We start from the raw sequence: 72,089 nt of genomic DNA on the forward strand, positions 1-72,089 counted from the left end.
TAAAAGGATTTGTCACCACAGTTACAATGAACGATTCAGTTTCTCGATGGAAAACTAAACTCTAAACAAAACCTAATTGTGTAGCAGCGGCGGTGGCTGTGTTTATAGTCTAAGACTCGACCTAGGGTTGGGGACGGCCAGGGGTTGGGCGCCCACAACTTGGGCTTAAGGCCCGACACGATACATGGCCAAGTTGGCCCAAATAGGTGATGCAGCACCTTGCCGTGGTCACACAGAATGATCCACAAACCTTCTGGAGCTGGGACCAGATCCAAAACGACGGCGTCATCGTCCCCTTTCCAACGCATCCAAGAACGGCCCGTTTTGATGTCGTATGAGAGAGTTATGACCGAAACAGTGACGACGTGTCTGCTGAATCCGAGGGCGACGTAGCAGCTGAGTTGGGAACGAATTGCAACTTGGGGAAGACCATGGCGTCGATGTGTCCAGCGTGGTGATGTCCTCATCACAGACAGTCCCTAATGTGTGGCTGTGAGAGCCGATATGAAAGGAAATCAGCTAAATGGCCGATTCCAGTATATTCATGAGAATAAGTCAGTTAGAGCTCAAGGGGTCATATGAAGAGAATCGGTTATCATTCAGGATAAACATCATTTAAATGAATATTAATCAATGGCAATAAGATATCAATGATGATCGGTCCATACTGAGCCAATGACTACGAGTAACAAAACTCCTTTTTATATAAAGAAATAATTCAACATCACTTAATCATTTAATAAAGATAAATCTAATGAACATGTTAGATCTCATCTATCGCCATGACTAGTGGGGCATGAGGCAGTATCATGCAGGCCGTAGAAACAACAATAGACTCGATGACCCTAACTCATTACTAATATCAGTGGGGCATGAGGCAGAATCATGCAGGCCGTAATACAATAACAAGATCATGGGGCTAACACATCTTTCAACTTATCTCTACTTCAACAATCTCGTGATGTGAACTATCCATGAAAACATTCGATATTGACTAAACAGCCAATTTAGGCATAGCGCACAGTTAAGGTCATATCTTCTCAGGAACGGGTCTATCAACCAACGATCCCCACTCCATGGTGCCAACAATAGGGTGAGAGATAGAATCCCACAGGCCATGATGACGGGCCATGAAACGGTTCTCGCTAATCGATAGATCTACTCAAGATCAAACATGCCTTAACCGCACGCTATGCACGATTAAGATTGACACAAAACAGCCGATAAAAACATAACTCATCGCTTAAGATGTAGATTAGATTAGTTCTAGATTAGCAAACGATGAGTTAAACAAGATATAAGGCCGATCCAGGTCAATCTCAATCGGGAAGAGTGATATTGCTGTAATTAAATAAACAATGAAAGCAACAAATAATATCGGTAACTTAATGAATCTACCAAAGACTGCCACTCTAAGATAAAGCCGATAACTTGACCTTGATCTAATTCAAGCAGTGGGGTGTGAGGCAGAATCACAAAGGCCATACTTGAATTAGACAAGAGTCGATAACTAGCTTATACCAGAGCCACAGTGGGGGTCAACCGGATCGATGCAGCCATATGAACAGAGGTATAAACCATGACGGTACTTACAACAAGTAGTGGAGGTCGACTAGATTGATGTAGCTGTACTTGCCGAAGAACTCACCAAGATCTACTCTACTCCTACTCCTAAGGGGTGACCGGAGCTAAAAAAAGTAATTGACTTGTATTTGATTGATTCTCTACAATAGCCGGGGTTTGGTATTTATACCCGGAGCCTAAAACGAACCCTACTCGAGTATGACTTAATACAATCTTTGGCATAATGAAAACATTCCTAATTTAAGATAACTTGGACTCTAATCTTTCCCTTTTTGTAGAGTCCAACACGTTTTCGTTCTGGTGTCGAGCATAGCCTCCGTCGTTATCTGCTGGCGTTGTCCGAAGAAAGCCGATTCCTAGATTTTGCATCTAAATCAGCTATTTTTGATCCACCTGATCCCTTGATGATACAATCCTAGGAGCTTCTGGGTCCCTGTGACTCTCCTTCCAAATTTTGGTGTAAACACATGCCCCCCAATTTTGGGACAAAAGAAATTTTGTTCCAAAATTACCATGTCCGTGCTCCCGATAGGCCCATAGTCACGGGTAAGGAATCTTGATCTAGGGTATACTATTCGTCGCCATCCATATCAACTCATGAGCCCATGCTTCAAATCTTTTTCATAGCATTATTGCTTCACGGGCGTTTTGGATTCATCCTTCCAAGCCGGCTATAAAAATGGCTATCCGACCTTGGTGAAAGCAAACTCAATGATTCAGCCATGTTCTACTTCTATCTGCCTCCTTGGGTGTTTCTGATCCCGCTGGATCCTCCATGGTTTATCCTTATGCTATGTAGATCTTGAGCAGTTAGGAGAATTCTTGTGCATAGGGTGACTGTGTTGCTCATTCTAGCGTCCTATTGAGCAAGAGGATCAGCTATTGCAGTTAGGAGAATTCTTGTGATATCACCTGAGTCTTCTCTCCATGCTCACAAAGCTGTCCTAGTGTTTGCAAGGGCTAAAATGTGTGGACACCTTCCCCTTGTTTACTCCACTGAATGTCCATTGGGAAAGCCATAGGCTTCTTCCCCATAGTTTTCTGATCTATCAAAAAATCAGTTGAATTTATGTTTAGGCAGGCGATTTCCTTTCTCCTTGGGCATAATGTTAGCAATGGGCCAACGTCAACTCACCTCATGATGGACTTTGGCCTTGTTGGGGCCCAAACTCCCTTCAATCCAAAATAAACTGGATAGGCTGATCTCTAGTAAAATCTCTGAATCTTTTTTAGATCTTTTGTAATTTGAGGAAGCAATAAGTCCGAATCTGTTATTTCTTCGTTATCCATCTCCTAAAATTCCAGAGTGCCGTTTCGCTTCCGTTTCTGATTCCAACCTCACACCCCTGGTGAAATCTATCTCCTCGCCTTCCTGGGCTATATAAATGGGCCTCGGCAGTTGATCTAAGGATAACTCACTTTGTCTCAAACCTTCTGCACCCTTAGCATAGTTCCTGCTTTTCCGTAGGTCAGAGATCATGGAGAACAGCAAGAGGTTTCCTAAGAAGGTCTTCATTGGGTCTGCATTATCGCGTCAGCGCCTTCATCGTCAGGAGGGTATATCCCGTGATGCCTCTACTGCCTCGGGGAACTGGGCCGACTCTGTTTGGCCTTGAGGGCCTTCCTCATCGATGGCTTGCCGCTAGCCCCCTTGCCATCAGATGAGGTGGATTGATAATGATGATCTGCTTGCCTCCATTGATCGACATGGCCAAAGTCTCACTGAGTGTTTATCCCTCACAGAATCGGCCCTGACCATGGTTCGATGCTGATCACCTCCTATGGTCGATTCGGTGGGGGATAGGTTGGCTAAGGCCGAGGCCAGAATTGTGGGTGAGATACTTGTTGTAACCTCTACTTTCTTTTCAATTTTGTCTCCGAGACTCTGATCACCTCCCCTTTGAATCTTTTAGATCTATCTGCCCAACTGGAGAGCCTTCGATTAGCTACGGATCATGCGGTGGGGTTTGTCAATGCTAGGGGCATCATTCCGGTGGTTCGTTTGCATGACATCCCGAATCATGTTAGGGAGGTTGCTCTCCATGGCGTTCATCATGGCGCTGCCACAGCGTTGGCTACCGCCCAAGCCTGTTTGGGCCAAAATGTTCAGCTTCTTCCCCATGGTTTTCTAGACGCAGCATACCCTAGGGAGTAGGAGCGCTTGGTTGAGGATTTCATGAGTGCCGCCAATTCTGTAGCTTTTAATACCTTGGCCGATGATATAGTAGGCAAGGTTTTCCTCGGCCCGTAGTTTGTAATAGGCAATATTTAGTAGATAATTTTCCTGTCTTGGCACCATGCACATTCCTTTTGTTTATGCTTGCTTTTCCCCCATGGAGGATACACATTATACTGGCTTTTACTCTTCTAAATCTATTTTCGCACCAGCAGCGATACCTTTCTGGTATCGGCCATTAGAGCTATCAGTCGAGTGAATTGGTTGTTGAGTATTAATCCAAACGTTAGGGTAATATTCCTTATTGATCTGCTGAATCCTTCTCCTCCTCCCAGCGTCTCCAAAATGTACTAGGCATGTAATGCCTGAGCTGATAAGGTTTTCCCTGATTAGGCGACCATACTAGTTGTCTCGCTTTTTAGTCATCATAAGTGTGTCTTTGAGAGCATTTCTAGATCAGCTGGAGAAGTCAATAGCCTGGGGGAGCTGATGTCATTCGACTAGAAATACTGAGAGCGACCCATGGTGCCCTAGACTCGAGATCTGCATGTCATCACGGATCTTATGTAGAACCGATCATATTCTTCGTTGTTTACTCATGCTTCCTTCTTCGGCTAAAGAGTCGATTTGATATAGCCGATCTAGGCCCTTGGTTTAACCAAGTCTGAAAACACGGCTTTTATTAAGAGAACCCTTTGATTTCCTGCCTTTCAGTTGCTCAGTGCTGTATTTCCATTGGCATTAGTGAAGTGGCACTTTGCCTCCTATTAATTGCGGTTACCTTTTGCGTGTCCCGAGGCGTCCGTCCCTTCGCTTCATGTCTTTAAGTACCAGCCGTTGTCTTTTGCCTCGAACACATATCCATCTGCAACTGTTCCTTTGCTCTTCTCTGCCTACCAAAACCCTATAGCAGTTAGATCCAATCATTCTTCATGGCCGGCGATGATAACCGAGGCAAGCGCATGGCGGAGGAAATCCCAGAAGAGAATATGCTGATGAATCAGCGCCTCCAGCTCATGAGGTGAGATTGACATTTCTTGTTCATGATGATGAACAGTTCTGATCCACCTATAGGTTTGTTGTGAATGACAGTCTTTGTCCTCTTCCTAGGGCCAATGGGCCCTCTGATGCCGCATCTTCTGTGCCGGCCTCGTCGTCGGATTCTTTCGATTCCTACAATGGCAACGACGCCCGATGCTATCTTCATGAGTGGAGGATGGCTCAAAACCGTTACTCCGAGGCGACTTGGGACAATGGCCGACTGGAGATTCACCTCGGGGTTTCCCAAGCCACCCTTCACGTAGCTGAGGAGGAGGCCAATGCTGTCCGAGCGTAGCTGGCCAAATCCGACGCCATGGTGGTGGGTAAGATGAATCCCATGAAGTCTTCCTACTCTGACTTCTATTATCTTCATCTTGACTATCTTCTTGTTCTCATGATTGTCAGCCCTGATAGCACAGTTGGAATCTCTCCAACTGGCGATGAACATGGCCATAGACGCTGTCAATGCCCAGGGTTCCTCCATCGACGCTTGTCTCCAAGATGTCCCGGTCTGCATTTAGGAGATCGCCCTCCATGGCGTTCGTCATGGTGCGGTGGTGGTGCTGACCGTGGCACAAGTCTGAACTGGGTACGAGCTTCACGCCATGGAAATAGGTTTCCCAATGGGCAATAGCCCTGAGGAGCACAAGGACCTGCTTGAAGAATTCACTATGGTAGCAGAGGCCGTAGTAGACATCACATCCGCTCAGGATGTGGTGAACAAGGTCTTTGATTAGTTTGTATTTAAGATAAATCAATGAATGAAGACTCCTGTTCTTTTATGACTGTGTTTCAATGCAATGCCTTCATGTATGACCATGAATGTTTCTTGCACTTTTTGTTTTTTTTGCTCTATAGGCAATAGATATCATATCAGCTATTACTATCTTTGAAGATATTTATTTTTTGAACTAGAGGCGATACCCTTCTGGTACCGGCTATTAGAGCTGAGAACAAATCAGCTATCAGATGTTGATCAGATGCTAGGATAATGTCCCGTAGAACTTTCAATATCAAAGGTCAGACGAGTAATTAACCCAGGTCAAGCATCGATTAAGCGAAACAGAACTTTTCTTAAGAAATCCATTAACTCTGAATCACACTTACACTTTAACTCAGCATTCACATACGTTGGCCTAAACCCATCTCCAAGACTTAATACTCATTTTTCTTTTGATCCAACGACCGACGTGAAGCTGTGACTTTTCCAGTAAAACAAACTCTCAAAGCCGATCACCTTCATCGGCTGTTGGCTTTTATTGTTGATCTTAATGAAGCCTCCTTCCCATGACTTGCCAGAAAAACACTCAAAATCTCCTAGTTCCCAAAAGACAGGATCGGCTATTGTGATGCTTACAGACTCATCAGCATGAACTAGTTCGACATCGTCTCCATTCCATTGAATCAAACACTGATGCATGGTCGACAGTATGCAACAATTCGCATGAATCCAATCACGGCCGAGGAGTAAACTGTATGATCCTTTCCCATCAATGACAGAACATGGTGAGCAGAGTTTTACTCCCGATTGTCAGTTCGACGTTTATTGCCCCCCGAGTCTTGGATGTATTTCCTCTGAAGTCTCTAAGCATCATATCGGTCTCAAGCAAATCTCCTGGTCCCTTGCCAAGCTTATGGAAAGTGGTGTATGGCATAAGATTGATAGAAGCACCTCTGTCCACCAACATCTTGTTCATTGGCTTCCCATCAACAAAACCTTTCATATATAAAGCCTTTAAGTGCTGATGCTTGACTGGCTTATCAAATATTGCTTGCTGCACAACCGTTAACTTGGCAACCATCTCTTCATATTCTGACTTATCGAAGTCTGAATAAACTTCCTGATCTGCCAGAGCTCTGAATTCTGATGGTAACAGAAAAGCCATTTGGATATTAGCCGAAGGTTGCCTCTTATCAGCCATATGCTTGGTGCGCCACACTTGAGTTTTACCCGGCACCTGAGCCTATTCCATCTCTCTATTCCTTAGGCGCTGCACCCTCCTCTTTTGGCTTCTCATCAAATCTCCTTGGCACCACTGGCCTTCCTACCACGTGTATCTTCTTTCAGTGCCTTCCTCTTTATGATTAGCCTAGTCCTGTCCAATGACTCTTTTTCCCAACCGATCATGAACACTTTCATTTTTTAAGCGCTGATCTATGTTGTTATGATGATATGCATCTTGAGCATGGATAGACCGGCGGTTGGTTCAAGATTGCCTATACTCCCGATATTGATTGCTATATTCTGGACAGTCGTGTCTAGTAGGCAACTTCAAACCTTCATTCCAGCAATGCCTAAAGAAGGGACAATTCCAATATAATTCAGCTTGTTCCCTTTCATACCTCTCTTCTTCTAATTGATACTGGTATGCTTGATCTTTTAACTAACATTGATAATCCTTTTCCTTCTGCCACTGCCATTTATTCAACAGAATCCGAGATGTGACCCATGGCTTTGACGTCTCTGCTTTTGACATCTTCCTCTGCTCGTATCGGCTCTTTTATTCGGCACGATGTCTTCTAATCTCTTTGTACTCATTAGCCGATATTTGTATTTCGGGATTGACTGTCCCAGCTTCTCTCAATTTGGTCGATGTTAGGACCTTGGTTTTTCCTTTGATTAGCCTAGCATCAATCATGTTCTGATCTCCTAGGAAAGGATTATCATCGACTTTCATCTTCCGAGGTGTATCGAATTTGAGCCTCTCTTGCTAAATAGCTCTTTGTATATGCTGCCTGAAGATTCTGCATTCATTAGTGGAATGAGAAGTAGCATTATGGAATTTATAGAACTTCTTGTTCTTCAACTGATTAGGGGGGCAACATGACATGACCATCGGGCAACTTGATCTACCCCTTCTCAAGCAAGAAATCGAAGAGCTTGTCCGATTTGGTAACATCAAAATCATAACTCTCCTCAACTCCTCTTCCCCAAGGATTTGGCACCATCACTATCTTCTTGCCCCAATTCCATTTAGCTACAGTAACCTCTTCTTCTTCATCTTCATAGCCGTCATCGACTGAATATGGATCATAAGCTTCGGCTACTGTGGTGTTCTTCTAGAATCAGGTATCTCTACGCATACTCTAGAATTGGCTATTAAGCGCTGCTACCCGTTGAGCCAATTGTCCCAAGTTGTCAAACTCTTGTCCTAGCAGCTTTGCTTTCCATATTGGCAGCATTCCTTGGATGGCTAAAGCAGCTAGTTGATCATCAGCCAAGCTCAATGAGAAACACAGATTCTTAGTCTCTTGGAATCTCTGAAGAAACTCAGTGCCTGATTCATTAGTCCTCTGTCCTATGGTCATCAAATCGGTTATTTTCTTCTCTCTAGTCTCAGTGTAAAAATATGTATGAAACTTCTTCTCTAGGTTGGCCCAATCGGCAATGGAGTTGACTGGTAATGACAAAAACCAAGTGAAGGCTGGCCCTGACAGGGACAAGGAGAAGAAACGAACTTGATGGGCATCCTCAACTGATGATTCACCCAATTGTGTAAGATACCGATTGACATATTCTATTATGCTTGTACCGTCTTAACTAGTGAACTTGGTGAACTCTGGGAGCCTATAATTTGCAGGAAGAGCGACCAAATCATACCATTCTGGATATGGACGTTTGTATGAAAAAGTCATTCCTTTTGGCTTCAGACCGAATTGATTCTTCATCATCTCGGTCACCTTGAGCAGCAACTCATCAGCCTACGGATTTGGATTTCTTAGTACTTGCTGACCCATTTATGGATTGAAATCCCGTGTGCCTTGATATCCTAGATTTGGTCTCATGTGGAGGGTATTATAATCCATGCCATAGTGATAACCTTGTGGAATCTCAATCTGTTGGGTCCTTTACTGGCCTGCTTCTTGAAGTCTCTAATTATAGACATAAGGATCTATATCTCTATGAATTCTTTGAATTGATGGTGCTATCTTCTTAGCCGATGATGGTATGTGGCCTAATGTGCCAAAATTGATCATCTGGTTTTGACTTTGCCCCGCTGGCTGCTGCACATGTTGTACTTACGGTCTAGCATTGTACTGTATCTGATTTGTAGCAGTACCCGGAGTTTATTCAGATGAACCTTGAAGTGTTTGGACGTCACCATTACTAGCTAGTGCTGCTTCTTGATGGCTGGTACCGACTTGATTAGTCCCTTAGGTTAACGGATCTAGAATATTGTAACAAGTCGATCCAACCTGACCAACTGGAATTCCATGAATCGCCTTTTTCATGGTGTCATGAAATGCATCAATGAAAGCTTCATTGCGGCTTGATAGAGCATCACGAACAGACTTGTCTATGGCTTCCGTAAAGAAATGCCTGTCTTCAGCTTCGATCGTGTCTATCTACCCATGTAGTAGAACTCTTGGTAGTGGAAATTTCTAAATAATAGTGATGTCACGTGTTTTGGTGTAGGACAACAAACACTTCTTCTGAAATTCTTCCATAGCTTTGTTGATGGTATCCCTATCTTCATCAGATAGGTCTTTATAATGTACCATAAGGATGCTGTCATTGTTGTGAACCACCATTACGATTGTGGTGTCCCACCGAATATGCCAGAAATGTGTGTCGACACAGAATTTTGTCCTGTACCGAGGACACACACAGCAAGCCAGAAGGGTCTGCTCGATGGAGCAGATCCACCTAGCTTTAGCATAGGGGTGGTCGATCCTACGCAATCCTCCCGAGGCATGCTAGTCAATTTGACCCTATAATTGAGAAGGAGAGAAAGCTCATCAGTAATTAAGGGTGGAACGTGTCGGTTTTGCTAGACAGTCCCGAATGTGCGGCTATGAGAACCGATATGAAAAGAAATCGGCTAAATAGCCGATTCCAGTATATTCATGAGAATAAGTCAGTTAGAGCTCATGGGGTCGTGTGAAGAGAATCAGTTATCATTCAGGATAAACATCATTTAAACAAATATTAATCATTGGCAATAAGATATCAATGATGATCGGTCCATACTGAGCCAATGACTACGAGTAACCGAACTCCTTTTTATATAAAGAAACAATTCAACATCACTTAATCATTTAATAAAGATAAATCTAATGAACATATTAGATCTCATCTATCGCCATGACCAGTGGGGCATGAGGCAAAATCATGCAAACCGTAGAAACAACAATCGACTCAACAACCCTAACTCATTACTAATATTAGTGGGGCATGAGGCAGAATCATGCAGGCCATAATACAATAACAAGATCATGGGGCTAACACATCTTTCAACTTATCTCTACTTCAATGATCTCGTAATATGAACTGTTCATGAAAACATTCGATATCGGCTAAACAGCCGATTCAGGCATAGCGCACAATTAAGGTCATGTCTTCTCAGGAACGGGTCTATCAACCAACAATCCCCACTCCACGGTGCCAACAGTGGGGAGAGAGGCAGAATCCCATAGGCCATGATGATGGGTCATGAAACAGTTCTCGCTAACTGATAGATCTACTCAAGATCGAACATGCCTTAACCGCACGCTATGCATGATTAAGATTGACGCAAAACAATCAATAAAAACATAACTCATTGCTTAAGATATAGATTAGATTAGTTCTAGATTAGCAAACGATGAGTTAAACAAGATATAAGGCTGATCTAGGTCAATCTCAATCAGGTAGAGTGATATTGCTGTAATTAGATAAACAATGAAAGCAATAAACAATATCGGTAACTTAATGAATCTACCAAAGACTGCCACTCTAAGATAGAGCCGATAACTTGACCTTGATCCAATTCAAGTAGTGGGGTGTGTGGCAGAATCACACAGGCCATAATTGAATTAGATAAGAGTCGATAACTAGCTTATACCAGAGCCACAGTGGGGCTCGACCGGATTGATGCAGCCATACGAATAGAGGTATAAACCATGATGGTACTTACAACAAGCAGTGGAGGTCGACCGGATCGATGTAGCCGTACTTGCCAAAGAACTCACCGAGATCTACTCTACTCCTACTCCTAAGGGGTGGTCGGAGCAAAAAAAGTAATTGACTTGTATTTGATTGATTCTCTACAATAGCCGGGGTTTGGTATTTATACCTGGAGCCTAAAACGAACCCTAGTCGAGTACGACTTAATACAATCTTTGGCATAATGAAAACATTCCTAATTTAAGATAACTTGGACTCTAATATTTCCCTTTTTATAGAGTCCAACATGTTTTTGTCCTAGCATCGAGCATAGCCTCCGTCATTATCTGCTGGCGCTATCCGAAGAAAGCCAATTCCTAGATTTTGCATCCGAATCAGCTATTTCTGATCCGCCTAATCCCTTGATGATATGATCCTAGGAGCTTCTGGGTCCCTATGACTCTCCTTCCAAATTTTGGTGTAAACACATAGCTTGTTTTACAATTGTTCATCTAATATGTGCCAATGTCTAAATTGTAGATAATTTCTCCCAAATATCACCTTCGAAAATGATTCTCACATTTATGTGATGTCATCTTTCAAGTGGTATCTTTGATTCTAAAATCAATGTGCATATCTCCTACAAGTATTCCATACTTGTGTGCACAAATTTAGGGGGATGTTACTCTACAAGTTGGATGCTTTGAGACTAACACCTTTTCAAGCTTATCATGTGTGTAGTAGTCTCATTGCAAGGAAAATGGAGTCCCCAGAGTTAAGCATCACAATTCAAATATCCACCACCTATTGCAAGTGGTATAAATTAAATTGGGTTCCACATGTGGTATTTCTAAACTGATATCATCATGTTGATTTCACTTTGGTATTTATATGCTTTCTCCATGCATTATATAGATTAAACTCGCTTGAGCATTAATTTGCCAATTATGCATAAACTATACTCTCCATCATATGTATGCATATATTTAGGGGGAGCTTAGTCTATGTAATGTGAGAGCCAAATTTTGTGACCAATTCCACTCCACATACAAAGGATCACAAAGTTTGACCCTCCCTTATGCTACTAATGTCTTCCTTTTTGGTGTTTGATTCCAAAGGGGGAGAATTTGTAGGACCAAAAGCAAGCCCAATCATAATAATTTATAAGTGGTAATGGTCTGAAAAAGGAAGGATAGCGGTTTATGGAGTTAGGGGGGGGCTTAAATCCATAATGCCACATGGGAACATTTGTAAGGGCAAGATAAGTTTCCAAAGATGTTTACATGTGGTATATTTTAGCATCATATAACCTTACCCTTTGCATTGCCATCAGCGTTCGATTAGTTGATCGCACCGAAGACCAAGTGACCATTGTGAGTGACCAGACACATCCGGTCAGGATGACAGCAGTGTCCTGTCAGTAGCAGAAAGGTGAGTTTTGTCCTCAACAGCTACTTTCTCAGTGGGGCTTATAAATAGACCCCCCAACTGGCCATTTGAGTAGTGTGGAGCTAAGGAAACATACCAAGGGTGTTGTTACATAATTTTAGTGATATCCACTTGCATAGTGATTAGTGGTTTATTAGGTGATTAGTGTAGGTGCTTTACGAAGTGCTTAGGTTGATTAGACCACCGCTTATGCGCTTGCTCTAGGTTTAGGCCTAGTGTTTAGTGAGGTTTGCTTACCTTTTATCACTCGGTGCTTGCATGCACCATTGTTGTACATCGGAGGGGCTTGTAGTCTTGCGAGATCACACCAACCGCGTTTGTGGTGTGGCCACCACCGTGTACCAAAGGGAACAAGGCCCACGGTGGTTTGGCCAGAAGCTTGATAGTGAAGATGGCGGGAAGAATCTAAGAGAGGGTTGTCAGAAGGCACGTCGGAGACCCACTTACGCGTGGGGAAGGCCCGAGGCTATCCACAGAGTTATCTGACCGAGAGCTTGGCCCTTGTGAGGGGCTCCAACAAGGACTAGGGGGAAGCTTGCGCGCTTCTCGATACCTCGGTAAAAATACCAGAGTCATTGATGGAAGTTTGCATATCTCTCCCTTACTCTTTAGCTTCCATATTTACATTGTTTGCATAACACCTTTTGCGGTAGAGATAGCAACACACTAGCAAAACCATAGTTGCATATTTATATAGTTTATCTTTTGCATAGGTTTTGCTAAGGTTAGAAAAAGAGGCCATAGTTTAGAGTTAGAGTTTTAAGTTGCCTAATTCATCCCTCTCTTAGGCATCATGGTTCCCTTCACAAGCCTCTCCTAGACCGCTCCCCACCGTCTTCACTATCAAGCTCTGGCCAAACCGCCATGGGCCTTGTTCGCTTCGGTACATGGTGGTGGCCACACCACATACGCGGTTGGTGTGATCTCGCAAGACTACAAGCCCCTTCGATGTACAACAATGGTGCGCGCAAGCACCGAGTGGTAAGAGGTGTACAAACCTCACTAAACACTAGGCCTAAACCTAGAGCAAGTGCATAAGCGGTGGTCTAATCAACCTAAGCACTTTGCAAAGCACCTATGCTAATCACCTAATGAATCACTAAGCACTATGCAAGTGGAGATCACTAAAATAGTGTATCAACACCCTTGATATGTTTCCTCAACTCTCCACACTTGTCTTGGCTGGTTGGAGGCATATTTATAGCCCCAAATGCGAGAACTAGCCGTTGGAATCAAAACCAACATTTCTGCTAGTGACCGGACGCTACTGTCATCCTGACCAGAAGCGTCTGGTCACAATTGCGCCAGTCTGGAACCTCTTTGGACATGATCAAACACTGCACTTTGTGTGTCTGGTCATCTAGTGCTGCTGCGTCCGATCCTTACTGAGTTGTTGTCGCGATGATGAACAGTGAAGTCCATGCGTCCAGTCACTACCTCGCTCAGCGTCTAGTCATTGCTGTTGACGCCTACTGTTGCCAAGCAACTGATCGGACATGTCTAGTCCTCATAGGGCCACATCCAGTCTCCTCTATGCAGCTCATTTCTTCGTGATCTTGCGTCCGGCTTGGTTCCTATCTTTGTGGTTGGACTTTGCTTGATATCTTAGATCCTCTCTTGTGCTTCTAGGGTCTTCCTTAAGGTGTTGATCATCAGATCATCATGTCACCTTCATCCAAGTCATGTTTGCACCCTATTGAACTAAAAAACAATTACTTGTAAATTCATTAGTCCAATTTGGTTGTGTTGATCATCAAATACCAAAATCCAAAGTAAATGGGCTTAGGGTTCATTTTCCTTACAATGGCTTCAGTTATCCTTATTGGAAGGCTAAGATGACAACATACATCAAGTCAATCAATAGAAAGATGTGGAAGGTGGTGGAGACCAAGATTGCGGTTGCCAATGCTAAAGCTCCCACCACCGCCGAAGAAGTATTGCTCCAAAACAATGACATTGCTCTTAGTGCCATTCATGATGCATTGGATGAGAGAACATTTGAGCAAATCAAGAACATTGATATGGCTCATGAGGCATGGAAGAAGTTGGAGGAGTCAATTGAGGGCACACAAGTGGTGAAGGGTGACAAGGCATATATCCTCAAGGAGAAGTTTGCTAGCTTCAAAATGAAGGAAGATGAGTGTGCCGAAGATGTTTCATATGCTTCAAGTGCTTGTCAATGATCTCAAAGCACTTGGAGAAAAGGTGAAGGATAAGGACTTCTCTCACAAGTTCTTAAGATGCTTACCATCAAGATTTGGCACATTGGTCACTATTCTAGTGAGGAGTGGTTTAGACACCATGACATCAAACCAAGTATTGGGTGATGTGATGATTGATGGTACTTATAGAGACGATGATAAGAAAGAAGAAAAGAAGAAGAAGAAAGATGAGAAGAAGGAGAAGAAGGACAAGATGACCTTAAAGAAGAAGAAGGGTGGTTCATATATGGTCACTTGGGATAGTGATGCTTCCTCAAGTGATGATGATGATAGTGATGATGACAAGACCACCAAGAAGAAGGCTCTTGCAAGCATTGCTATCAATGAGAAGCCTTCTCTCTTTGACACTCCATCATGCTTCATGGCTAAGGCTACTAAGGTACAAACTTGTGATGATGGTTGAGATGAGAAACATGATAATGAAAATGAAAGTGAAAGTGATGATGATGAACCAACTAAGGATGAACTATTTGACATGTTAGATGATGCTAAGGAACATTTTGACATTAAGAGAAGGGAACACAAAGACTTGCGAAAGGAACTAAAAGCCCTTAAGCAAGACTTTGATGAGCTTAATGCATCTCATGAGAGGCTAGAGGAAGCCCATGAGAAGCTTGGCAAGGCTCACAAGAAGCTTGAAAAAGCTCATTCCTCTCTACTTGATGAGCAAAATGTGAAGGAGCATGTTGTAACATGTGATGTGGGATTAACTTGTGACATAATTGATGAATCTTTCTATAAGCCTATCATTGTTGCTCCCACTAACCCTTCTTGTAGCACTTCCACTTCTAGCTCATCTAGTAGTGATAGTTTCACTTTGTGATGCCTCACTAATAGTTGAGAATGAGACCCTCAAGAAGGAGGTAAATGAGCTCACTCGCGCCTTAGGCAAAGCCTATGGTGGTGAGGACCACTTGCTTATGTGCTTGGGTATCCAAAGAGCTTCTCTCTACAAAGAGGGATTAGGCTATACCCTCAAGAAAGGCAAGGTGGTCTTTGCTCCTCACAAGACTAGTTTTGTGAAGAACAATGGTCGGTTTTGCACTAGTTGCAAGCAAGTTGGTCACATAGAGAAAAAATGCATGAACAAGAAATCATAAACTAAAGTATCCTCAATTAAGCTTGATTCTTTCTATGTGCTTACCAAGAGTACTAATGGTGTGAAGGCTAAGTTCATTGGTGCACTATGGATGGGCTCAAAGAAGAAAGTCATTTGGGTGCCAAAGAGCTTAGTAACTAACCTTTAAGGACCCAAGCAAGTTTGGGTACCTAAAAAGAATTGATCTTCTTTTATAGGTCAATTACAAAGCTAGAGGAAGGCATTGTGTTCTTGATAGTGGGTGCACTCAATATATGACCGGTGATGCAAGAATGTTCAACTCAATCAATACTAATGGCAATGATGGTTATGATAGTATCATATTTGGTGATAATGACAAAGGCAAGGTCAAAGGGATTGGTAAGATTGCAATATCCAATGACTTTAGCATATCCAATGTGTTGCTAGTTGAGAGCTTGAACTTCAATTTACTATCCATGGCCCAATTATGTGATCTTGGATTTAAGTGCATATTTGGAGTAGATGATGTAGAGATCATAAGTGTAGATGGCTCTAACTTGATCTTCAAAGGCTTTAGATATGAGAATCTATACTTGGTTGATTTCAATGCTAGTGAAGCTCAATTGTCAACATGCTTGTTCACTAAGTCTAGTATAGGTTGGTTATGGCATAGAAGGCTTGGTCATGTTGGAATAAAACAATTGAATAGATGGTTAAGCATGACTTGGTTAGAGGCTTCAAAGATGTTGTGTTTGAGAAGGATAAGCTTTGTAGCTCTTGTCAAGCTGGCAAACAAGTTGGAAACACCCATCCTAAGAAGAGCATAATAAGCACTAGCAAGGCATTTAAGTTGTTGCACATGGACTTATTTGGGCCAACACAATACACTAGCATCAGTGAAAACAAATGTGGCTTTGTGATAGTGGATGACTATACTAGATATACTTGGGAATTCTTTCTAGTGGACAAGAGTGATGTGTTTGCAACATTCAAATCATTTGTTAAGGGCATTCATAATGAGTTTGAGACAACCATCAAGAGAGTTAGAAGTGACAATGGTTGTGAGTTCAAGAACACTAGAATTGATAAGTTGTGTGATGATTTTGGAATTAGACATCGATTCTCGGCTAAGTACACTCCACAATCAAATGGCCTTGTTGAGAGGAAGAATAGAACACTTATTGACATGGCAAGATCAATGTTAAGTGAGTACAATGTGAGTCAATCCTTTTGGATCGAAGCAATCAACACGGCTTGCTATTATAGCAACCGCCTCTATTGTCACTCTTTGAAAGAAAAGACACCTTATGAGCTCTTGAATGGTAGAAAGCCCAACATTTTATATTTTTGGGTCTTTGGTTGCAAATGCTATATCTTGAAGAAAGACACTAGATTGAGCAAGTTTGACAAGAAGTGTGATAAATGGTTCTTACTTGGATACTCAACCACTAGCAAAGCATATAGAGTTTGGAATTTGGTAAGTGGTACTCTTGAGGAGGTACATTATGTTGAATTTGATGAAACCAAGGGTTCCCAAGATGAGAATGAGAACTTGGAAGATATTTGAGGCATTCAACTTTCAAATGCCATGAAGAACATATATGTTGGTGAATTGAGGCCTAGGCAAGTGATTGATGAAGAAGATGATCAAGTTCAAGTGCTCTCTAACTCAAATGTGCAAGATGATACAAATCAAGCAAGTTCAAGTGGCTCACATGACAATGAAGAAAATGAAGTGGCTAGTATATCATCTAAACCTAATGATCAAGCAAGTGCAAGCAATAATGCTCCATTGCTCCAACCAACAAATATTGCAAGAGATCATCCATTGGACACTATTATTGAAGATATTTCTAGAGGTATACAAACAAGATCAAGACTAGCATCATTTTATGAACACTTCTCATTTGTGTCATCCATTGAACCAAAGAAGATAGAAGAAGCATTGATGGATGTTGATTGAGTGAATGCTACGCATGAAGAATTGAATAACTTCACAAGAAATTAAGTGTGGGAATTAGTTGAGAGATAAAGAACCACAATGTGATTGGAACCAAATGAGTCTATAGAAACAAGCAAGATCAAGATGGGATAGTAGTAAGGAATAAAGCAAGATTGGTAGCACAAGGCTATACACAAGTTGAAGGTCTTGACTTTGGAGTAACATATGCCCCAATTGCTAGATTGAAAGCAATTAGAATCTTGCAAGCCTATGCTTGTGCCCACAACATCAAGCTCTATCAAATGGATGTTAAGAGTGCATTTCTCAATGACTACATCAATGAAGAAGTTTATGTTGAGCAACCACCTAGTTTTGAAGATGACAAGAAGCTCAATCATGTGTACAAGTTGAAGAAGACATTGTATGGCTTGAAGCAAGCACTTAGAGCATGGTATGAGAGGTTGAGGGACTTTCTCCTCTCTAAAGGGTTCTTGATGGGCAAGGTTGACACCACTATTTTCACCAAGAAGATTGGTAAAGACTTGTTTGTGTTGTAAATCTATGTTGATGATATCTTATTTGGATCAACCAAACAAGACTTTTGTGAAGAGTTTGGGAAGATGATGGCTAATGAGTTTGAGATGTCCATGATTAGAGAGTTGAGTTACTTCTTTGGACTTCAAATCAAGCAATTGAAGAATGGTACATCTATGAGTCAAGGCAAGTACATCAAAGACATGCTCAAGAAGTTTGGCATGAATGAAGCAAAGGCTATAAGTACACCAATGGAAACAAATGGCAATTTGGATAGTGATGTAAGTGGCAACATGGTGGATCAAAAATTGTATCGGTCTATGATTGGAAACCTACTCTATGTGACCGCATCAAAGCCGTATGTCATGTTTAGTGTATGCATGTGTGCAAGATTCCAAGCCTCACCAAGAGAAAGTCATTTGAAGGCTACAAAGAGAATACTGAGGTACTTGAAACATACACAAAATGCTGGCTTGTGGTATCACAAAGGAGTAAAGTTTGAGCTAGTTGGTTACTCCAACTCGGATTATGTGGGATGCAAGATTTAAAGGAAGAGCACCTCAGGGCACATATCAATTGTTGAGAAGATCACTTGTTTTATGATCATCAAAGAAGCAAAATAGTGTTGTATTATCAATCGTCGAAGGCGAATACATATCCATCAGTAGTTGTTGTGCACAAATTTTTTAGATAAAGGCCACCTTGAATGACTTTGGAATCGAGTTCATGAAAGTGCCATTGCTATGTGACAATGAGAGTGCAATCAAGCTAACCAACAATCTGGTTCAACATGCAAGAACAAAACACATTGATGTCCGTCACCATTTGATAAGAGATTATCAACAAAAAGATGACATTTGCATTAAGAGTGTAGGCACCGAAGATCAACTTGCAAGCTAAGGAATGAGTTGAACATATTGGATTTCTCAAATATATGTTGATGCACCCCCCATTCATATGACATGCCTCTCCTTCAAGCAATCCAAGGTAAAAATTGATTAGCATGCATACATCCCTTGCTAAGGACATGTTTAGTGCATCTAGTCATTCCTCATGTTTTATAGGCTCATTCATGAAAATCAAATGAATTTAATGCTTGTATGGTACCACTATTGCTTCTATGCTTGACTTGATCTAGTGGTAGAATATGACATGTTTGTGGGCTTGTGAACCTAGTGTTTGATCTAAAAAATGAGATATAAGTGTTTAACTCAACATAGTACAAAATAACCCTTAAAATGAGGTGTGAAAAAGCTTGTCCTTGGATCAAACCGAGTTAAATATCTTGGGCAAGTAATCTAGATTGAACCAAATTTGGGAAAATGATCCTCACCCCATTGATTGATATTGATAATCTTAATCTATCTAAAATTGAACTTTTATGGTCATTGATGACAAAGGGGGAGAAGAACAAAGATATAAGTGATAGGGGGAGAAGTAATCACTAAGGGGAAGAAATATAACAAATGAAAGGGATCAATTAAAATTTGAGCACACAAGTAGGGGGAGCAAGCTCATAAACTTGATTGATGCATTTGAATGTGCATTTCATATGTTTGCTTGCATGACACAAGTTTTTAATTAAAATTCCATGCTTGTGTGGTGTATGCTAGTTGTAGGTTTGAATGATGAAATAAAAAATTAGCATGCATAGGTGATAGTTAGATATGTCTTATTTACTTGCTTTGCTTTCACAAGTGGTGTTAGAGCCTTGCTTATAATGTTGATCTCATGAGGTATCTAGTGTTTGTGTTTTGCAAGTAATTCCAAGTGGTATCTAACTAGCAATGGTGCTAAGGATGATTTATTTGGTGTACTCCGATTGGTATCACGCTTTAAAGGTCCATCTCTTATATCTTAGCATCATTTGGTAGACACTACTCTCCCACAACTCAATGTAACACCCCTAGTGTTAGAGCTTGCTTAGCACCAAGATTTAGGTCCAAGAGGGATTAGCCTAACAAGTTTTTGGGTTTTAAAATTTTATAACGCACGGGAAATGATAACCGAATCATGTGCGACTCACTTTTATGGTTGAGAGAAATCAAATAAATATCTAAGTTAATTTACTTAGTGCGTAAATGTGTTAATGAAAATCCTAACGAGAAGAATAAAATAAGTAGTTTTAATTGTTTGGTATGAAAAAACAATTCCTATAAACAAAAATATAATATAACTTGTGTGTAGTACTTAAGTAAAGATGATGAGCAAGTGGTGTAGTTGAAGATGCAACTTTAATTTGTGAAAACAAATGTTGTTAACTAGTGCTCTTAGGAGCTCAAAAATCAAATTCGACGTTAAGATAAGCTCTTTTCGTTAAGTCGACAAACACTTGAACTATTGTTTAAAATACCATTTTTGGTGAATTATATTGAGTAAAATAGTTAAATAATGCTTAAATATTTTGCTCCTATGGGTTAGTATAAGATATGGACTATTGCATGAAGTATTTGTTGGTTGAAGTTAACAAGGTTTAGACCTATTAAAAATTGCGACAAAAGAGTTCATGGTTACTTAGCCCCAACTAAAATCCTTAACTTTTCTAAGTATGGAAGGGTAGTAGACAATGCGATTTTGGCATTTAAATTCTAACTAAAATATTTAAACACTAGATCCATGTTGTTGTACCATTGGTTGCTTCTAAGTAAGCACTTGAGCATGGTGTAGGTCGAAGTTGTGTTGGATGTCACGTTGCCCGCTCTAAATTTGCCCTAACCTCCTTAGAACGTGCTGTGAACCATGATTTGGTGCTCTGTTCATGAACTGACATTCAGCACGATGAGCTAGTGTTGGCATTCCTCTCACTCCCCCTCTGGTTGCTCCCTGGTCATGATGATTGCTTCGCTAGTTAGCTGTTAGCACCAGCTACAGGTTAGTGGAATTGGTTGAGTCTTAATCGAGACGCTAAGTAGTTTTGGCTTGCTTTAAAAACCGTGCTTGGCACCGTTTCGGCCGCTAGCCCCGTGGGTGTGGTCACCACGCGTGCGTGCGCTACTGGCACCGAACTTAGGCTGTGGCTAGGCTATTGCCGCTGGCTAGCTCATGTGCCTGATCGATGCCACGCAGCGCCCTTGGCCTCGTGTTGGCCATCCCGGCTGGCTATGGCCTGACCCCGCTATCATTGTGTGTGTGTGCCACCCTCTAGTCGCAACGCCGCACGTGGGGTCGAGACAAGGCTGTAGCTATCATCGCCTTGCCATCGTGGCACTCGCCTCACCCCTCATTTCACCTACCGTATAGAGGCTCTAGGCAGGTGCCAATGCCATCGCGTCTGGGCCAATGACCTCGGTCGCAGGGGCGATGGTGATGTCCCTCTATCGTGCTTGCCCTCGCTAGCAAACGCTGGTGTGCCCGCTCGGGTCTGGCCATGCCATTTCAAGCACGTCGCGCCAAGCCCTCCACTGTCTCATCACCTATGCACATGTGCTCATGTTGCAACTATTAATCAGAGCCACTCATCTTAATCTGCTCGTGCTCACTCGTGTGCCTCTCCATGGCATGACCACAACAGGTGCACCATGCGCTCTGCCTCTCGATTTGCTTAGCTTGGAGCTTCATAGTTTAATTCCTTGCACCAGAAAGTGGCCTAGGGAGTCGACTAGCCAAGCGACCTGTATCGAGGCTTTGTCACAACTTGGCACGGACAAATTTAGTGTTCCTGCGGCCGTCGATCATCACGCCTTTGAAATAGAGCATGACTTGGGGGTAAGGCCCTACCCCTCGGTAGGGGTTCAACTAGTTGTTCCTATGAGCTCAACTTGGTCCCCTCATGCTGTTGCTCATCTTTGTTTGACTAGAAATGACACGAGTGAGGACCAAACGCATCGGTGTCAACCTTGGAGCACCGCCGATATCACTGCTCGCACGTGGCTAGGCCACCTCGACACTCCTCCACCCCAATCGTCACTACAACATGAATTTTAGTGAGCTATTGGTGCTTACCCGCTATCTCTACCACCCTGATAGAACCTTAGGCTACCAGAATAGTCGCATCACCGCCGTGGATAGCCGCTCGCTGCTGCAGCCTACGACAGTGTGCCTCCGAGTCCCTAATCGTCGTCCATCCTTGCACGTTTAGCAATAGATGGCGACCGACCCGCTAAATGGGTCCACACAGGACTCTGGTGGCCGACGTGGACGCCTAGTGCCGCCGCTCGTCGTTGCTGCCGTGCACGATATGGTCGGGGGTACGTGTGGGGAAATTTGGAAAAATCCAAGGGGTTAAGTGAATTCGTTAGAGAAAGGAAGAAATAGTATTAGGACCTAGTCGTGGTTTGGAAAAAGTCCAAAGGCTCATTTGCTAAAGTGCTAGCGCAGGCTCCCCGCTATGGGCCATCTCGCGCGTGGGTCGCGTCCTGCGCTGGGCCACCAGCTGCTGGGCCGAATGGTTGCCACTGTAAACTTGTAATTTAGTTTCTAAGGTAAACTTGTAAATTCAATATAAAATTGTATAGTTAACCAAAAATTATGAAATTAATTTTGTTAGGTTCCTAAAATCATGATCTATCTATTAGTATATTTTGTTCACATAGTTTTATAATATTTTTAGAAGTGATCTAATTAATTTGAGATGCTTAATATTGTTAAGATATAAACTAGAAGGAATTTTTGTGATAAATTAGTGATAGTGTTGGCACTAAAACTTTCACAGTAAATTCCTAATATTATTAGGTGCTCACTGTAATTTTTGTAGCTTCATAATAATTAGTTTGCTAAGGTATCTAAATGAGCCCTAGTTCAAAAATATATGTTTAATCAATAAAATGCTGAAACACCTTGGGATTTTAGAACTAAAACATTTTTTTGGAGACAAAGCCTTACTTGACGACGTAGATAAGTAGACTAGTATATTAGTCATTAAAGCTAGCTTGTTAGCTTACGGAGCATAATCGTATTTTAGAGTTGAAGTTGCCATTGATTATTTACGTCTCTGTGTTGCATCTACGTATATCATAATAGGAACAATGATGGATCATAGAGCCGACTGAAGTAGTAGAAAAGATGGTGCCTGATGATTGTGTTGCCATGATGGAATGCTAACTTTTGGTCATATCTTACCTAGACAAGCCCCGATGCATAACCCCTATTATTCTGCACTTTATTTTATGCTTGTGCATTAACTTTTAAGGAGTTGAATGAAACCACTTGCATATATATATATATCCTTATCCTATGAGTCCTACTAATATGTCAGGATCGTGTAGATTGCTATGCTATAGGATCCGGTAGAAGTCGAGTGATTACCTATCACTCGTGAGAGATAGGAAAGGTATTATTGTTGTTATTATCATATTACTATCACATGGAATATATATCAGAATGATAATTGGAGACCGGGTGGAATGGTATTTTGCATTTGGACCTGGTTAGGCATTCGAGCGAGGCTCGGATTGCACTTGTTCCGCCTATGTAGAGTGATGATCATCCATTGCTGTGGATGGTAGTCAGATCACAGACTTATTATCCTGAGCACATACTTGCTTATGGGAGCGGGAAGGCTCGTTACGCTCTTGTCGTGGGTTCTGGCTCTTTCCGGACCGACTGATTAGAGGTAGGGAAAGGTGGAGGTCTAAGCACCATATTGAGACTGGGTCTCAAGTGTGGGGGCTTAGAGTCTAAGTTTAGACGAGGACCTAGACCCTGTGATAGGAGTAGAATAGGTTGGTCTTGTTTGTGACTAGGGTACAAGCGAGGCATGTGTTTCGGGATACCCATCTAGGATACATTGATTCATGAATCGCTATTTCTGGGAGACGGTAACGACTTAGCTATAGTCTAGCATCGTAGTAAGAACTAGAATTTAAAAGGTGATCAAATGATCCTGATTGCTTACCACCTACTTGAAAGTAGCATAGGTGCTTACATAGAATGATTAGTTAATGAACTAATGATGACTGTTAATAAAATTGAACTTAAGGATGCACTATTAGTAATGCTTCCACAGATGCAATAACCCACAAGCCAAATAAGCCTTTCATATCCTTGGAGTCTTTTATTTTCCTCCTGACGGGTAAGTCTTACTGAGTACAATCGAGTACTTAGGTTTTTACTCCCCCTATTGCAGGTGATCGAAGAATACTTAGAGCTGACTCTTGTGTGTGGAAACCTCCTGGTGGGCTCATAGAGGATTTCTTTCACGCTATGACCATAGTGTTTATTTATAACCCTCACTAAAGGTTTTTATAAGAAAAGATGTAAAATCTACTAGCAGCTCTTGTATATAAATGTCCATTATGTTAATGCTCCACCATGTCATTAAATTAATCTTTGCTTTCTTTGTAACTCTGATAACATTGTTATATTTCGCTGTTATAATCAATTGAGGTAATATTTTACTAGTGTAATAAAGTGATGTAAGAAATGACTTCAGAATGTTGTAAGCTTTATTCTCTCATTTATGATCCTGATAGAAAAATATGGATTTTCAAGTTCTCCCCTGGGGTGTGCTCGATGGAACTACGTAGTTTAGTGTCATCTCTTGAGTACTTAATGTCTAATGAAAGACAAGTACTCCTGGGAGGCATTAGATTAGGTGGTTCTGCCACACTCAAATCTATGCATATGTGCAAGCTTTAATCCTAACTCTTAGCGCATCTATAAGGGGAGCAAATGCTACTAATTGAGGTTCATGAAACTTGTCCATATCCTTTTACACATGGTAACTATGCTTGGGCAAGCAATAAGGATTCAATTGAATTTCAATTCATATCTTTGTGAAAGGGTTGTCATCAATTACCAAAAAAGGAAAGATTGAAAGTTCTAGTTTGGTTTTGGTGAATTAATGAAACCCTTTGTGCTAATCTATTTGCTCGAGTGATCATGAGGTAGGTAGCACTATTTCAAGTGGTGGAGCAAATGAAGATCATGTTGATGGTGGTGTGACCATGGTGATGATCATGTGCCCGGGCATGGAAAAGAAGAAAGAGAAAAACAAAAGGCTCAAGGCAAAGATGATATCCATAGGAGCTTTTGTGTTTTCCTAATCGAGACTCTTAGCGAGTGTGATCACATTTATGATCGATAGCCGTACTATTAAGAGAGGTCAAACTCGTATTGAAATGCGGTTATCAAAGTGCCACTAGATGCTCTAACTCATTGCATATGCATTTAGATCTAGTGTAGAGCCAACACCCTTGAAAATATTTGTGAAAATATGCTAACACACGTGCGCAAGGTGATACACTTGGTGGTTAGCACATTTGATCAAGGGTGGATAAGTTAGTGAAGTGGAGGAGGTGTTTTCCTCTGACCGGATGCAGGTCATGCAGTGATCGGACTCGAGGTTCGACATGTCTGGTCATCGATGCAGTGAAGAGTGTGGCGTCGGTCTCTGACTAGACACTAGCTAAAGAAGTGACCTAACACGACAGAGGTGCGTCTGGTCATGTATGATGTATGTTGACGAAAGCCGTTTCCCGAAGAAGTGAGGAGCAGACGCTGGTGTGCGTTCGGTCGATGCCGAATGGACGTGCCTGATCACATTTCGAGCGCTCTAGGAGCTCTCTAGAAATGATCTGATGTGGCTCGGCTCAACGTCTAGAGAAGTGATCGGTGCGTCCAGTCACTAACAGTTGGTGCATGAGTTTACATCAACCTTAGTGGTGTCCGATCATGACTTAAGCACGACTAGCCATTGGCGATCAGCGGCTAAGGTTGAATGCAGGGGGACACGTGGCAATCATCTGATGATCGGACGCTGGGCCTCTGTGTCCTATTAGGCGAACTTGCACGTTCGGTCGCCCCGAGTTGGGCTGTAGTGAGAGCCCAACAACTCTATTTCGAGGGGACCTCTATTTAAGCCCCTTGGCCAGCTTAAGCTCCCTCTCTTGACCATTTGCATTGATATAGCAACCTTGTGAACTTAGCCAAAGCCCTCCCACTCATCTCCATCATTAATTCATCATCTTTGTAAGATTGGGAGTGAATCCAAGTGCATTGCTTGAGTGATTGCATCTAGAGGCACTTGGTGATTGTGTTTCACTACAGGATTCACTTATTTCTCTTGGTGGTTACCACCACCTATATGGCTTGGTGCAGCAAGGACCGCCGAGCGGAGGAAGGTGATTGTCTTTGGCTCCGATCGTGGTGATTATGAGGGGTTCTTGACATTTTCCTGATGAACAGCCAAAAGGTACTCTAGTGGATTGCTCGTGGCTTGTGTGATCCTCATCTTGTGTTGGTTGTGGGGCACCCGGTTGTGGGCTTAGCGTATGATGCCAATTAGCGCGTGAACCTTCAAGTGAGTGTATCGCCACAATGGGGACTAGCTTACCAGCAAGCAAGTGAACCTCGGTGAAAAATCTTGTGTCATCTTGTCCCGAGGATTTCATTGGTTATCTTGTGATTGATTGATTGATCATCGCTTGCCACGTTAATATAATCTCACTACCTCACCCTTGTATTTACATTCTTAGTGTAGCTAAGCTCTTTAGTGTAATTAGTTTTGAGAGCTAGCTTGTGTCGGGTCTAGTGGTTAGTGAGGCTCTTTAGTTAGTCTTTGAGAGCTCACTAACTTAGTGGTAGTGACATAGCCTCTTGTGTGCCTAAAGACTATAGTGACTAGAATTATGGTAGGTGGCTTGTATTTTAAGTAGGCTAACGCAACATTCGTTTTGCCTCATAATTATCTAACTGGTTTGCTTAAGTGTTGTTGTAGAATTTTTAATAGGCTATTCACCCCCTCTAGCCATTAGGACCTTTCACTCACCCAGCGTTAGGTCATTCAACCGCGTGTGTTGCCTGACTATGAATAGTTGCACAGGCACGTTCGGTCGCATGTTGCATTAGCATTCGGTCAATGTCTCATTAGCATCGGACGCATGTTGCACTAGTGTCCGATCCAAGTTGCAGTGTCTGGTCATGCCTGAAATCCTCCTTTTTAACTTAAACTTCACCACCCTTGCTTCCTTGTGCTAACCACCAAGTGTATCACCGATGTGCATGCATGTTAGCATTTTCACAAAGCATTTTCAAGGGTTAATTATTAGCACACTAGGTCCCTAATGTATATGCAAGAATCATGTCACATAGTGGCACTCAATAACCACTTAGCCAAAGATTTCCCCTCTTTATAGTACGACTGTCTATCCTAAGCACACTCACACCCTCTATATCTTTACCTTGATCAACCTTCTTTTTGTTTTTCTCTTTCTTCTTTTCAAGTTGGAGCTTGATCATCATCAACATATGTCCATCTCCATCTCCATGGACTTCATCACCATGCTCCATCACTTGGTATGTACCAACCTTGCTCACATGGCACTCATGATAAAGATTAGTACCTAGGTTTCATCAATTAGCCAAAACCAAACTAGGGCTTTTAGACGCCCTACATGAGCGTGCACCGAGCATAGGCCACTTCCACCTCGCGTGAGCCTGCTCCTCGCAATGCAAGCCACCGCTGCCGCTGGGGCGCTGCCCATCGACGCAATGTCCTCCACCCGGCCTACTACCACGCGGGGCTGCTAGGCTCCCTCTCACACGTTTGGCTTGCAGCACGAGTCGCCGGCCCAGCATGCCGCAGCGAAGGGTCGCGAGGGGAGACGAGTGGGGTGATATGATATGTTGCCGATCACGAGACCTGATTGTTTTTGTGTTCCTATAAACGTGGACATGAGGTGCGATCGTTTTTGTCTTCCTAAATTAACGGGTAGACATGCAGTTTTTTTGGAAATCCAAATTAATGGCGAGGGAAAAAATGGAACCAGAGAGGGGCGCAAGGGGAGGCATGCGTACAAAGAATTTGTTGGATGAAAGCGTTATCTATTTTTACGTGGTAACTGCAGTGTTTTTCTAAACGCTAAACGGTAAACAGTCGGTCACATACCGTTTAGCCATTATTCGGGCAAAACGTCCCATTAAATGGGCTAAACGGCCAATTAAACGGGGTAAACGGGTGATTAAACGGAAACGGCGCACCACCGTGTAGCGTTTACACGGTGTTTAAATGGGCTAAACGACCGTTTAGGCGAACAATGGGTAACTGTGGGGGTATGACCTCCGGTATTCACAGGACAAGACATGGGTCGCACCATCAGAGGTGGCCCAGCCCACAAGATCAGTGTGCGGCGCATGACACTGGTCGATGTGCAACGTAAGGCTACAATAAGATTATGTAATACCAAATATGGTATTTTCCTTATAACCCTACCCCTCCATAGTATACGAGGAGGGGCAGGGGTCCTCTAGTCGATATCCCCATACGGATCCTAGGCTTAGCCTAAGGCATCTGATCTCTTATAATACAATCCACAAAGACACATGACGTAGGATATTTCGTCAAGCTGACGGCTTGAACCTGTCTAATTGTTGTCTCTTGCATTCTGTGCCACTATCCGATTCCCTCACGTATACCCCTCGATAGACTGTCGGACGTATTTCGTCGATACTAATAGATTAGAATCAAAATATCTTAAATTTGTAGAAATATTATCAACGTATATGACTCCAAATCATAAAAATAATATTTTATAACGAATCTAATGAAACTTATTTAGTTACAAATATTGGTACATTTTTATATAATCATTTGACCGAACATTATTTTAATTCTTTTGGATGGAGGGAATATTAGACTTCTCACATAGATAAAGTTGGAGCATCAAGTCATGCCATTGTATAGATCGATTTTCACTTTGAAAAGGCAAGCTTGTGACTTGCGAGTCATGTACTAAATGCACTGTTGCAGCTTCTCTCTTTCTCTGCCTTTTTCTTTTCTTCTCAAGAACCATGCACATTATTACATTAAGTATGGGTGATGTGCAACTAAATTGAACATGAAAGTAGTAAACAAAGGCTTGGTTAATTGCCCCTCCCCTTGTTTTGTACGTAGTCAATCTCTTTTGTACTTTTCAGGGTCACTAAGAACTCTGAGCCCATCATGATGTCAAGCTGCCAGCCTCATCTTAATGAAATTGATATATGGATCAGTTGTGACATGCTTAGAGTGTGTTTGGATCTGAGGCAAGCTAGGTTGGTGAATGCTGCGGTCCATGATTTTACGGATGGAATTATGGATAAGCCAATTTTTTGTTTGTTTAGATGGATGAGAATACCCTAAAAAAGATGGATGAGAATAAATGAGATGAGATTGTCAACTACTTATATCTATTAACTTCAAATAATAAAAAGTAGATGATAATCAATGGGCAATCAATGTTGGCCTTATCATGTTAATTATTAACTTACAACATGAAATATTAATTATCATTAATATTCCACTAGTAAGCACTAATTAACAAAAATAGGCTAATTATCCATAGTCAACACTAATGTGATATGGTATTTTCTAAATAACAATAAACTACACTGATCATCTCACTAATAAGTTACTAATTAATAATAAATAGACTAAACAAACCGCACATGATTTCATTCAAATATGTTAGTTCCTTAATTACGTTTGTCATTCAATCCACCAAAACTCACTTAGGGGCTCGGGCCTAGATGTACTTTCAGTGAGGATGTGTCATGATGAACAATTCGCCTAGAAAACTAATACACGGTTGGTTGCACCACGTCGGTTCCACAAATAAAGATTTTGATGTTATTGTATATTGAGGCCTATAGCATGCTCCAGGTACATCACATGTCTTCTGCCCTTCCTTGCACGTGTCATCTCATCATCCTAACATACTATGATGCTATATATGTCAAGGACCTCGCCATGACCCCCACCTTCTCGGCCCACTGGCATTACTACACTACCTACGTGCTGGTGACTATCATCCTAGACTTCCCATGTGGCCATAACTTGTTTCTATAGTCTCACAAGTTCACAACTGCTCAATCTCAAGCCCAGCTTCCTCGCCGGAGGAAAGGTTCATCCAACAATTTTGAACCTAACCGGTGAAGTGCGGAAGAAAAGTGAGGAGGAAGAAGGGCCCACTTTGTTAATAGATTGCTAGAGCCAAAGAACAATGCAGGTTTTATGTTTTTTTTCCTTTTTTTTTATATATGTGTACAAGTTTTCCTTTGGTTCATGCATTGATATAATTTAAAGTCTCCTCCTTTGTATTGTTGGCATTTCTAGTTGATCAACAACATCAATGGCAAAGGTTATGTTTACGAAGACGTAAGAATACATCTTCTTCTGGTAGGATTCAAAAAAATATTGATGTCTACAAGTACAATTGATATACATGTTCAAACAGTAACATTCGTCGACCTGTGGTAGAAAAACACTTGGTTTGGTGTGTAAATGTGTTTTAGTTTGTGCAGTGAACGGGGAGAAGGGAGCGCCTACCTACCGACCTAGGTGGCAGCGAGCACCGTGCCGACCCCTGAAAATTATTTCCGTCGCGTGTTGGGCCTTTTCTTTTTCTTTTTCGGTTCAGGCCCACGTCCATTCCCGCCTGCTACCTCGCGCTTGAAGGCCCACCCGCCCGCCCGTCCGCGCTCGCCAGTTCGTACGACGCATGCATGCATGCTTGGTTTTGACCGGCGCATATTTTCCACGATCCCTGGTGCCTGCTTGTCTTGTCTGCAACTGCAAGAGACACTCACGTTGCAGTGGATGAACGCACGGAGTACTCAGGCTGTGTTTAGTTTTCAAAAAGTTTTCTAAAAAGTACTATATGGAGCATTAAATATAGATGAAAAAAACTAATTGCACAGTTTGGTTGGAAATCGCGAGACGAACATTTTAAGCCTAATTAGTCTATGATGAACACTAATTGCCAAATAAAAACGAAAGTGCTACAGTAGCTAAATTCCCAAATTTCGCGAACTAAACACAGCCTCATATCCAGAACAGTAGTGCTACACACTGTACACACGTCTGTAGGACTCCAGCCCCACCAGGCCACTACTACTGTACCACTACTCCAAAAGTCTAGGAAAAAAACTAGAAAATAATGATTCACTTTCTCTAGGAAAAAAACTAGAAAATACCGATTCACAAAAAATAGTAATTAGACGGAATCGAATCGTACTCGAACATAAGACTTATGATCTAAGATGTAAATTCCCTAGCATTGCACCATATAAGTGTTTTGTGATAAATACGAAATATTTTCTTTATTAAAGGATATCAAACCATTTAAGTTCAAAAAATATCACCTAGATATTACTTACAACCTAAAATATTTCACATAACACTTCATAAGTATCATGTCAATATTCAAAGATAATAATGAAACATCTCTCTTATACTACTTGAACATCCATAAACATATCGTAGAACATCAGTTGTATAGTATACGAACATCATATATATAGTACATGAACATCAGTGATAAAGAGTAAAAACTATGTAACAGGAAAAGAACAAAATTCGATTGTAGTTAAATAAAATAAGAAGAAAAAGGGAAATAAAATGATAAAGAAAGAACAAAAATTCAAAATAATATTTGATGTAGACTAGGTCCGATCTTTCAAAAGGTATGATAGCGTCGATTGGTGGAGACTCGACGTTCACGATCTAGGCTTCGAACCAAGATTGATTCAGACCCCCGCAACCATTACACCACTGCTCCGTTGGTTATCAACCATACAAATGTGATTGACCTCGTCAAGAAGACTTTCCTATAAGCGAATTGAAAACACAAGCAAGAACGGGATGAACACAATCTGAAATTACAAATAAATATGAGGCTTATGATAATGAGAAGGAGTTCAAGTCTTTATTCGAAAGGACTAATTGCCACAGACGAACAAGATCAAGAACTGAGGTCCTGGTTCACAGCAAGCAGCCTTAGCGGTACAGTTGCAGCAAAACGATGTCTGTTTCATAAGGAAATCCAGAACTAAATAAAACCCAAACCCTAAGGAGAGCGACAGCTGCTATTTATAGAGTATTGGGCGTCACCCCCTGGATGCGTCCCTTAATAGGCCCAAACACGATACACAGTCCAACAGACCAAAAGACGGTGTCGCAGTACCCTGGCAGATTCTAGACGCTGACTTGTTTTGATGATTTCCGTTGATTCCGAAGGTCTTTTGACATGAAACCACTTGGATTGGCTTCCTTATCAAATTAGTTTTTTAACTATATGTGGATCGTCGAAAACGGAGTCCGAATACGTCCTAGTGACCAGTTTAAGACAGACTGGTCCTGAAGACCGAGGCAGACTCGAACTTAAGTTACTTTGGGCCTCCACCTCGTGGATTCGAACCGAATTTGCCTCGGACATCCTTCTTGACTTGTACATCCTTGCTGGCCTCCTACCCCTGCATACCATGCGCCAAACATGATCATATGCATAGGTGTAATGTCATCATCAATATTGAAAGGAAAAAACAAAAAAACACAAAAAAACACAAAATGTATAATAGAACATCACATGATACATATATCATTGAACATCCTATGTATACGATGTGAACATCAGAAAATACATCATAGAACATCGCATGTATACTACGTGAACATCACATATATACTGCATGAATATCACAGAGTACATCATAGAACAACACATGTATACTGCGCGAATATCACAAAGTACATCATAGAACATCACATATATATTACGTGAACATCACATGTATACTGTATTAATATAACAAGTACATCATAGAACATCACATATATAATACGTGAGCATGATAAAATAAATCTTAGAACATCACAAGTATACTACATGAACATCACGTATATCTTAAAATAAAATGAGTAAACGATAAAATTATTAAAGTAAATAATTAGAGTAAAATAACAAAAAAATAAAACTTAAATAGCAAATGCTAAACATACAAAAAATAAACAAATAACTTAAATAAGATAAGAAAAAAAGATCACATGCATACTACACAAAATATGACATGTATCTCATGTAACATATGAAATAAAAAAACAAAAAAGTAAAAAAGTAAAGCATGAAAATGATTAAAAATAACAAACAATTAGAGTAAAAGAAAAATAGAAAATGAAAAACAAAATGAAAAAAATCAACATGAAACATAAAAAGAGAAAAGAGAAGTAAATAAAGGAAAATAAAGCACATGAAAACAAAAAATGAAATTAAAAATAATTAATTAGGGCAAAAGAAAAATGAATAAAATAAAGATAAAAATATAAAAAATGAAAAGATGAATAAAAGGCCATAAAAGGAAAAAGAAAAATAAAAAAAGTTATCAACGAGCGGAAAGGAAATACATCGTAGCATCATAAATGTATACTTACGTGAACAATATATGTATCTCATGAAATAGTAGAAATAAACATATAAAAATAATAAAAATGGATATAAAGCTAAAATGTAAAAAGAAATGAAAATAAGAAAATCTATAGAAAGTAGAAAAGAAAAGAGAAAGAAAAAAATAGAATAAAAGAAAGAATAATAAACAAATATAATAGAATAGAATAAAAAAGGAAAGAATCGAAAGATAAAAAGATAAAGAAATGAAAATAAGAAATAAAATATCACCGAAACAAAAAAGAAACTGAAGCAAGCAAACGAAACCAAGAAAAGGCATCATACATACGTACTTGTATATATATATGTTGCTGCAGGAAGTGGACCGCTAGTCACTTGGGCCTTGGCGAATCGGCGGGCCGTCGCTACAGGAGCGCTAAGTCGCTAACAGAAACATCACGTTCTCGCTCGTGGGAAGGTGGGGTCGGCGGCAAGGCTGCTGCAGCGGCTTTCCGCGGGGAAAAGGGTAAGTGGGGAACCAATGAACCTAAAACACACGTCTCGAGTCTCATTTCTCAAACTAGTTTTCTTTTTTAGCAAAATTTCTCAAACTAGTTGGAGAAAACGTGTCTACGCAAACAGTGGGAACACAAAGCCCAACTAAAACTACGACGCGAAAACGGCCCAACAACTTCAGAGCCCAAGACCAGGTGGTACGTCACACGTCAGCGTTCGTCTGGCCCGGATGCGGCCCTCTTCCCGTGTACCCCCTCCTGCGTGTAGTGGCAGGCACCAGGCAGCATTCAGCTGCAGCAGCTTGGAAGCACGAATCGCCACCCCACCCCCATCGTCGTCTTCCCCGCCGATCCCCGCCCCGCGCCACCTCTATGGCCGCCGGCGGAGGCGGAGGTGGGGACATCAGCGCCGACTCGGAGCGGCGCCTCAAGAAGGCCATGGACAAGCTCTACCACTTCCCCAAGCCTAAGTCGAGTAACACCGGCGGCTCCAAGCCCTCTTCGTCGGCCTCGGCTCCAAGGTCCTGCCCTAATCTTTTTTGCTCGCGCCTCTTGTGTGCTTCTCTCTCTCTTATTTATTATGCGCTTTGATTTGATGTGCGTTTGATCTGATCTGACGCGGCAGCTCCGGGAGAGCGGTGGGGAAAGCAGCGGCGGAGGCGGCTAGAAGGCTCGGGGTGGTGCGCGGGTCGCGGCTCCCGCCTCAGCTGTCGGCCATGTCAGCGATCTCGCCGCCACCGCCGTGCCGCCCCTGGGACCGCGCCGACCTGATGCGTCGGCTCGGGTCATTCAAGGCCATGACCTGGTTCGCCAAGCCCAAGGTACATTTTACTTACACATTTTTACCCTTATAATGTTGCTTGTTGGATTGGTGGCATTCAAGTGGGCACTGGCCATTGATTTTGAGAAACTTTTAAGTCCTCTGTGGAGAATGTTTGGGGGTACTGAATGTAGTTTTTGGTTAAAGCACGTTAAAATATAAAATGCAATTGAAAATCTGGTAGCAGGTGCCTTGTAAGTGCATAGATTTTTACCATGGGTGTATATATGGTGAAATTTTGATCATAATCGCTGTTTTTTTGTTTTCGCGTGGGTGCGCCCGCACCCGCTGCTACCTATAGTTCCGCCCCTGTTCGGGGTGCTTGCCTTGTAGGTGTGGAAATTTAAGCTGGAACCATGTTGAAAATTTAATCCTAGTATTGGTTTTTCAAATTTTTGTGGGTGCATCCTCACCCACAAGCTACAACGTAGCTTCGCTACTGATTATGTGTATGGTTTAGTTGAGAACTGGTGATTGTGCATTCAGGTGAAGTATCTGCAGTTTGTAGTAGTGGTTGATAACTACTTGCTTTCTTCAGGTTATTAGTCCTGTTAACTGCGCAAGAAGAGGATGGACTAACATTGAGCCGGATGTTATAACATGTGAAGCTTGTGGGGCACGACTCCTGTTCTCCACTCCTTCCTCGTGGACAACACAGCAAGGTCTGCATTTTATACTATGTTAACCTGTGCATTTCATCTCAAACGATGAGTCTATGATTGAAGAAGACAATATTTTTTGTGTGCTCTTCTTGTTGTTGGGTATACGTTACAGATAACTTCTGTGTAGTGATGATTTATGAACGGTTATAAAACATCCCATTTTTATCTGTAAGAGAGCGTATAGGCTTCATTTACCTGCTTGATATGGTATTCCTGTTTATATTTTGTTTTTATTTATTGAGAGCTGTGTTTTGTGCAGTTGAAAAGGCTGCTGCTGTTTTCAGCCTGAAGCTGGACACTGGGCATAAACTACTGTGCCCGTGGATTGATAACATATGTGATGAATCACTTGCTTTATTTCCACCAACACCGCCTCCTGTTTTAGTTGGGAACTACTATGAGCTTTTGTCCTCTCTGCTGCGACTTTTAGCATTCCCAAGAATTTCCTGCTCTTCTCTTGAGACCATGAAAAAGAGGAGTCCACAGCTAGAGCAGTTCCTATCCGAACCATTCTCTTCATCAGTTGTTCTCAAAGGGGGATTTATGCTTACTGAGGACTCTACAATTAAGGATTCGGATGGTGCCTTTCAAGACGCTGACACATATTATCAGGTAATTCTCTTCATCTATTTGTGGAGTTGCTGACTTGCTATGAGATTTTTCTTGTTATGTTCATGGGAACCATATGACTTTTAGCGTGGTGATATAAGTATCTGATATTAACCACAGACAATGTTCATATGCAACTTTCTATTGTGGATTTGCGGTATTACCCTAACTGAATAAACCGTGCTTAGTTAAAACCTATTAACGGCTATTACTCTATCATGTTAAAACCTTGTGTGCCGTATGCAGTGAAATGTGTTTCATAGTTCGTTTCTTCTTTGTTGGCTGTAGGTCTGATTTGAAATAATATTGTGCTATTAGGGAAATTTAACAATACTCTCATGAAGCAAATTTCGACCTATAAATATCTGGTGTTGCTTCAAAATAGTAATGGCAATATGATATTTGTTAAGTTCTAAATGAAATAGTCAAAGATAGTGAGTCCAACTGTATCTTTAAGAACTTGATTATGTCTGTAGGAAGCTTCTTTGCTGTGTTCATTGGAATTAGATCCTTGTATCTGGATTGACATTCCATATTAGTACATGAAGATATGCTTTGTTCCTTTACTTATTGCCTTTTATTTTTGTAATTTCACTTTGCATTCCTGCATCAAATCATCCATCTATCTTTCCAATTTAACACTTAACTTTGTAGCAGGCACTTAAGATAATAAGTTTGTGTGGATGGGAACCCCGCCTACTTCCTTATGCTATTGACTGTGGAACTGAGTTTCTTTCAGATGCAAACTCTACCTCTAAATTGGCTCAACCAGAGCAATCAAGTAAGACAATGGAGGATCGGGTCATATTTTACTCACCTGATGATGCTAATGGTGCTCGACCATCTGCTGATGTTAATCAAGAAGATCAGCATTATGATCCATTATCAGTTGTTTTAGATTGCCAATTTTGTGGTGCATGTGTGGCCTTGTGGCCCTTTTCTCTTGTACAACGACCTCATCAACTCTTTAAGCTGATTTCAGATTCTAATAGACAAGATGACCAGGATAATGGACATGCCAACGTAGTCGGTGGAGTAGGACATTCAAAGGATGCCAACATTGGTTTTAATTTCACCATTGCTGGGGGTCCTCCACCAACTAGACAAAGTTTCCGACCAAAAGTTTCATTTCCTGTCGTTAGTCGACATTTGAAAGCTGACTTGAACTCCCGTGTGAATTTGCTTTCCTCCGCAAGTGATAGCCACATGGTTCCTGTTGCTTCGGATGCTTCAGGTTCCATGAAACGTAAAAGAAGCACAGATGAACCTCATTTGTTGGAAGGTGATACCGATGATGTTGATACATCCACCATAGGGGCAAAGCATGACCAGCCAGGAGAAAATTCTGAAAAGAGCATACCAAACTCGGTAGTGAGCACTGAACAGAAACAAGGTGGTTCACATTCCAATACAGATAAGGATACCAAATTGGATGAAGCTTCCAATGTAGAGCAACCAGAAACAAGTTCTTCAAGAAAAAGTATAACAAGATCAGATGCAGCTGTTGATCAACATGGATTGGAACCTAGATTTTGCTCAGTTCAGGGTACGAGTGAAGAACCTTCTAATGGAGTGACCCTAACAGAGACGCATGCAAACAATTCCAGGCCAACTGAGGTCAGCGCAATCACAGAATCATTAATCAACAGGGAAAAAGGTGTGTACATACCTCCAGGTAAAGAACTCATTTCTGTGTAGTTGTTACAGTTGAAAGGATTGAAGTAGCTTGTTATCACCCAACTTTCATGATACTGTAATAAGGCTATAATTAGCACATTCAAAGTAATAGCTGTTTAGCACAGAATGTATGTGCTGCTACAACAGTGCTGAGTTTTCTTTTTATCTCGTGGCAGCAAAAAAATATTTATCTCACTACTGTAGACTGAAGACTATGCACACATACTATGTTTCTCATTCTTTTTTGTGTTTCTTATTTGTTAGTCTAGTTGAGTAATGTGTTTTAAATTCTTCATCGGTGTCCTCCGTGTCCATCACAGTTAGCTCTCCTCAAATCCTAACTGTGAATTTATGCTTTCTGTGACAGAAAAACAAGGACTGTATGACAGAATGAATGAGTTTGATCCTATCAAGCAGCACCGGACATTCTGCCCTTGGATTTCCCCTGATTACGGCGAACCCTTGCCTGGATGGAGGCTGACTCTCTCGGCATTACTTGCTCAGGACAAAAGATCTGATGGGGACTTGCAAGTGGAGGTTCAGACCAGCCTTCTCGATGAGGTAGGTGCTTTCATTGAATCATGCATTGTATATCTAGAACGCAATCTCACAGTTGGTTTTCTATGATTCAGGAGGATGACCCTCTTACCACTGTTAGAAAGCTTTTCATGACACCACCTCCAAAAAGGAGGAGGATACATCAATCCGAAAAGAGCTGAGAAGTGAACTGTATCCACTTGTTGGGAAATCTGGGGTCAAACTCATACGGTTAGACATATCAAGGGGCAGAAGTGCAGAACAAGAATGGCATATGAATTGAATATTTTGCTTGGGGGCAGCAGCAGGGAAAAGGATTTATGACTTGGTTAATTGTTCCAGGACGATACTGCCATCGTAGAAGCCATTGTTGTGGTGGTTAAGGACAGGGGCGGGCCCAGCTATATTCAAGGGTATTCAGTTGAATACCCAATTTTTTTGGCAAGAAAATTTATAGATACAGTGTTTATGTGTATATGTATTGGAAAGAAGTGACGACGGCCGGCGCGGGGCTGCCGGGTCTGCAGCCGCGCACTCAAGCATGAAGCAGCGTTGTTGACTGCGTGGGGCTGGGGGCCAGGGCATCCGGGGCTGCTGCCTGCTAGCCACTGCGGCCGCACGCGGGGCTGCAACCGAGCTATCGAGCAGCGGTGACAGGGACTCCGGGAGCAGCCAAGCAACGTGCACAGCAGCAGCTGACGCTCAATTGCTGAGTGTATCCTTATCAAAAATTTTTTTTGCTGAGTTTAACTGTATAAGTTTTCTTATTCCTCTATATGACTATGTATTTAATATTTTGTCGCTTTGCTATGTTGAACTATTGATATTAAAATAATTTTAAATTATGCTTAAATTCTAAAAATATATGAAAACTTGCTTTACCTATACAGTATCCTCACAAAAAAATTGCATATACGATATTATCAATTGTGATGCTAAATATTAAGCTTTGGTTGTCAAAAAAAAGTTAACATCCTTTTACATTTTGAATACCCGACCTCAAAATCCTGAGCCCGCCACTGGTTAAGGAATGTAGAAGTTGCTTACCCCTTCCCCGTTTGAAACCACCGTAGCATATATACACCATGATTTCGTAGCATAGTAATGTTGTTAACTTGTTATAGTGCATTCTTTATATTGCTATACGAGCAGCTGTTAACTGTTAAACCCTGGGGGAATTTTGATTGGCGAAAGTGAAATTGTTTGACGCCTTTGCTGGCTGATTGACCTGGAACTGCTTAAAGATCTGATCGGCTTGAACGATATATAGATTCTGCCATTCAACAGCCTACAATGAATCAGTTTGGAAGGGTTTGGAAACAGATCTGCTGTGCGCGTGTCTTCAAGAGAAAAAAATAAAATAAAACAAATGCATGTGCCGTGCTGCACCACCGCATGGCTTCTTCAGGCCAATAGCGTGCAGCTGCAGAAACGATACTCAGCGACATGCCAATCGCATTGGGGTGATTGGTGTCCGCCTCGTGTTGTGCCTGTATTCCCTCGTAACCAATGGCGGCTCAGAGCCTGAGACAGTTTGAGGACGACCAGCTGCCCGTTTTATTCGACCTTGCTGAAACCATCGACGCAAGTTTTCAGCCGGTTTCAGCGACAGAAATTGTCAAGCCTTTTGTCATCCAGACCAGATCTAGCTTGGTTCTGAATGTTGGGCCAGGCTGTCTGGACCGGTCTAGCTAGAAGTAGCCCAACCTCGCCAAAAACGAGCAAGCTATTCGTTACGTTACGGATGGCGATGGATTGGTTACCGCAGATTTGTTTTGAATTGCGATATACAAGAGGAGAACAGAAGGATTGTTCCGGAAGTAAAAGTGGCAGGAAAAGTGGAAAACGGATAAAATGTGTAGCCTATTTTGGTAGTCTCGCAGACAGATGTATCAAAAAGATAACGACGTTAGATAATGTGATTGCTGATCAAGAATAATCCCAACGGCTGCATGCTCACACGTACGCGGTCAGAACTCAAACGACCTCGGCGTGTGAATAGCTCTATCTGGATCCAGAGGGTTCAAATTAGGATTTGACTCCTCACACAACACACTACAGGATTTTGGCATTGATGCTTGATGGTAACAAATTTATTGCCGTGACAAGAAAGATACAACATGGCGGATTAAGGCATGTACAACCCACAGACAGTGGTCCGTCTATAAGCACCTCGATTCTATCATACAGACGAGTATAAAGACAAGTCATACAACCCACAGACAGAGGGTCCGTCTCTAAACTGTTTAATGCTTTGCATGTAGTTATGATCAACTATAAATAAATTTTGTATACCATTGTGTGGCTATTTAATAGAAAATGTATCAAGGATAAATAAGAGCAACATGATTACACTCACTAATGCTTCAGTTACGCATGTGAGATATTTAACTGGGAAATTCAGATAGCAGTAACATGGTCACACAAAAATTTAACTGGGAAGCATTCAGATACCAATCACATGTTCACACAGAAAGATAACATAAATTTAACTAGGAAGCATTCAGATAGCAGTCACTAGTAGATCACATTCAGATAATAACTCAACCACCAACTGCCGCCAAAAGCCAACTACCGACTCTTTCTTCATCTTCTAGTCGTTAGAATGGAACTTCTCCCCATTTTCTTTTTCTATCCGCTGAACTCATCGTCCACCTGTATATATACAAACAACACAGCAAGGTTAGGACCACATCTATTCTAGTGCTTGGGTAATGCATTCTGTTGATTCAGTTAAAGGTAAATGAGCAGAAGTCAGATTCCTATTGGAAGAATGTAGCTGAAGAGTTCAATTCCACATTGCCTCCAGATAGAAGGTGATCAGCAAAGCAGTGCAAAAGCCACTGGGGCATAATTAGCAAGCCTATCAAGCATTTCAGTGGTGTGTATTCTCAAGCAATAAAGTGTAAATCATTTACATTTGAATATTTATGGAAAAAAAAACTCAAGGATCAACCCAAGTGGTGTTGAGTTATAGAGGATGGTGACCACAACAAAAGAACCAAAAATTCTGAGCAAAAGACCCAAGTGGTGTTGAGTTATAGAGGATGATGATTTACTAGCTCTGTATAACAAAAGTAACAGATATGACCAATTCTGTTTTCAGAAAAAATTCACCAAAGCAAACACACATGACCAATTCTGTTTTTAGAAAAAAAAAATCATATGCTAATGGAAGCAACAGATATGATTTTCCTGAAACTATGAAGAGGCAAGTGCATTGTGATTACAGCAAACATAGATAGCAGCTGAAATTACTGTAAATCACAGTAGATAGCACAGGTTGCTCAAGTTACCTGTTCAGTCACTTTTAGGAAAAAGGGCCTTCCTAAGACACTTCATGGCAGCAACTCGCTCCGCCTTTTCAACATCGGACATTGAACTTGTATCTTGTAAGATGAGGCTGTTATAAGCCTCCATCATCTTTGATTCTTTCTCAAGCATCTTTCCCTTTTTGTCTCTTGTGCAGTAAGGTGGACAATTTTTGTGGTCTCAAGCTTCTCAGATGATAGCTTCTGCTGCAGTTCCAATATCTTCATACGGTTTGCATTTGTTTCCTCCTGGAATTTGCCTAATTTGTCTAGATCAATAGCAGATTCCTTTGAGTTACCATTATCTTCACTGCTGGAGCCTTTTGACTTGCCTTTTGCAACTAGAGCTGCATTTTTAGCTGCCTTCTGACCCATTGGTCGATTTGGCATCTCTTCCAAACTTTCATCATTTTTCTGATCCCTTTCTTCTTCAAGGTGAAATGATTTCCTTTTACGTGCATTCCTCAGCTCTTCATTGTATGTTTTCCACTTTGATACTTCTCGACAAATTTTTCAAACCTCAATCCCAACAAAGGGTCCTAGTTTTGCATCTTTGTTGTCCTTCACATAGAACTTGTGGGCTGCATCAATCCACATTTGATCAGAATATCCACTTGTAAATACTCTGCGAGCCTTTACATAAGCACATTCAAAGAGGTCCGTCCACCTATTAATCTTGTGCCATCTATCCTTGCATTGCTTCAGATTTCTCTTTCGAAGTGGTGGGGTAGTCTTGTTGTAGGATTCAACAACCTCACCCCAATACTGGTTACCACCCTTATCGGCTCCACAGGTAGAGTCTGTTGAATGTTCTATCCAAGCGCTCATCAATCTAAGATCCTCTTCCTCTGTCCATAGGATCCTCTTCTCAGTCCTAACATTGTCGTTGTCAAGTAATATTTCTACTTCAGGCTGTGAACTTGCATCATTGTTGGTGGACAGTGGTCTATTCAAAGGGCTGTTGTGAATAGGTGCACCAACCAAATGAAAGTTGTGTGGCTGATTTCCGAAGTAGCTCATGAAACCACCAGATGGACGTGGGTCTTTGTCCCTGCATGAAACAAACAATAACAATCATCTATCCAATATATGTTATTCTTCTACTGGATCTTAAACAATGATTGTAAATTGAAAAAATCACAAACCAGGAGAAGAGGGATTACCATGATACAGGAGAAGAGGGATCACTGCCGGCCGCATCAAACTAGGCTTGAGACGGTGAATGAGGGAACAGAAATCCATCTATGCTGGGGAAGCCACCAATGCTGGATCCATCAATGGAGGATGGCGCCGTCGCCGCGCCCTTGCCGACACCACCGGTGGTTGGGCGGGTCCCTGCTGCTGCTGAGCTGCCGCCACGTCCGAGAGAGCGGGTCGTCTACGCCGAGCTGCCACCACGACCAAGAGATAGAGCCATCGGCGCCGAGAAGCCGTCTGCACAAAGAAGCTCTTCCAGTCTAACACATTCAGTTGGGTATAATACAGAATTCAGAAAATCATGCAACAATCATGTAAGAGCTGTTTCAGCAAATTGATAGCTCGGTTCACATTTAGGAAATAGCAACACATTTAGGATCAAGTTCACAGAAACTTAAGGAACTTAACTGAATCTTATCTAAAAACACAACTGAAACTTAGCAGTACTGCTACTTACTGAACACCCCTAGAACTCAACTGAAACTTAACTGAATAGAGTACTAATACTTAAATGACAAACATACACACATCACTGAAATGAGAAACCAGCAGAACTGAAATGAGAAACTAGCAGAACTAAAATGACAAACCATGGTGAAAACATGAAGCTGTGCTTTCGATAATATGAAAGTCAGTATCTGTGCCCCTAAAGTTAAACATGGTTTTCAACTGTAGTAACAAACAGCAACATGTATATATGCAACGAACAACTATATATGACATGGTCCAAATTTCATTTTCATTCCATATTTTCAGTGGAAAAAATATAAGACTCTAAAGCAATCAAGACTACTCAAATTAGTAATTAACTAGATAGAAAAAGGATGCATATATAGTGTAGACATTTTTCAAATCTAAGGAGATGATGCAACTACTCGCTTCGCCGGAGACGCATTTCGTCGAACACATGAAAGGCAGGAACTGTGATGGCACAGGCCATACTAAGCCTAGGCGCCTGGCATCAGTCACCGATCACCATAACTATTAGCAAGCAAATAGATGATGTTCCTTGAGTAGCAGACTGGAAGCACTTTATGCTCAATTTAACCAAACCAATAATTAATGATGCAATTGCAAAAGCAAATAGGTGATGTTCCTTGAGTAGTAGACTGAAATGGGAAGCCACCTCCGTTGGATCCGTCGTCAATGGAGACTGGCGCCGTTGTCGTGCCCTCGTCGACGCCAATGGAGGTTGGGCGGGTCGTTGCTGCTGTGGAGCCGCCACCACGTCCACCACGACCGAGAGAGTGGGCCACCAGCACCGCGCCGCCACCAAGCCCAAGGGAGAGAGCCCCCAGCGCCGAGCCACCACCACGACCTAGGGTTTGGGCTAGGGCCGCCGCTGCCGCATCCAACGCCAAAGCTGTGGATCCCTTCTTCTTCCTAGCTCCGACCGGTGTAGACATCTCTGCAGCACCCAAATCGAAGGCGAGGAGGGCAAGGTGGAGATGGATGAGAGAGACTGGGGAAAGTGACGAACTGGAGCACCTGTGAGGGAGATATGGCGGGCGGAGATGATTTGGCGCGGAAACTTCCCGCGCGCCCAAATCATCGCTGCTCTCGCGCGCGCCGAAGGCTGTTGCCCACGCGAGATCCGGGCGCGCCATCGCCTCTAGACGATGAGGCCGTACAACGGAGCCTCGGACGTCTCTTCCGTCTAGGAGCACGGGACAAGCCCATCGCCTCGCGAGGCGACGGGGCGCTCGTCTTTCCGCTACATTGGGGGGGTTTCTGCAAAATTGTCATCAAAGAGACAGGAAAAAGACGTCCGTTGTACGTGCCCTTAGTAGTACATGTACAAAGCCAGCTAAGAAAGATTTACCGGGGCTCAGACTCTTGGATGGATAAGATAAGATAAAATGATTTATTGTTATTGGTACTAGTGTTTATCCTAATAAAACAACTGCCATTATACCGTGGATAGGAATAGGATAGGATGTAGGGACATCGGCAGAGTAGGATCATGTCTGGGGATAACAACCACCCTGTTCGTTTGGGCTTGTTTGGCTGAAAAATTATGACTGAAAGTATTGTTGGCTATAAATGTCCATGCAGCCCGAAGCACGATGGCACGGCACGAAGTCCGCTTTTTAAGCCCGACACGAGCACGGCACGGCCCGATGGTCAGCGGGCCCGGGCTGGCACGACCCGAGGGAGCAGGCCATGCCTGGGCCACTGCTCAGGCCCGTGGGCTGGCACGGCACGGCCCAGCTTGCGACGGTCGGTCCGGTAGTGGCCCGGCCTCCCCCCTCACCCTCCTCACTCCTCCCCTCCCCGCGGCCTAGCATGGCCCACCATCCTTCCCCCTCATATAAGAGCGCACGCCACCACGGTCAACGGACGCTCCCGGCTCCCTCCAACGCCGCACTCGCTCCTCTCCCCTCTGCGCACTCAGCCACTCGCTCCTCTTCCTCTCCACCACGGACGCTCCCGGCTCCCTCCCCTTCCCTCAAATCGGGCGAGGGCGTGAGGCCGTGAGGCGAGCGTGCTCCCTTCCCTCCACCCGCGCAACCCCCTCCCCACGAGGCCACTACGCACTCGCTCCTCTCCTCTCTGCGTCGCGGACGCTCCTGGCTCCTTCCCCTTCCCTTGCATCAGGCGAGGCCGTGAGGCGAGCGTAGACATGGGACGCTCTCGCGCAGCACGGCAAGCTCGCTAGCGGCCACTGCCATCTCCCACTACTCGTGCTGGGACCGAGCTCTGCCCTGATGCCAGATCCGATGTCAAGGGCCAAGGGCAAGCTCGCCGTCAGCCACTGCCATCTCCCGCTGCTCATGCTTCCTCCCCTTCCCCCTCTCTCTGGCTACTCGTGTTGGCCCTGAGCTCCGCCCCGATGCCAGATCCGGCCTTCTACGCCCTCGATCCGGCCAGACTGCCGCGGATCTGTCAGCTACTTCGCCGGACTCGCCTCCTCCGCCAACTACTTCACCGGATCTGGCATCAAGCGACCCGGGGGGAGCTCGCCGGCGGCCGTCGCCACCTCCACTCCTTGCCTCCCCCTCCTCTTTGTCGCATTTGGTGGGCCTCGGGCCGGCCCGACCTGCTAAAAAGGTCGAGCTCATCGGGCTAGCCCGGCACGAAAATTGGCCCGACAGGCCATGGCTGGGCCGTCGTCCAGGCACGATGGACTGGTGTGGCACGGCCCGGTGGCCCGATGGGCCCTTCTGTGCCGTGCCCTATCGGGCCGTGCCAAGCACAGGCCCATGCCGTGCCGGACCAGGCTGGCCTGTTGGCCATCCATACTGTTGGTTGATTTGGTGTGAGAGAAAAATATTATTCGCTGGCTAGAAAAGTATGGCTTATAAGCCAAACAAGCCCAAGCGAACAGGGTGAACATTTATGCGCCAATGCAAATTTACTATGACTATAACCATATACGCCTAGCCTAGATTAGCAGTAATAATTCGAGATTACATCGGCCTCCTTCATCTTGCTGATCAAGTCATAGCTTGTAACGGTTTTACATGCCACATGTCAAAAACCCCCCATGTCTGAATAGTTCTCTGGATATCTATCCTCCAGGCTCCAGCGCATGCGCATTTACTCCACGCACACCAAAACCGTTTGGAGCCACTGCCCCATGGGCCCTCCAACCATCCGGTCCCACGCGCCAGCTTCTGCCCCACGCCGTATGATATGATCAGGGTAACACGAGGAATAACCACAGGGCTATCTGGATAAGCACACACGCGCCGACGCCGACGCAACCGATTTTTTTTTCATCTTGACCCATTTTTGAAAGTTTCTCACAAATAGACCTCTGGCGGAAAGAATTTAGAAAATGGAACCTTAGCTCGGTGCCATTGATGCTGGGTCGAACTAACACGTCTCGGCGCCAGCCTCTCTAGCGCTGAGCTCCTGGGCAATGACATGGCACCAAGCTCAGCGCCAGTCACTCTGGCGCCGTAGATCTTGGCGCCGAGCTCGGCGCTAGAGCGACTGGCGCCAAGCCTTTAATACCTATGGCCCGCGCCTCTCTTCCTCTTCCTCTCTCACCCTAGGATAGCCAAGCTCTGCGTCGCCGCCGCTGCCCGCGCCCTTCCTCCACCGGCCGCCCACGCCACGCCCGCGCCCGCGCCCGCGCCCACGCCGATCAGCGCCACGCCGCGCCCGCGTCCCACGGCCGCCCGAGGCCACCCCACGCCGTGCCCCAGCAGACGGCCCGTGCCCCGCCTTGCCGTGGCCCGCCTTGCCACCCTCCACTGCCGGCCTCGTCCCGCCTTGCCGCCCTCCATCACCGCCCTCGCCCGCGGCCGCTGTGCCTCCCGCGCCCATCGAGCCAGACTCACCATGCGGAGCCCAGGGCATCCCGCGCCCGCCACGTGCCACCGCTGCCATCGGCCACGCCACCGTCGACCCCGCCACCTGCAGCAGCCAGTCGTGCCACCGCCGGCCCGGATCGTCGGCCTAACCCATGCCCTTCGTCCTCTACGACTCCGTCGACATCCGCGGACCAGTCGTTGGAAAGGTAAAAATTATGAATATGCAATATACCTACTTAGTTGGTATTTGTTATTTACTAGTTAATGTGATGACTCAGGTAGTTGATTTAGTTAGTGATCTAGTGAGATATATATGTCGATAGATAGAAACATAGATACATAGGTACATGGATATAGTTAGATAGCTACTTAGATATGTAGTTACATATTTAGTTAACTACATATGATCTAGCTATTTAGTAAGTACACTGTATATATATATGTAGTTATTATCTTATTTACTTAGTTTGTAGTTAGAAAGTACTTGTTAGGTACTATCTATCGTCTAATTTGGATTAAATGACATGCGTTTCGTTACGTGTTTGAACTAGATGGACAACCTAGTTACCATATATCATGGAGGCACCGTTGAAAGCGATCACTATGGATATGTTGAGTTTGTTGACATGCAAAGCGTGCCTGTGCTATTCAATGATAGGCCTTCATTTAGTGAGATGGTTGTAAGGGCTCGGGAGGAGTTGCATTGCCTTGGAGATGATGGCATTGCAGTTGATGGTGTACTGCACCTAGGTTCTCCTCCCAACATATTCAGGCGAATGATCTCAATTGGTTGTGTAGATCAGTGGGTGAACTATGTGAGATCAGCTATGAAGAGTCAGCTGCAATGTTTGGACGTGGTTGTGCATCGGGTGTTAGTCGATCCCATCCCTTATGGGTTTACCCCAGCAATAGATCATCAGGCACATATCGACCCTCCCATTCTAGAACCTTATCTACATGTGGAGATTGCACCTACGGTTCCCGATGCTCAATCTGCCCCCAATGCATTAGTTGGAGATGGTTGTCAGACTCATGTTTCTGTGGCAGATCCTCCTTATGAGATCCCTTTGACATAGAATCATCCGAGTAAGTGTCTTAACCACATGGTTTTTGGGAGCTTACCCCATTCCTTACATCTATTTCTTTCATTTTTTCCTCATTTCTCTACTGATGTTGCAGGAGACATTCTTAAGAATGTGGATGTGCCCCCTGTTGCTGCGCAAGTGCACTTTAGAGATAGATTCTATGGCTCTAATAGTGTTGAAATTATGCATGATTCGAAGCCATATGAGATGGCTAGGGCTCTTGATTCTGATGATGATCGCCCTGTTGGAGAGCTGACGGAGAGTGATGTTGAGATGATGAGGCATATCTTTTCTGGCCGCCTTGATCCTAGTGTTCACGAGTTCAATGATCTTGCTCATTCCAATCAAGCATTTGTAGAAGGACGTGATGATGAGCTCCTAGAAGCTCCTGAGGCCGGTCCTAATATGGTAATTGAGAATGGGAGGGTGTTCAATGACCTCCCTGCTTTGAAGAGGTGGTTACAGGCTTTTGCAGTGATATGAAAGAGGCCTTGCAGGGTATTGCATTCATATGTGGAGCGCCGTTACACAGTTGTGTGTGACAAGGAACGCTATCTATGGAGGGTTTGTGTAAGGAAGCAACAGGTAACCGAAAAATGAAAGATCACAAAAGTTGTCGGGCCACACAATTGTGCTGACCATGAGCTGACACTGAGGCATCGACAGCTGACATCTACCCTCATTGCCAAGCGATTGATGGGAATTTTGTAGGGAGAACCCAACATGAAAGTGAGGATAATTATCAGGACCATTGAGGCGTTGTATGGAGGATATGTGATAACTTATGGTAAAGCATGGAGGGCTAAGCAGCGAGCATGGAAGATGATATATGGGGACTAGGAGGATGGGTATGAGCAGCTGCCAATTCTTTTCAATGCAATCAAAGTGGTGAATCTAGGCATGCATTATGAGTACATCCCAAAACCTAATGCATGAAAGGATGGGAGGCAGATATTCTTTCGTGCCTTCTGGTGCTTCCCTCAGTGCGTCGAGGCCTTTAGGCACTGTCATCCTGTCTTCTCCATTGATGGTACGTTCTTGACTGGCAAATACCAGGGCACACTTCTTATAGCCATATCCTGTGATGCAAACAATAAGTTGGTTCCTTTGGCATTTGCTTTGGTTGAGAAGGAGAACAATGATAGTTGGGGATAGTTCTTGAGGCTAGTCCAGATACACGTGGTTGGGCCTGGCAGGGAGGTTGGCGTCATATCTGATAGGCACCAGGGCATACTTAATGTTGTGCGAGAGCAGATAGAGGGGTATGCACCTTTGCACCATTGTTGGTGTACTCGGCACCTTGCCGAGAACCTACTCTGGAAGGATGGTGTGAAGGGTAACTTTGATTTGTTCCAGGAGGCTACTCGACAGCTTGAGGACAAGAACTTTTTAAAAAAATTGGAGCAGGTCAGAACCGCATCAAATGTAGAAGGTAGACAATGGATCATAGGTTTGATGAGGGATTTGGAGAAATAGATGAGAGCTCACGATGCCGGTGGATGGAGGTACGAGTTTCAGTGCAGCAACATGGCAGAGTCATTCAATTAGTTGCTATTGGGGATACGTGGTATGCCTATGAATACAATTGTTCAATTCACCTTCTATAAGCTTGTTGCCTAGTTCAACGATAGACACGCTCACGCATTGCAGTTGCGGAGTGATGGAGAGATATGGGCTCCGAAACCAAAGGCACACGTAGAGAAGGCAAGAGAAAGGGCTAGCACACATGAGGTTACATGCTTTGACCATGCCACAGGGACTTATCAGGTCAAGCATAGGGGCGATACAACGTCCGATGACAAGGTCTAAGAGTCGAGGATACATGTGGTTGTCCTCCAAGATTTCAAGTGTACTTGTGGTAAACCAAGGTAGTACCACTTTCTATATTCTCATTTGGTGGCAACAGCTAGGCATCGCAACTATAATATTAAGAGGAGGATACCTCACGAGTTCAGTGTCGACACGCTTGTGCACACATGGAGCCCCCGCTTTGTGCCTTTCCAGGACCCTAGAGAGTGGCCTCCATATGATGGGCCGAAGTACATTACGGACCCAGCTTACCGTTGGAACAAGCGTGGATTAAGGCAGAGGACGAGGCATAGGATTGTTATGGATCAGATAACCGGAAGAATGAGGCGTGGGAGAGGAACTCCATTTGTTACTGACCCGAGCAGTACGAGTGCGGCAAGTGTGGTAGACTTGGCCATAATTCACAAAGTTGCCATTGGCAAATTAGTGAGGTGGGACTATTGGTTGATTTTATTATTTTATATTTGTCACATTCATTTAATTAATTATGCATGTCTCAATTTATGCTTGTATTTGTGTCAATTACTTATACATTTCTAAGTTCATGTTTCATTATATATTGAAATTCTAATCCATTCACTTTTTTCTAGGATGGAGCAATTCCACCTACTCGACCCGACGTACGAGGCGACCCACCGAGGACGTCTCATAGCGCTGGGTAGGTAATAATCTTTAAGTTTTGTTCAAAATTTGGTGAGCGTACATGTGTTCATGAAGTAACAGGAGACTATGTTTTATTCGATGCAGGACCTTCCGCTCCTTCATCCTAGAACCCACAATGGGTTCTTGGACATGCGGTACGACGACAGGTACACTCCTTTCCTGCAAAGAGCTGGCCTGGATGTCATCTCTTTTCAGGTCTATCATGGGTTGCCCAAGTTCAACTCAGTGGTCATAACTGTGTTGGTTGACAGGTATTAAATTGAATCATTGCCTCCATTCATGGCTATTTGTTCATGCGATTGACTTTTTGACAAGTAATCTTGCTTTGTCTTTAATATAGGTGGTAGCCGAAGACTCACAGCTTCCACCTACCTTTTGGGGAGATGACAGTCACGCTCTAGGACTGTCAGAAGATGCTAGGCCTAAGGATTCACGGCAACCTAGTCACCGGGTAGTGCAGGTTAGAGGGCTAGAGAGCACGAGTGGAGGCCTTCCTTGGGCGTGAGCTTGGCGAGCAAGGGGCTCGCACTTCTGGAGTTCCCATCTCCTGACTACGAGAAGAGTTCGCACAGTGCCCCGAGGAGGCAGATGAGGAGACAGTTGGGTACTATTGCAGGGCGTGGATCCTACACCTATTTGCCTGTGTTCTCTTCCCCGATGCCACGGGTGACAATGCGTCCTGGATGTGGATCCACTGCCTCAGTGACTGGGATGAGGCGGGTCACTACAACTAGGGCTCTGCAGTCTTGTGTTTTCTATACTAGCAGCTGTGCGAGGGGTGTCGTCGGTCTTCGTCCAACCCATCACTTGGTGGATGCGTGTACCTATTACAGCTGTGGATATGGGCCCGTCTTCCAGTTGGCCGTCCAGAGGTTCTGGCTCGTCGTGAGTGGTTCCAAGGTCAGCCTCCAAGTCGACAGCCGACGTGGGCGTACCTTTGGGACCAGGTCAGGGTTCCGTACGCGAGGTTAGACTAGGCATACATTGAGTTCATGAACGAGCTAGACACGCTGACGGTGTCTAGCGTAAGTAAATTTTATTTTCTATGCTGCTTTGAAAATGATTAGTATACAATCTAACATCCTTTTTGGACATGTTGCAGGTGGAGTGGGAGCCGTACTGTGGAGAGGGCGCACTTCCTTTTCAGTTGAGCAACGTTTGTGGGTTTGACGACGACTTCTATAGGATGAGGTGCCCTCTAATATGCTTCTATGCTGTCGAATTTCACCTGCCAAATAGGGTTGCACGTCAATTTGGAGTGAGACAACTTTGGCCTACGACTCTGTTCTCGACGGGCGTTGACTTACACAAGTAAGTGTTTTGATATTTCAAATGTTTCATGATGGTTCATTTCTATTAATATGGTTACATGTACATGAATTCAAGTAACGATGACATACGTGCAGGTTGGATCGTCAGAAGAACAAGAAAATTTTTGAAACACTCACTGCCACATAATGCAACAACATGCTCGTTCAAGACCTGCATCTGTACTCTTGTCTCCTCCCTTGCCTCATTCCTTGCCCTCTCCTCCTCTAATGTCATTCGTCTCTCCAATCCCCATTTGTTAAGCCCAACATCGATCGGGTTACAAATATCGCGCTGTCTGGCAAACTCACGCATCTTTTCTTTGTGATGTTTAACGAATAGGTTGACGTGGTTAGGTCCATATCCCCTCTTCCGTGCAATTACTTGCCTCTTCTTCAGTTCATCCAAGAACTTAGCTTGACCATCATAACATTCCCACCTGCATTTCCTAGTGCTCTGTTCAAACGGAAAATTCTATCATATATGTCTTAGCAAAAGAAACAAAATACGATTTCATGTTTACCACAAAAATAACCAACCTCATCATACTCAACCATATGGCCACAATAATGGCCTATTCCAAGTTCCGAAGGGACTAGGTCATAGTTGGATTTAACACCACATTCGCACATGACAGGAGATGCTTTGTAAATTACCCTTTCTTTCTTCTTTTTCTTAACCTTTCGCGGTTCTTCCGGCCATTGGTTTTTAGGACCATACAACCACTCCTTGAAACGACACTTTGCCATTGAAAACACCTAAATAAGGAGACATTAGTACATGAACACATATAGCTCAACATTTTAACACATACACACTTACTTCATGCTTGTTTGGACACATAAACTCCAACGTATTCTCAGGGTTTATCACAACTCGATCTCCACAATCGCACAGAGGAGGTTCCTCGAGTCGTCTAACTACGGCTAGGTGCTTCTCCTTAGTCGTCATTGGTGGAGGGTTAGGGGGGGTGAAACCCACCGCTTGAAGTGCTCACGTGGATGTCTCCCTCTAAACCAATCATCGAAAAGGAGGTATCTAGAATCAAACTTGTGTGCACCGTCGATCCACTGAAAAAAAACACCTCTCATGATCCTGTGCAACGAGATTCCAATATAATATTAGTAGCATACTTACATAAATAAAGAAAAAGGATAGTGAAAACAATTTCTTACATTAAAATGATTGCATGTGTAGAAGCAACGCGCCGCTGTGTCCGGATGTTTCGATTAAAAAATATGGGCCAGGAAACCACAGTCATAGTTAGGGACAAGAAGGTCGGGAGGGACGGGGGCATCTTTGCTAGACGCGTCGGGGTATAATTCTCGAGGACGACCTCGTTTTTGCCAAAACTCCTCCCGAAACATTTCTTGTATCTAACAAAACGAATGTAATTTAACAAACATAAATCAAAACATCACAAATAAATATCAATGAGAACCATAACTACAATACAACCAATTTTGTTTTAAGAACCCAAAGCAGTTAACATTAAACCATAAACTTAGGGTTTCTCATTTGATGCACAACAATGAACCTATAACATAACTACATGCGTCTAGGTTTGCTAGCTTTTCACGCCTTGGCATTATCCTACAATTGTATAATACATATATTGATGGATACAATGAAACCCTAAGTGATGACGATTATTACGTTCAAAAATCCAACTAATACATACCGAATCGATGCGAAAAAAATTAGGAGGGGAGCAAGGATACCTTGCTCTCGAAGATCTACGGATCAAATCAAAGTTTTCAAGGTCCAATAGCGGATTCGTGAGGTAGGGTGAAGTGGGAAGAGAAAAAAACCCGAAAGGGAGGAGAAAGAAGATGAAGAACGCTCGGGCAGGAAGGTTGGCCGGGGTTAAATGGCAGTGAGCTCGACGCCAGAGTGACTGGCGCCGAGATTACTGCCATGTCATCTCTCGTGCCTAGGAGCTCAGCGCCAGAGACGCTGATGATGAGACGTGTTAGCTCAGCGTCAGCATCAATGGCGCCGAGCTAAGAGTCTATTTTCTAAAAGAATTCGTCGGGGGGTTTATTCGTGAGAAACTAAAAAAAAAAGACCAAAATATAAAAAATTCGGCCAGCGCGAGCGCCGCGACCAGGGACTCGTGGTCCGCTGCGGCGCGGCGGCCCTGGCCAGCCAGCCCCGCCCCGCCACGCCCCGGACCCGCCTCACGCCTATAAAGTGCGGGCGGTACGCTTGCCCCGAGAGCCGCAACCACCTTCCCAAATCCCAGTGGTCGCCTCTCGTCGTCTAGCCCCGGCCCCCATTCCGAAAGCCCCGCCCGCAGCTCGCGCATCTCATCAGCCGCGCGCCACCACCCACCCCCGGCGACCGAAGATGATCTCCCCGGACGCAGCCCGCAACGTCGTCGGCATCATCGGTACGTTGTTGGCTCGTTCGATCGGCGCCGCCTGGAACTCACTCACTCTGGATCGGGCTGTTGGGGTTTTGGTTGGTTGGATTTCGCTGGGTCTCGGCCTCTCGGGTGCTCACGCGTGGTTAATTTCTCGCTTTGGTTGCAGGCAATGTCATCTCCTTCGGCCTCTTCCTCTCCCCAGCGTAAGCACACTCATCGATCTCTCCGCGTTCAGCTTGGTGGTTTTGATTTGGTTAGGGTTTTGTTCGTACTGACGGAGAGGCGCCGCCGCCGCCGCCTGCATTTGTGTTCGGGTGCCTGTACAGGCCGACGTTCTGGCGGATCTGGAAGGCCAGGGACGTGGAGGAGTTCAAGCCGGACCCCTACCTGGCGACGCTGCTCAACTGCATGCTGTGGGTGTTCTACGGCATCCCCGTCGTGCACCCCAACAGCATCCTCGTCGTCACCATCAACGGCATCGGGCTCGTCATCGAGGCCATCTACCTCACCATCTTCTTCATCTACTCCGACGGCAAGAAGCGCGTGAGTGCCATGGCCCTGCTGTTTTGTTCCCCCTCGACCTCGATCTCTGATCTCTGCTGGTGGTGTGGTTTTGAGCTTGATCCCTCTGTGCCTTAATTCTCGCTTGCAGAAGAAGGCGTTCGCAATCCTGGCCGTGGAGATTCTGTTCGTAGTCGCCGTGGTGCTCGGTGTGATCCTGGGCGCGCACACCCACGAGAAGCGCTCCATGATCGTCGGCATCCTCTGCGTCATCTTCGGCTCGGTGATGTACGCCTCCCCACTCACCATCATGGTACGTGATCCATCATCTATCCGGTCCTCCCTCCCTTTTGCTGTGCGGCGCAGTGGTATATGGGTTTGAATCCGATGCGACTGCCTGATTTTACTGCTTAATTGCGTGGATAATGTTTGCTGTCGTGGAGGAGATCAGCTTGCCATAATTAGGCAAGCATTTATCTGCATGGGTTTAATTTTGGGACCCACATGTCGGTGGATGGTTGTGATAATTTTTAATCGTTACTAATCTAGATATAGAAGTTACTAGTTCTGACACTATTGTGGGGAGAGACCGAGGCGTTTATCTGGTAGGTATGCATAGTCACTGACTGGTGGGCTGGGGAAGTATTTGGTGGATTGCCACTGACTGATGGGCTGGGGAAGGATTTGGTGGACCTACTTGCCAGTGAAATTAATTACCTTTGCCGGCTGTTGATTGGTGCTATGTGCTCAGGTGTTTCACTGTTCATATTTTGAACTTCTGGAACATGCGAGAGGATTAGACATCTTCTACAGGTCATGTGTACATGCTAACTTATTAGCTTTAATTGATTGCTAACTGGTCAAGATTTCCAATCACCTTTTAGAACTTGTTGCACGATCTGGATCTGTTACGGATTTTGCGGCCTTGTATTGGATGACAACAGATAGGAAAGCCAATTTCGTTAGTAGTCTTTAAAAGTTGTATTGAATTTCCACGTTAGAGTCTAAATCATCAGTCAAATATTTGCTCCTGGTACAAAACAACGTGCCCCTGCTTACTCAAATTGTCTTTGTATAATTCCTGTCCCTGCTGGACACCTTGATCTTTGAGTACATGATGTTTTCCTCCTTTATTTCCGTAAAACTTGACTAGTTAGCTACGTCCCATGGTAGAGGGTGTTGTTTCTTTACTGTGCATTGGATTAGCAAACCCAAACCAAACTTGTCCAGTTGCGCTCACCAAACTCGCGTGATGCCAAGTTGACGGGTCTGGAACGCAAGGCAATCTGTTGGTTCGACGGCGGGTTATACCTTTTATCACAAACGTATGCCCGGTTAGTTGTTCAATCTTGTGGCAATTTTCGGTGTGATAGATTTGGAATATATTGCTCCTGGATGGAGCGAGTACAGGTGTCCCATTTACCGGTCTGTGCTATTCCCTTTTTCGTTGCATGCCCTCCATCTTTAGTGAAAGCCGTGACGTTGAAGATGAAAGGGAAGGTACAGTGGGAAAGTACAGTGTAGTCCACTATGCTGTTGTGCCGGTACCTTGTCCTCTACTATGGTCGTGTGGTTTAGAGTTGTGCTATTTGTTTCGCACTCCGATTTGAATCATAGTGAAATGTTTCTGTCGTTGAATGGATCTAGCTATTTGGCGGTCGGATGTGAACTGTGATCTTTCTTTTTTGTGCAGGGTAAAGTGATCAAGACGAAGAGCGTTGAGTACATGCCCTTCCTCCTGTCGCTGGTGAACTTCCTCAACGGCTGCTGTTGGACGGCCTACGCGCTCATCCGCTTCGACCTCTACGTCACGGTCAGTATCAATCGCCCATGAATTGCATGCATCCCTGTCCGCTCATGTGAACAAAAAGCGTTACAACAGCCTCCAGGTTGAGTAAATCTCAGTTATTAAAATACCTGTACCTGCAATGCAGATTCCCAACGCCCTGGGCGCCTTCTTCGGCCTCATCCAGCTGATGCTCTACTTTTGGTACTACAAGTCGACACCTAAGAAGGAGAAGAACGTGGAGCTGCCCACCGTCTCCAGGAACGTCGGTGGCGGCAACGTCACCGTCAGCGTCGAGCGATAGACGACGTAGCTGCACCGGTAGCGCCGCCGCCCGTCGAGAAAGAACTCGACGAGACGTACTTTACCCACAAGTATTGCCCTTAAGTGAGTGCTAGCTAGCTAGTTTTGCCCGGTGTGTCGTGTCAAGAACAATTAATTTGTCCATCCATGTGCCTGATTGCTACCTCTCATCCCTTCCTGCATTGCTAATTTTGGATCGCCCATATTTCGTGTGGAGACTGACCGGAGACTTGCCAGAGCTGGCCGAAAGGAACAACCATGTCTGTTTGGTGTTGGCGATGCAGTTCGGGTCAATTTGAATGACCTATTGTGTTGGCGATGCAGTTCTGTTGGTGTTGGCGATGTAGTTCTGGTCAATTTGAATGAGTAGACTTATCTTTCCAAGAAGATGGTCAATTTGGATTGATCAACTTACCTCGCAAAGAAGTGAGTCATCCCAATATGACAGGACACGTTGTTGGAGGAAAAAAAAATCAATCTAGCTAGGTACAATTGCGGGCGAGGAAGACCTGTCGCTACTGAAAGAGAGATATGAGGCAATATGGGACGTTGGGTCTCGATAGAAAATGACTGGTGCAGCGGAGCCAATGTGCTTGGCTCCCCACTTGCGTGCACTACTACAATCGTGCAAGTGCCACGTTCTTATATCTGCCATACGCCCACTCATTACCCATGCCGACAGTTGATTATTTAGTTGATACTTGAATGCAGTTATTCTTTCCCATAGTGCAGAACGTTTCTTGAAAAGGATCAGACGACGAAAAATTCAGAGTAAACTTTTCGATGAATACTCCATATATGAGAGTAACAGCGCTGCAGGTTCAAACTAAATACACCGATCGAGTTACACAAGACGCATACATGGTGTGTGCAGCTACTCATACTCGAAAGCTCATACTCAAAAGCATTGTCCGAAAGCTCATACTCAAAAGCATTGTCCGATCAGTAGTTACACAAGGCGCACACACGGTGTGTGCAGCTACTTCATACTGAAAAGACAAAAACAGCATTGTCTCTTGATAACGTACACAAGTTCTTCAACAAAAGCAAAGCAAAGCTCACATGCATGATACTGGTAGGTATAACACACCAATCTGATGTTGGAACGCAAAATTGGCTCAATCTTGCACGGACATTGCCCAAGAAAAGGAAACGGAGTCTTGCACGGCTCATAGAGAATCTAGCTACCAATAAAATTGTTTAGTTGTACTCCTACAGTCCCACTCCTACATCGAACGCACTACTTCAGTAGCACCTGATGGGCAATCATGCATGCGTCCTATGCAACTTTCGGGACACACCTTCAGCCCCTGATTTCCTTGTCACTGGTCAATTTTTTTCTCTCAACGCCATTCCTTTTCTTCTTGTTTTTTATATCAATTCAAGAGTATCTGTATCTACGAGCCCGCTAAAAATATATATCCAAAGAAAGTACGACGTGACACCACAGAGGATCATGCTTCAGAAGCGCTTGATTGTGCAATCAGTTACCAACTGATGTTCGCCCATACCTTTTATTACTACATTGTTCTTCTCAAGATTCAGTCACCATTTTGGGCGCGATGAATTTTGTTTTCACCTGGTTTTTGCAGTACTGTAACTGATTTTTCTTCATGCGGAATTTTTTATTGGAAAATAAGACCTGGTATGTAGAAAATGCTATTTCCACACTACTTGACAAAATGAGGGACGTCTTTGTGTCTCTTTCGACGTTCAGTTTTCACCCAAAAAGAACCAACAAACACCCAAAAATGTAAGTGACACAAAGTTGGACATCCTTTCTAAAACTCCGGGTTGCTCTAAAGGATCCTTACCTTTTACTTATTTGGGCCTCCCTTTGAGCCTTACTAGGCCCACTGTTTCTGACTATTGGCCTTTGGTCTCACGGTGTGAAAGACGTTTGGTTAGTATATCTACCTTTCTCAGTCAAGCTGGATGCCTCCAACTAACCAATGCAGTGTTTAGTGCTCTCCCAACCTTTGCTATGTCTACTTACTTGCTCCCAAAGACTGTTAAGCAAATTGATAAATTCCGAAAACATTGTCTCTGGCGTGGTTCAGATGTAAATAATAAGAAGCCACCAAAAGCAGCTTGGCCAATGGTATGTGATACAAAGGCTAATGGTGGATTGGGAGTCATCAACTTACAGACACAAAATCAGAGCTTGCTCCTCAAGAATCTGCACAAGTTTTTTTAACAAAATAGATGTTCCTTGGGTTCACCTTGTATGGGAAGTCAGATATGCTAATGGCAGACCACCGACTAGAACTTGTAAAGGCTCATTTTGGTGGCGTGGTATTCAGAAGTTGCTACCTGCTTTCAAAGGAATGGCACAGGCAATTGTTAGTAATGGGTGCTCCTGCTTCTTTTGGTTGGATTCCTGGAATGGTTTCTCATTTAGTGCAACCATGCCACAACTCTTTTCCTTTGTAAAGGACAAATACTCCACTGTCCAACAGGTCTGCCAGACATCTGCACTTCATGATCTATTCCATCTGCCACTGTCTGAAGAAGCCTATCAGCAGTTTATTTAGCTTTCAGTCACTATACAATCTCTGGAATTACAAGAGGGTTCTGATTCTTGGACATACATTTGGGGTTCTAATATTTTCACTTCAAAACGTGCATACATCCATCTTTCAGGTACAAGGCAAGTTCACCCTGTCTTTTCTTGGCTATGGAAGACCTGCTGTCAGAACAAAAGAAAGTTTTTCTTTTGGTTATTAGTTATTACTCAAGGATAGACTCAGTACTCGTGAATTGCTAAGAAGGAAAAGAATGGTACTGGACGATTACAATTGTGTTCTTTGCCATCCAACTGTAGAAGAGTCTCTGCTTCATTTATTCCTTGCTTGCCCGTTCTCACAATCCTGCTGGGCTACTCTGGGCTTGGTTATTCAGCATCCTTCTGACCCCTATGGAACCCTGATGTCCTTTAAAAATCAGCTTCAACTTCCTTTCTTCATGGAGATTATAGTGACAATGGCTTGGTCAATCTGGACAGTTAGAAATGATGCCATTTTCAAGCAAGTGCAGCCTTCACTCCTTCACTGCAGATCAGTCTTCAGAAAAGAATTTGCTCAAGTTATTCTTCGAGCAAAAAGTAGCATAGCACCCTTTTTTTGTCTCAATGGCTAGAAGCTTATGTGTAATTTTTTTGATTTTTTTACATTACTTTCTTTGTCTCTTGAAGACTCTTTGTAAGACCTGTACTCAGTTTTTAAAAATTTCAATAAAAGCACAGTAGAGGGGACAACCCCTCGTGTTTTCCTCAACAAAAAAAAAAAAAAAAAAAAAAAAAAAAAAAAAAAACCGACAGCCGAAGACACAAAAAATGGCCCATATGCTAAGCACACCTCAATTCATGTCGACATGGGCCTGGCTCAACTTAAACGAAGTGCGACATAGAACTCTGGCTCAATGTTGCTAAAAAAAAGGAACTCTGGCTCAATGCCTCAATCACGACGACGTCGACGAGCCCGGCGGCGGCCTGTGAGCTGCAACCTCCCTCCAACTGAGGCTGCGGCGCACAAGTTTGATTGCAGGCATGGCAGAGACTCTACATGTGCTAAAACAGACCCATTTACAGCAGCTGAGTTAGTGACAAGAGGTGCCTTTTACCAGCCTGAATCTGTTGGTTCCCCTCCTTACGATGTGCTGGAACGTGATCGCTTGATTGGGAGTGCTTAAGAAAATATGCTGGCAATAATTTGCTATTTTACCTGTCAATATTTATCTATCTTTTGTTGCCATTAATACATGCATTATGATTTGTGGCCTTCAGAAGCAGAGAGACTCTTTAATAAGCCGAAACATTTTCTGGCTGCTGCAGACGGCTTATTTTTATCATCTGACAATTATGTTGATTTTTGTCAGTTAACTGACATTTCTTCTTTCTTTTTCCTCCAAACACCAGCATCAAGCCGCTGTGAGATGGACATCTTTCATCAGTGTTAATCTCTAACAATGAGACCTTAAAATCGACATCCATCCCATTGTATGCGTCACCCTGTGCAAAAGGGTCGCATACCTAAAACATATCTTCTCCAACAGCGGACCCAAAATAGAGACATCGAACCGCAGCCGCCGCGGTCGTCGTCCAGGGTGCAGCGGCGGCACCCCCTCACCCGGCCCTCAAGCAGCGGTGGCGCGCCCTCTCTCGGCCCCCATGCAGCGGCGCCGCGCCTCCTCCTACGCCCTCAAGCAGCGGCGGCGGCGCGGCGACGGCGCGCGCTCCCCAGGGGCGAGGCTAGGGCCGCCGAGGTTGCGGTCTGCGGGCGAAGGTCGGCGGCGGCGGATCCGGTTCCCTTGCCTCGTCTCCACCTCGCCTCCTACGGGACCACCATGGGCGACGACGCCTGATATTTGGGTCGTGACGGAGAGCGACACTTATCTAGGTTCTCCCTCGCCTTGCACGCAAAATAGGTCACCCGTTTGCCTATCCTGTTGGACCCTGTTTTGTGAACTATGCATTTTGGGTTTGGTTAGCCTTATGCTTATGCTGTTGGAGAGACTATCTCCAACAATATCACCCAAAATACAAGACCTATTTTACATTTGGGTAGCACTACAGGTAAATTGTTCAATACCCATTTTTTTATCTTCTCCAACAACTGGACCCAAAGGAGAACCCTTTCTACAAATAAGTTTTCAGGAGAGAGAATACTTATATTTGAGTTGTAAGTCTGTTGCAACCCAAAATGCATCTCGTATATAGGTAATCTATTGGAGGCCGAAACAGTACCATCCAATATCTATTTTGGGTTTGGGTACCCTAAACATCCAGAAGTTTCGATGTATCGCATCTTATGCTGGATTTTACCCAGAAGTTTCGATGTATCGCATCTTATGCTGGATTTTACTGCTTCAGTGCTCTCGTTACCTATGCCTACACAAGCAACACGTATGTCACTTCTGAATCTTCACACTCCTTGTTCTTTCCAGACAGTATTGCCTCTTTGAGATTATTGTAGGACAAGGGCTGGGATTTCAAGAGCTGACCGGTATTCCTACCCTGCTGGTACTGAGTTACACGTACTGACTGACACTGCAAAGGTATGGGTATGCATACTCGTCCCAACAGTATGTAAAGTATTTATCTGTCAGGGAGATTCCTATCCTGTAACAAATAACAATCAATTGCTGCTGGAGCGGTAATTTTCACTTCATCTTCTGGTTCACAGCTTTACAAGGCAGCCTTAGGTAATTGTTTCGAAATAGATGACTGGGGCCCATAGAATTCTCCATCACGACAAAGCATTTTGACCGGCAAGACAAACCACCATATGCGTATCATGCTGTAAGTTGTTTCCCTCGTCTTTCGTTTGGTGTGTCCTATACTAGATTTGTATTTTATCTGGAAAAATTACTTATGTCCCTGTTTATTATCCTAACGTCGTTTCCTGTACAATTAGCATGCCTTATGTCTGCATCTGCCTTTTTATCAGCAATATATATATGACACACTTCCTCTCCCATGGGCAGCTTGATGGAAGCAGTTAAATTCTTGATGTGTTTTAGGGCCTGTTCGCTTGAACTTATCAGCCGGCTTATACAGTATTTTTCTCTCACAACAAAACAACTTCAGTCGACTTATCAGCCGGCTTTAATACCCGCCGAATAGGGTTGGAACCTGAGAGGCTGTGCTGGCGTCATCAGTAAATGAAGTTTCCGGGGACCTTGTATAAAAGGGCTGTGTTGCTGACATGTTGGGCTTAGGTGGCTCGTCAAATGATGTCAGAATTGAGACAGGTAGATTCTGTATTTTTGGGCCATTGCACCAGTCCGTGTGAAGATTGCTTTGGGAAAAGAAGGCCATGGTACTCCCAGCTGAATGAATTATTCTTTCAGTTGAATCATTGGTTTTTGCCCTTTCTGCCGTTGGATAATCACTCTTTGCCTCTTTGGTTGGCGGTGCGTGTTACACACTGTGGAGCTCAGAGTGCTCGTGAGCTCTTATACTATGAAAGAATGGTACGCACTGGTGTGATTTCTTAGTTGTATCCTGAATCTTCAACGTAACTGGCAGCTGGGAGTATGATCTTTGAAACTGGGTGGGTGTGTTGGTGTGCAAGGATTGGGGGGTCTCCCCTAATCTTCTGTATTTGTTCACTTCTTTCTTAATGAAATGACGCGCAGTGTTGGATTTTCTAGTGTTCAATTTTCCATGCTTGGTTTGGCTCAGAGGCCCAACCAAACAGCCTCTTAATGTGCAGGCAAGGCAGAAAATTACACGTGCATACTCTTAGTCACGAGGTGGAATGGTTGTAAATTATATAATCCCGTGTGATGAGATTACTGATATAAAAATATCTGTTTTCGGTGAACTAGTTTCCTTTTTCCAATTGAAGTTATGAGAAGCAAAACATTTATGCGTTTTCGAGCTGCAGAACAAATATGATCAGTAGTAGATTTAATTTATCCCACTGCAAACTATTTTCCTTACAAACTACGGGAGACCGCAAACTCGCTCTAAATTCATTCATTGGATAAATTCAGGTGATTTCCTTGTACATTTTAGTTTTTACTGAGCGATGTACTGCAAATCCAAACAAAACATCAATCGTTCAGTTCAGAAACCATCACAACTCCATTTGGGAGTCGAACGAGCACGGAGAGATGGCAGCCATTACGCCGATCTGGAGCGGCGGCTACACGTGCTTAGCCTTAGCTAGCCTAGCCTTGCTGCGTGCCGTTGCGGCCTCGTCGACGTCGCACGCCGAGCGGCAGAGCAGCGCTCCCGCCGCCTTGCCGCTGCTGCGGGGCGAGGGCGCCGCCGGGAGCAGCCGGCCGGAGCTGTCGTTGTGGATAGCGCCTGGGAAGTCGAGCGGCTTGCACCGCTTCCCCATCAGGACGGTCCGGCGCCACAGGCCGCCTTCTTCCTCTTCCCCGCCGCCCTGCTCGCCGGCGTCCTCGCTGGCCTCCTGCTGGTGATCATCGCCGGTCGTCGGCACGAGCTGGCTGAAGTCCCGGCGCGGCCGCCGTGCGCGGTGGAGGAGGCGGCGCGTCGCGCGCGAGACGCGGCGTGCGCAGGCGGCCGCGGCGCTGGACACCTTGCTGAGGAGACTCGGCATGGACGGACGGCGCGTGCGGTGGACGGGGACGATGGTGTGGGAGCTCGCCCCCGCTGTAGGCTGCAGCAGTCGAGGCAGAGATGATCGATCGGGGCAGGCGATTGGAAATTTGTATATCGGTGTTATCTTATTTATCGATAATAAAGTAGTAGGCATGGAATTAATGGGATGTCCCCTAGGAAAATGAGAATCCAAAATCTTGACATTATAGAAATAACCAGTATATTTAATAAGTTCATACTTAATAATGTTCTAGATAGACTAGCAGATAGATCCTGATAAAGGCCTGAAGAAAAGATAAAAGGCCTGCATAAATAAAAGATAAAAAAAAGGCCTGCAAAAAACACGAGCCAGCAAACACAATGCTAGCTGCAACATATTTATACTGGGAGTGGTACTTCAAATGATGTATGCTATACCCGTATAATTGCCTTCAGATAGCATCGCAATTTGTTGTTATTATTATTTTTCAAGTAGTATCTCAAATATTGCTAGTGCTATTTGGTTATCTCAACGCTCTAAGGCTAGTCTCAGTGAGGGTTTTGACTTTGATAGTCTCTCTGTTATTGTGTCAAAGTTAAATTGGTAGTTTATTTATGGTCCATAAAAGATGAAACCTTTATAATCTTAGAGTGTCTCCAACAAGCTATCGAATGGCTAGCTGATATTATTTTTTATATGACGGGGAAGAGAGAGAGTGTAAAAAAATAAAGTCGCTAGTAACAAGTGAATAGATAGAATCGCACAGCTATTGATGACATCTCTCCATATCTCTTTTCTTCGAAACCTATCCACCTTGGTAGTACTATTTTTTATTCCATCACGTATCCATTTCAGCTAGCGATTTTGCCAGACTACTGTGGACACTCTTAGTGGGGTTTTTACTCTCATCTAAAACTATGACACATCAGTAATTTTGCTTGGTTGGCATGTTGTTTATGAGGGAAGAGAAAAATAGAGTTTCATTAGGATGAAACATATCTATCACATTTATCAACACAATAAAAAAAACATCCACCGAGACCAATTTGTTTCATTTTGAGGATCTTCTTCGCGAGATAAGAAAAGAATTATATGCAATTGCATGGCTATACATTTCATATGCCATATTTGATAATAGCACTGTCAGGTACCACGAGAAGGGGTCCCCTAAGCAACAATCGAAAAAAATCGCTTAGACCCTGTCAAAGTCAAAGCCGAGGGACAACTATTGGCCAAACCCCGACCGTGTCCGAAGCCACCTACTTTCCGTCTCGCTCGAGGCCTCGCGCGAAGGGCCTCGTCCGAGGAACCAGTTTTTCGTCTCGCTCGAGGCCTCACGTGAAGGGCCTCGGCCGAGGAACCAATTCTCCGTCTCGCCCGAGGCCCCGCGCGTACAGCCTCGGACGAGATGCCGATTCTCCGCCTCGCTCAAGGCCGGCTCGGCAAAACAAACCCGTCACCTCCGCCTCGACCAGCTTCTCGGACAAGACGTCACGTTCGACCGGCGCGTTCGACCGCTCCCGCGATATCAGCCGAACGACGGTTCGACACAGCGGCATGGCCGACTGGACACCGGTCACATCGACGCCACGCCGTCCAGGACTGGACAGGGGTTACCAACCACTGTGCTCGGTACTGTGCCCACGACCGCCGCCTGTACTGCGCTGTGCGACCAAACCCCTGCTCTAGAAACAACGCGGCGTGCGGAGTCAAGTCTAGGTTACTATTGCCTCGGAATCAGTGTACAAAACAAACTGCTCCCGCCACGCCTCGGCAGTCTACTCCAAGGTCTCGGCAACCTCGGGATTCGTGCCTGCCGAGCCCCCTATGACGGCTCGGCCTCGGCACCAACTGGGCCTCGGCTCTTCACGCAGTCAACGCACAACAACCAGCACGTCGCTCACTAGGCCCTGCGTCCAGCCATCACTGGAGCTCCCACGTCGCACAAAGTTCGGATGTGACCGGCGCACTGCTCCAACACTTCAAGGGCAGGACCACTCCATCAACCATACCGCCACAGTTATAGGCTACAGAGCACGGACATGCCGCCTCTGTTCGCACGACCGCATAGCTAACACATGTATCACCCCTGTCCCCCCTTCAACTATAAAAGGGAGGGATTTGGGCCATTTCAGGGGAGGCGGACGAACACATGAGGTAGACGAACACACACTCGACTTTCTGTAACACGCACACTTCCCCGCCGCCTGAGATCAACATCTCAAGCGATCCATGCCGCTCCACGCAGAGACTTAGGACTAGCTCCCTCTCTCGCCCTGCTTGTAATCCCCTACTACGAGCATTTCGGTGCAAGGAATACAAGATCGATCTCTCAGACTGGACGTAGGGTGCCCATTGCCCGAACCAGTATAAACCTTGTGTCTCTTTGCATCACTATCCGGGATTAGGAGCACGCAGCACGTTTTTACTAGTTGGTTGAGGGCCCGCTGGTCTAAAACACCGACAGTTGGCGTGCCAGGTAGGGGCGCTGTGTGTCAGCTTCATCTTCCTAACAAGTTCCAGATGGCAGATCCCGTACGACCACTGCGTCTCGGCACGGTGATTTGGTTCGGGAGCCTAGAGTTCATGTCTCTAGGATGTGAGTACGATATGGTGCTCCTCACACCCCGAGCCCCACCGACCGACAACGACATCATGCATCAGCAGCCCAGGCCCAGACGACGCTCGAGCGGCCGCTCTCGTCGCGCTCGCCAAGCACGACGCGAGCGGGGCCACCCCAACACTGCACAAACTCAGGGCGACGTGCCTCACTCCGCCGGTATCCCGTACTCAGCTGTTGGCATAGGGTCCCTGGTTGGGGACCCATCTAGCCTGAGCTTGGGCATGGGAAGGACGTCGGTAGCGCACGGTGACGCCCCGTCGTCAAGCTCTGTCCTGCCACCTCCTGAGGAGTCGACTTCAGCGGAGCAAAGCCTGGCGATGGCACCATCCCCGTACCCCTTCGGGTTGAGGAATGCCGCTACCACCTATGCGTCCGCCTACGCTTCTGCTCACATAGGGCCCTCGGGACGCTACCAATGCTTCGCCCTTGACTTCAGCATCACGACTTCGACTCACTCCCACGCTGACTCCTTGGAGGAGGACGAGGCGTGGGCCGAAGCGGACTTCTCCAGACTTCGTGACCCTGAAGCCATGCGCCGCTTCCTAGCCACGAGCGACTACTACTTCGGCTACTTCGACTCTGACGACGAAGGCACTTACGATCCCACTCGTGAGTGCTTCCACGTCGGACTCGGGATGCTGAGCGTGGGTGATGAGGATGAGGGGGCAGGCAACTGTGCCCCGCTTCGCCAGGGGGCAGGCGATGCCACACCTTCACGCATTGTCCCACCGGCGGCGTGGAACGAGAACCCTACCCTCGGACAACTTCGACGCCTGGACATGGAGCAGCTCCATGAGCTTTAGGCCAAGGTCGAGCAAGATCGACTCCTTCTATAGCAGCTCCGAGACACACTCGAGCAGGAACAGCAGGGTCATGGTGATGGCGGAGGAGCCCGGCGGAGGGCCCGCAATGTCCACCACCGCATCAACAATGACGAAGGGGGTGAGCAACCCCCAATCTTCAATCGCGCTAGCCAAAACATCATGGCCATGGCAATGCTGGTCTGAGCGATGCTCGAGCCCTCTACAATAGAGGGGTGATGGGTCCACGGCGAGCTCTGGGATCTCCTCGAGACCGCCGTGGTGCATCAGGCCGAGAGTTCTGCCTCTAGACAGCGCAGGGACGCTTCAGAACTTCCCATGGCACCGCCTTGGTAGGATAGGGGGGCCTCAGTTCGTCCTGAGCCTGCTCAGGTATTGACAACCAACAGGGTCCCCTCGATCCACGATCGCCTCGATAACCGACGCAAGGCGCAAGGCGACCACGAGGTGGTCGCCCGACGATGGTGCCACGACAGTGAGGGGCCCACCCGGGGCAGCCACTATGACAGTGAGGAGGACCACAATCCTTCTCCCGAGTTGCCTGGCCCTTGAGTTTTTAGCAGAGCTATCCGCGTTGCTCATTTCCTGGCTCGATTTTGGCAACCGGCCAACCTAACGAAGTACAGCGGTGAGACCAACCCCAAACTTTAGCTGGCTGACTACCGCCTGGCGTGTCAACTAGGTGGCATGGACGATGACCTGCTCATCATCCATAATCTCCCATTGTTCCTGTCAGACTCGGCGTGAGCCTGGCTTGAACATCTCCCTCCCTCATAGATCCACGACTGGCGCGACTTGGTCAGGGTCTTCGTCAGGAATTTTTAGGGCACATACGTGTGCCCTGGGAACTCTTGGGACCTTAAGAGTTATCGCCAGGCGCCGGATGAGTCTCTCCGAGACTTCATCCGGCGCTTCTCCAAGAAGTGCATCGAGCTGCCAAGCGTCGGCGACTTAGAAATTGTCCAAGCCTTCCTCTTTGGTACCACCTGTCGAGACCTAGTCCGAGAGTTGGGCCAGAACGTGCCAACCTCAGTGACCGCACTGCTCGACATCGCCACCAACTTCGCCTCAGGCGAAGAGGTCATTGGGGCCATCTTCCTCGACGACGACGCCAAGGGGAAGCGGAGGGACGAGACCCCCGGGGCCTCGACTCCCCACCTCCCCAAGAAAAAGAAAAAGGTTGCTAGGGGAAGCAGGAAGTCCTCGAGGCTGGCCTAGTCGCGGCCACAGAGCGCAAAAACCCCCCAAGGCCCTAGAGGCCCCGAGCTCTTCGACGACATGCTCAAGAAACCCTGCCCTTACCATCAGGGCCCGGTGAAGCATGCCCTCGAAGAATGCACCATGCTGCGGTGTTACTATGCCAAGCTCGGGCTCCCTGACGACAATGCCAAGAGGAGGGACGCCGGCGACAAGGACGACGTATTCCTCGAGGTGCACAATGCCTTCATGATCTTCGGCGGGCCTTCGGCGTGCCTCTCGACACGACAGCAGAAGAGGGAGCGCCGAGAGGTCTTCTCGGTGAAGGTGGCCGCTCCCCGGTACCTCAACTGGTCTTGGGAGGCAATCACCTTTGACCGAGATGACCATCCCGATTACGTCCCGAACCCCGGGCAGTACTCGCTTGTCGTCAACCCCATCATCGGCAATACCCGGCTCACTAAGGTATTGATGGACGGAGGCAGCAGCCTCAACATCCTGTACGCCAACACCCTGGAGCTTCTAGAGCTCGACCAGTCACAGCTCCAGGGTGGTGCCGCGCCTTTCCACGGCATTGTGCTGGGGAAACGTACGCAGCCCCTTGGGCGCATCGACTTGCCCGTCTACTTCGGTACTCCCTCCAACTAATGTAAGGAGGTCCTCACTTCGAGGTGGTTGGGTTCAAGGGAACCTACCATGCCATGTTGGGGCGGCCATGCTATGCCAAGTTCATGGCGGTCCCCAACTACACGTACCTCAAGCTCAAGATGCCGGGCCCCAACGGCGTCATCACTGTCGAGTCCACGTATGAGCATGCATACGACTGCGACATCGAGTGCATCGAGTACGCCGAGGCTATCATAGAGGCTGAGACCCTCATCGTAAACCTCGACCAACTTGGTAGTGAGGTGCCTGACTCCAAGCATCATGCCAGGACTTTTGAGCCCACGGAGGCCGTCAAACTCGTCCCGGTCAACCCCATCTACCCTGACGACCAGGCGCTGAGGATCAGTGCCACCCTCGACATCAAATAGGAAGCCGTGCTCATCGACTTTCTCCGCGTGAATGTTGACATGTTCACATGGAGTCCCTCGGACATGCCGGACATACCGAGGGAGGTCACCGAGCACGCCTTAGACATCTGGGCCGCCTCCAAACCGGTGAAGCAGCGCCTATGCCGATTCGACGAGGAAAAGCGTAGAGCCATTGGCGAAGAGGTGCAGAAGCTTATGGCAGCCGAATTCATCAAGGAAGTGTCCCATCCGAAATGGTTAGCTAACCATGTGTTAGTCAAAAATAAAAATGGGAAGTGGAGGATGTGTGTAGACTATACCAGTTTGAATAAAGCCTGTCTGAAAGTCCCTTTCCCATTACCTCGGATCGACCAAATCGTTGACTCCACTGCGGGGTGCGAAACCCTGTCTTTCCTTGATGCGTATTCCGGTTACCATCAAATCAAGATGAAAGAGTACGGCCAGCTCGTGACTTCTTTTATCACACCATTTGGCATGTACTGCTATGTGACTATGCCATTCGGCCTCTGAAACATAGGGGCCACATACCAGCGATGCATGACCCAAGTCTTTGGTGAGCACATCGGGCGAACCGTCGAGGCCTATATGGACGACATCGTGGTCAAGTCTAGGAAGGCCGGGGATCTTATCGATGACCTAGAGATAGCCTTCAAATGCCTTAGAGAGAAGGGCATCAAGCTCAACCCCAAGAAGTGTGTGTTCGGGGTTCCCCGAGGCATGCTCTTGGGATTCATAGTCTTGGAACATGGCATCGAGGCCAACCCAGAGAAGGTCTCGGCCGTGACCAACATGGAACCGATCCGAGACCTCAAGGGAGTATAGAAGGTTATGGGATGCCTTACGGCTCTGAGCCGCTTCATCTCACGCCTTGGCAAAAAAGGCTTGCCTCTGTACCGCCTCTTAAGGAAATCGGAACGCTTTTCATGGACCCCCGAGGCTGAAGAAGCCCTCGCCAAACTCAAGACATTGCTCACTAGTCCTCCCGTCCTGGTACCACCAGCCAAGGGTGAGGCTCTCTTACTTTACATCGCCGCAACGACCCAAGTGGTCAGCGCGGCTGTAGTAGTCGAGAGGTAGGAAGAGGGGCATGCTCTACCTATCCAATGACCTATTTACTTCATCAGCGAAGTGCTCTCCGAAACTAAGACACGCTATCCCCACATCTAGAAACTAATCTACACTGTAGTCCTGGCCCGACGCAAGCTGCGTCACTACTTCGAATCCCACCCAGTAACCGTGGTGTCGTCTTTCCCCCTGGGGGAGATAATCCGTAACTGGGAGGCCTTGGGTAGGATAGCCAAGTGGGCTATCGAGCTCATGGGGGAGGCTTTGTCCTTTGTGCCTCGGAAAGCGATCAAATCTCAGGTCTTGGCCGATTTTGTGGCAGAGTGGACCGACACCCAACTACCGCCTGCCCTAGTCTAGGCAGAATGCTGGACCATGTACTTCGATGGGTCCCTAATGAAGACCGGGGCGGGAGTGGGTCTGCTCTTCATCTCGCCCATCGGAGTACACATGCGCTACATGATTTGGCTCCACTTCGCCACCTCCAACAACGCAGCTGAATATGAAGCCCTCGTCAACGGCTTGCAAATCGCCGTAGAACTCGGAGTACGGTGCCTCGACGTGCGAGGCGACTCGCGGCTTGTCGTCGATCAGGTGATGAAAGAGTCAAACTGCCACGACCCCAAGATGGAGGCGTACTGCAAGATGGTACGTCGCCTCGAAGACAAGTTCGACGGTCTTGAACTCAACCACATCGCGCGCAAAATCAACGAGGCCACGGACAAACTTGCAAAGATGGCATCAGCGTGGGCCCCGGTCCCCCCGAACGTCTTCGCCAAAGATCTCCACAAACCTTCCATCGACTGCGCCTCGGTGGTGGAAGAGGGCCCAGCGGTCGAGCCCCCCACAGGGCTCAGGCCCCCCTCTATCGCCGAGACTCCTTTGGCTGAGCCCGAGGTCATGGAAGTCAACACGGGGTCTCCCGAGACCAACCAGGGCACGGACTGGCGAGTCCCGTTCCTTGATTGCCTCGCCTGAGGAGAGCTTCCCGCTGACAGGACAGAAGCTCGGTGGATTGCTCGGTGAGCCAAGACTTACATCCTCAGCGGTGGTGAAGTATACAGGCGGAGCCCATCTGGCATCCTCCAACGATGCATCACTACCGAGGCAAGTCGAGCCTTACTTTGGGACTGGCACGCGGGAGCCTGTGGGCACCATGCGGCACCTCGGACGCTCGTCAGAAATGCCTTCTGCCAAGGGTTCTACTAGCCAACAGCGGTGGCTGACGCCACCAAGCTCATATGCTCCTACAAGGGGTGTCAGTACTATGCATGGCAGACGCACCTCCCGACCCAAGCCCTCCAAACCATCCCTATCACATGGCCGTTCACCGTGTGGGGGCTCGACATGGTTGGGCCTCTATAGAAGGCCCCCAGGGGCTACACCCATCTGCTGATAGCAATTGATAAGTTCTCTAAGTGGATCGAGGCTCGTCCGATCAATCGAATCAAGTCCGAGCAAGCAGTGCTGTTCTTTACCGACATCATCCATAGGTTCGGGGTTCCGAACACCATCATCACCGACAATGGGACATAATTCACTAGCCAAAAATTCCTGACGTTCTGCGATGACCACCACATCTGTGTGGCTTGGTCAGCCGTAGGACACCCTAGGACAAACGACCAAGTAGAACGTGCCAACGACATGATCCTACAAGGTCTCAAGCCAAGAATATACAACCGGTTGAAGAAGTTTGGCAAGAAATGGCTTGCCGAACTCCCGTCAGTCATTTGGAGCCTAAGGAATACCCCAAGCTGAGCCACGGGGTTTACACCATTCTTCCTAGTCTACGGGGCCAAGGCCATCCTCCCCACTGACTTGGAGTATGGTTCCCTGAGGCTTCGGGCCTACAATGAGCAGAGCAACTGCACTACCCACGAGGACGCCCTCAACCAACTAGAGGAAGCCCAAGACATTGTGCTGCTACATT

The 72,089-nt window shown here is 45.2% G+C and overlaps 3 protein-coding genes and 1 pseudogene across 4 annotated transcripts; 2 read left to right on the plus strand and 2 right to left on the minus strand.

Moving 5' to 3' along the window:
• The first annotated feature begins 33,730 nt into the window (after positions 1-33,730).
• Positions 33,731-38,515, plus strand: LOC136458476 (uncharacterized). Of its 2 annotated transcripts, none has more exons than XM_066458416.1 (7): positions 33,731-33,987; positions 34,092-34,287; positions 34,825-34,948; positions 35,208-35,560; positions 36,215-37,232; positions 37,602-37,795; positions 37,867-38,515. In XM_066458416.1, the coding sequence occupies exons 1-7, from the start codon at positions 33,839-33,841 to the stop codon at positions 37,951-37,953; spliced, it is 2,121 nt and encodes a 706-aa protein (XP_066314513.1). In that variant the 5' UTR covers positions 33,731-33,838; the 3' UTR covers positions 37,954-38,515. The 2 variants fall into 2 exon arrangements, with proteins under 2 accessions (XP_066314513.1, XP_066314514.1); XM_066458417.1 differs by having other exon boundaries at positions 36,215-37,214.
• Positions 38,516-40,341: 1,826 nt separating this feature from the next.
• Positions 40,342-43,886, minus strand: LOC136460752 (glutathione S-transferase T3-like; annotated as a pseudogene).
• Positions 43,887-53,640: 9,754 nt separating this feature from the next.
• Positions 53,641-56,681, plus strand: LOC136458477 (bidirectional sugar transporter SWEET6a-like). The gene is made up of 6 exons (XM_066458418.1): positions 53,641-53,798; positions 53,941-53,977; positions 54,101-54,317; positions 54,427-54,588; positions 55,969-56,088; positions 56,210-56,681. Exons 1-6 carry the CDS (start codon positions 53,756-53,758, stop codon positions 56,363-56,365), a joined length of 735 nt encoding a protein of 244 aa, XP_066314515.1. The 5' UTR covers positions 53,641-53,755; the 3' UTR covers positions 56,366-56,681.
• Positions 56,682-63,014: 6,333 nt separating this feature from the next.
• LOC136458478 (uncharacterized) lies at positions 63,015-63,437 on the minus strand. Its single transcript, XM_066458419.1, has one exon. It carries the CDS (start codon positions 63,435-63,437, stop codon positions 63,015-63,017), a length of 423 nt encoding a protein of 140 aa, XP_066314516.1.
• Between the last annotated feature and the right edge of the window lie 8,652 nt (positions 63,438-72,089).

The sequence above is a fragment of the Miscanthus floridulus genome, chromosome 6, assembly GCF_019320115.1.
Source record: "Miscanthus floridulus cultivar M001 chromosome 6, ASM1932011v1, whole genome shotgun sequence".
In the NCBI taxonomy this organism is placed as follows: Eukaryota; Viridiplantae; Streptophyta; class Magnoliopsida; order Poales; family Poaceae; genus Miscanthus; species Miscanthus floridulus.

Excerpts from the sequence above, each read along its gene's own strand:
- LOC136458476 (XM_066458416.1), top strand. The coding sequence starts at position 33,839 with ATGGCCGCCGGCGGAGGCGGAGGTGGGGACATCAGCGCCGACTCGGAG. Across the intron at positions 34,949-35,207 it reads CTCGTGGACAACACAGCAAG|TTGAAAAGGCTGCTGCTGTT; the intron begins GTCTGCATTTTA and ends TGTTTTGTGCAG. Across the intron at positions 37,796-37,866 it reads AGACCAGCCTTCTCGATGAG|GAGGATGACCCTCTTACCAC; the intron begins GTAGGTGCTTTC and ends TCTATGATTCAG.
- LOC136458477 (XM_066458418.1), top strand. The coding sequence starts at position 53,756 with ATGATCTCCCCGGACGCAGCCCGCAACGTCGTCGGCATCATCG. Across the intron at positions 53,799-53,940 it reads CAACGTCGTCGGCATCATCG|GCAATGTCATCTCCTTCGGC; the intron begins GTACGTTGTTGG and ends CTTTGGTTGCAG. Across the intron at positions 54,589-55,968 it reads CCTCCCCACTCACCATCATG|GGTAAAGTGATCAAGACGAA; the intron begins GTACGTGATCCA and ends TTTTTTGTGCAG.
- LOC136458478 (XM_066458419.1), bottom strand. The coding sequence starts at position 63,437 with ATGCCGAGTCTCCTCAGCAAGGTGTCCAGCGCCGCGGCCGCCTGCGCA.